The sequence below is a fragment of the Lepisosteus oculatus genome, chromosome 3 (assembly GCF_040954835.1).
Source record: "Lepisosteus oculatus isolate fLepOcu1 chromosome 3, fLepOcu1.hap2, whole genome shotgun sequence".
Taxonomy (NCBI): Eukaryota; Metazoa; Chordata; class Actinopteri; order Semionotiformes; family Lepisosteidae; genus Lepisosteus; species Lepisosteus oculatus.
Genome location: NC_090698.1, coordinates 54,134,178 through 54,206,266, shown reverse-complemented (window position 1 = coordinate 54,206,266; position 72,089 = coordinate 54,134,178). Strand labels below are relative to the sequence as shown.

At 39.0% G+C, this 72,089-nt stretch overlaps 3 protein-coding genes across 7 annotated transcripts; 1 reads left to right on the top strand and 2 right to left on the bottom strand.

Annotated features, from left to right (window-relative positions):
- Nucleotides 1-16,003: 16,003 nt before the first annotated feature.
- fem1c (fem-1 homolog c) lies at nt 16,004-28,274 on the bottom strand. Of its 2 annotated transcripts, XM_015368509.2 has the most exons (3): nt 27,904-28,274; nt 26,800-27,797; nt 16,004-18,745 (listed from the first exon to the last, which is right to left on the bottom strand). In XM_015368509.2, the coding sequence occupies exons 2-3, from the start codon at nt 27,341-27,343 to the stop codon at nt 17,436-17,438; spliced, it is 1,854 nt and encodes a 617-aa protein (XP_015223995.1). In that variant the 5' UTR covers nt 27,344-27,797; nt 27,904-28,274; the 3' UTR covers nt 16,004-17,435. The 2 variants fall into 2 exon arrangements, with proteins under 2 accessions (XP_015223995.1, XP_006626921.1); XM_006626858.3 differs by having other exon boundaries at nt 26,800-28,274.
- Nucleotides 28,275-40,470: 12,196 nt separating this feature from the next.
- Nucleotides 40,471-51,315, bottom strand: tmed7 (transmembrane p24 trafficking protein 7). 3 transcript variants are annotated; one of them, XM_015368435.2, is made up of 4 exons: nt 51,254-51,315; nt 50,743-50,960; nt 43,659-43,904; nt 40,471-42,719 (listed from the first exon to the last, which is right to left on the bottom strand). In XM_015368435.2, exons 2-4 carry the CDS (start codon nt 50,902-50,904, stop codon nt 42,483-42,485), a joined length of 645 nt encoding a protein of 214 aa, XP_015223921.1. In that variant the 5' UTR covers nt 50,905-50,960; nt 51,254-51,315; the 3' UTR covers nt 40,471-42,482. The 3 variants fall into 3 exon arrangements, with proteins under 3 accessions (XP_015223921.1, XP_006626920.1, XP_015223914.1); XM_006626857.3 differs by having other exon boundaries at nt 51,218-51,296; XM_015368428.2 differs by having other exon boundaries at nt 51,231-51,296.
- Nucleotides 51,316-51,379: 64 nt separating this feature from the next.
- On the top strand, nt 51,380-62,645 carry LOC107080027 (uncharacterized). 2 transcript variants are annotated; one of them, XM_069187251.1, is made up of 7 exons: nt 51,380-51,529; nt 52,657-52,813; nt 53,097-53,309; nt 54,195-54,334; nt 54,705-54,971; nt 56,405-56,514; nt 56,789-62,645. In XM_069187251.1, the coding sequence occupies exons 2-7, from the start codon at nt 52,811-52,813 to the stop codon at nt 57,142-57,144; spliced, it is 1,089 nt and encodes a 362-aa protein (XP_069043352.1). In that variant the 5' UTR covers nt 51,380-51,529; nt 52,657-52,810; the 3' UTR covers nt 57,145-62,645. The 2 variants fall into 2 exon arrangements, with proteins under 2 accessions (XP_069043352.1, XP_015223890.1); XM_015368404.2 differs by having other exon boundaries at nt 51,380-51,549.
- Nucleotides 62,646-72,089: the final 9,444 nt, after the last annotated feature.

The following is a 72,089-nucleotide window of genomic DNA, read 5'->3' as shown; positions in this document are numbered from 1 at the left end:
TTATCTTAAGAGAATGTAGAGTATTGTAATTTACTGCATTGTAAAGCATGCTGTTCCCATTTAAGCAATTAATCAATATCAGGTTTTCAAAAAATATAAAAAAACAAGGGATTTCAGAATTATAGCCTGTTAAGGGAATGTTTCTATATTAATAGAGAGATATAGAGGATAACATGGAAATATGAAGAAATAAAAAAGAGCGCACAGATTTTCCACAGCCAGAGAAAAACATTCACTATATTGTGTTCAGGCATTTTATAATTCTGTTCAATACTACATCTTCAAACTTGCTACAGGGCTTCACATACCTGAAAAGTATTGGACGATCTCTAGATTGTCCTTAGCATAGTACAGTCTTCGTCCATCCATCCATTTTTAGAAAGGCGCTTATTCCTGGTCCAGGCCACCTGGAGCCTGTCCTGGAAGCAGAGGGCACAGGAAGGATACAATTCACTGACATCAACTGACCTAGACGCCATGTCTTTGTAAGTTGGGAGGTGACCAGAGTAGTCTGGGAATACCTGGGTACCCAGGGAGCGTATGGAAACTCTACACAGGAACTGAATCCAGGACACAAGAGCTGTGATGCAACAGCGCTAACCACCACATTACTGTGATGTCACTGTCGAAGGACAGGAAAGCTTCACTGATATTCAGGGATTGTAAGCGTGAAGGCTCTAAATAACACAGTAAATGTCTTTTAGTTTTAGCTGTTGTCTTTAAATGCAGGGATTTTGCAATGCAATAGAATTTTAAGGACACTGTTACAATACTGGAAAGAAAATTCTCTAAAGCTGCTGATATTGACCTGCTGTAAGAGCTTACAGATCATTTAACACAATGACACCTAGGTTCTGAAATTATGAGGTTCATTATTTTAAGAAGATCTGCAATGGCTGACTGACTGAATTATCCTCCTTCTGGAAGAATGAGCAGGGCCTCAGATGACTGCTGCTCTCCAGTTTGCTCTATCTCACTGCCCTTTCACGGCCTAGCATTTACTGGACACCCTGATCTAAATGTCTCTTTATGTCTGTACTGTACATGGAGAATCATGCACTCTGCATAAAGACTGTCAGGAACCAAAGCAGTCCGTTGCTCTGAATCTGGTCCCTGTTTCAGTGGGCTGGACCCTGCAGTGTAGAGTTCAGGGGGGTCTGATCTAGACTACACAGACAATATTGCTTGGTAGGTGAGTTGTTTAAAGTACTGCTCCTTGAAAATCAGGTGAAACAAAGCTCTCCATAGAGAAGAGGGTTTCCCAAACTAGATTTATGTAATTCTGATTCAGTGACAAAACAATATTCTAGAAAACGGAATTAACACTACAGTACATTAACAGTACTTGTCTACATTTGAGAACAGTTTTTCAGAATACTACTAATAGTGTATATATTTGATTGAAAAGGAATTCAAAATGTATAAAACTTAGCTAACTATTTTCCAGGTGTTACAATCTCTTTTGATATTGTATTTTGTCATCCAACTGATATATGTCTTTAAAGTGTCTGGGTAATTATTATTTTCAGTATCATCAGAATGTATGCCTTGGAAAACTAAATTATAAGGCAACTGCATACTTCAGACCGTACACTGAATTAAATTGATGCCCATAGGTTGGCTCTACAGCATAAATAAATGCTGTAATGCTAAAGGCGTTAACAATAAGCAATAGTTACAAGCAATAGTATGGAGTAGTGTTTGACTCTGAAATGGAGAGTCGTGAGTTCAGATTCTACAGTCCGCTGTTTTACCCATGAGCTAGAATGAACACTTCATCCGCATTGTTCCAGCCAATGTCCGGCGCTATACATGGGCCTCCAGGTTATCATTGTCAATTGGCATATCAAGTGAAGTACAGAAATAAAAATGATCCAATTAAAAGAATTAAAAGAAGCTGGAATCAAACATTGGGTCTATGTGAATATACGAGAACCTCATAAATTGTCACGTATTAAATAAAGCCCTTACTTGAATACCGTACAGCAGATAGAACAAAAATAGCTGTCTCCTGGTTAAAGAATAAAAAAACTGAGCAGTCAATTAAACAGAATGTGAAGCTGGAGTATACAGGCATGTTTAAGGACAGTATTTTAAAGTGCCGAGTGATTTGTAAGATCTAACAAAGGCAGGGTGGTTCCCCAGCCTTGGAGCAACAGAACAGAAAGTGTAAACTGCTTAGATTTGGAGCTGCATTTTGTGTACCGACAGAAGATTAGAGTCCAAAGGGTGCAAATGTGAAGAAAAAAAACCCCATTAAAAACAGTCCATGCATGGTGAATATGAGTAGCTATTTCACACAATTTTGATCATTCTTGGTGCGGCAGAATTGATTCCTCTGCCCTGCGCTCTGCCGAGGTGGTTGTTATCACATGCCGCCAGCCTCAAGGGACCACCGAAGTATCTCGGTCAGCGATCACATTTCTTATCTCTAGGCTTGGTGGTTAATCAGCAGCTCTCTGCTCGTGCATAAGTCTTCTAACAGGCTCAGCATGGGAACACACACTGGGAATAGGCTTACATGACATTGTCCTTGGTATTCTTTGCAAGGAGGTAACAGTATTTAAGAAAACAGAAAAAAGCATAAAAGTGTATACCTCTACCTGTCCACCTAGAAGAATGCAAACTGCCCTAATCACAACAACTGTTGAGTTGAGAAAAAAACAGTAGGTGTGTGCTAAATGGGAATTTCACAGCTGAATGAAACTGTACCTAAAATCATACCCAAGGACTATATCTATCATATCTTCCAAGTTACTGAGTCACTAATCTGTGTATTTAGGATTGCCAACTCAGACTAAAAATACAAGATAGATATTTTAGGTATTCAAATTCTTCCTTGACCAAAGCCAATTGAATATTTTTATCAACATTGTAAAAAAAAAGTCTTAATTGCTGAAAGTTTTTGTGATTTTACAGCTTGAGCAAAATCTACACGCCCTTGAATTTCACTTCCATCTGTCAATTGGCAGTGCACCTCACAGCTCAGCTACTCGTTTTCATTAGGGAACGGTGTCTAATGTGCAATTAATAATACATTTCCATTTAAAGCAAATGAAGAGCCTTACATACGGAATACCAAAAAAAGCATATAAATAGCAATAAACATATTGTAATGCATACGGCCGACATTACAGGTTGTTCGAGCCAGATTACCAGCGCGGTGACGTCTCTGCCCTTCCCTGTGAATAGCAGGGACTGCAGCAGCTGGGCTGATGGGAGATTTCCTTTTAGCTCAACTGGCTAGGTCCCTGTTGAGTGACGCCGGAGGCCCGGGTTCGAGTCCCCAGCAGTGGGGGGCCGACATGAGGCGGCAACGGCTAGGGTGCATACCTATGTGAACCCGAGAGTGCTACAATATGAACATGAAGACATATTGCTTATTTTCTACACATAACAGTTTTCCATGTAAAATGTGCCAGAAAGCTAAAACAAAGTTCTCTTTGAACTCAACAATGAACAAAATTAATGTGCCTCAAAAAAAGCTTCCTATCCTTATTCTTCTTGTAACTGAATGTTGAACAAAGTCAACCATCCACATTGAGGATGCAGACCGATTGGGAAAATCAAGCTCCAAATTACTCTTCACTCTCAGATGTGCATTTGTAAAAATACACAATTTTACCATTTTTTAATAACGTAACAAAATGTGTCAAAAATACAGAGGCAAACAAGATTTGTCTATTAAATTTGTACAAAAATATTATAGTGTAAATATAACTGTTCCTTTTGTTCATTTTCTTCTCTTTCGTTACTGCCAGAGCCTTTTCAAATTTTGAATGAATACTTAATCCTGGATCTTCTTTCATCGCTTAGAATGCTCTCCATCTGTTGAGTGTAAAATTATTCTTTCTCTGCATGACGAGCACATCTTGTTTTTCCCTACACATTCTACTGAATTCATATGCCATATTCATATGTTCTGGGGAACAGGGAAGGAGATGGTTGCGTTTATCGATCCTTGATTCCAGCTTTATTTTTTTTTTGAGGTGGCATTGGTGCAATAGCTATGTTGAATCTTGGTCGTTGCTGAAATCTGATACAAGGGAAATCAGAATGAGAGTTCTTGTAGGTTGTGTTTTGGCCTTTACTGTCCACAATGATTTGCTCGGGGGCAGAAGACTATTAACATAGAGTTAGGTGAGAGCATCTCCAGTTCCATTTCTTTCCCTTTTCACAATATAAGTCTTACATCCTTATGTGTAAAAAAAACCTCTCTCTTGTCATAGCTTTTAGTTTCAATCAAACTAAAAGCTATGACAAGAGCTTAAAATCAATGGAAGAATCCTAGGCCTTCCATTGATATTCTGCCCTTTGACATGTTTTCCTTTGATGTACGGCACACACATGAAAAAATGTGATGGTACAATAATAGCCACATACAGTACGGTAGTTTTCAATTAATCACCTTTCACCTACCTTTCACGACTTCCAAAGAATTCCAAAACTGTGAGAGAGGAGCTTGGCATGTATCAGTTTGTGATAAGGACTCTGAAAGACACAGACAGAAATTATTCTCCCATCTTGATTTTTAAATTAGTCCAAGAAACGTAAAGTATTTTTTAATCTCAATTAAGAATCTGAATCTCTATTAAGTGTGTTACAGTAACACCCAGTGTAGCAGACACACTTTAAATCAAATAAAAAAAAATCAAGGCTCAAAAGGTTAAATCTGCAAAACAAAGTTAAAGAAAATTAGAGTTGTACTTACCTCATTGTAACCATTATACATAATTAGTGTTTACGTTAACTGCTCTGAATTACTCTGCGTATATTTTTGGGTTTATGCTGAAAGTTTTCTATTAGATTTAAACTTTCTACAGGCCATATTACGATGCTATATGAATTAAAGTACTTCTATTCTAGTATATGGTTTTCTTTAGCATCCTGGAAATCCAAAGCCCTAAATCCACTCTCATAAGAGGTTCCTAAAAACAAGAAATCAGAACAATGACCAAAGCATCTAAATCCTATCAGCGTACAGGCTGCTAAATAAACCCATCTCAGGTCCCAAAGTGAACTGTCTGGGGATTCTGCCAATTTGAATAGTGGCTATAAAAAAACTGTCTGGATTCAGCAATTCCAGAGGCATGAGTAGACAAAACAAAGCTAAAGACAAAATTCCTGCACTGCATCAAATGTCCTGAAAGTAGCCAATGGACATCGACTGAAATTCCATGTTACTAAAGTACAAAAGGAAAGGTATGCCTATGGGGTTTATATAATATAATTGAGCTATATCTTCATGTGTTATTCTTTATTACTGACTACTGGCTTGGGAATCTCATTATTAAGTACAGTAAATAGCTTTAGAATACAGCTATTTAATACAGAATACAACCAAAAAATGGGCAAATAAGAGTTTTGATTTTGTATTAAGACTGACATTGTAACTAAAAGTAAAATGACATATTTCAGTTAGACTATTCTGGTAGGTTAACAGGATCAAAAGAGTTTAAGATATTCAAATGTTCAGCAAATACTAAATATAGGAATTTTTAGTGTCTGCTCAAAGGATAAGAGCAATCCTCACAAACTGAAGTATTGAAGTCTCCGCGGTCCCTCTGAGATGTTCCAGAGTCCTTGAGAAAAGCCTGAAGCAGACAAATGAAGCATTCCACTGTAAAAATAAGTAAATTTAAGGTGTAAATTTGTAGTTTATCTTGAAATCAGCACGGACCATATCAGGATTTCTTTTACTTTAGATCCGATACAGCATAGATCTTCACACTCTATACAGAATATTTATATTGTATCTGTTTCACTGGTCTTTTATGCGTCTCTAAAAAAGAGGTGTAGGTGGCTGATAACGTCATTCCATTCAGCTCTACACCCCATCTCATTCACCTTGAAAATCTAGCATGATCCTTGACTCATCGGAGAACATTACATGGAGACACTGCCCTAGGGTCTTTTAGAGGCGTTTTGCAGCAGTTTTAAAATACTGTCTGGTGTCTGTCAGCCATGAATAGCACAGTGCATCTTTAGCAGATTTTCAGACATATAATTTGTTGACACTGGGCTTTTGGAGGTGCTGTTTGGGTCCTTAAAGCTGTCATGGCACTGCTCTGAAGAGTAGGAGTGTCCTGCTTAAATTTCTCTTTGAGGCATGAGAAATCTACAGTAGTCTCCCTGAAGTTGCCCCTTAATTCAATTGGTGAAACAACTTCTTACTTCTCCACAGGATCTGCAGTATAACAAGACTGCTGGTGAAAAATGACTGAAGTTTCCTCCTCTATATGCTTAAGGAACCTGTGCGAAAAATGAATGAAAATAGTCATTATGAAATAGGTCCAGTTTTTTGGGGGATGGGAAAGCAACTGGGAGACATTCAGCTGCTGTATATGGCTCTATATACTTAGGTCCTGCCAACGTAGAATATTCCTGCAACTATCAGCCTATTGTTTCTACGTCAAATGGTTGCTATAGCAAAACTGGCTTTAGTTTCTTACATTCCTCTGTCTCCTTTTAATCTTATCACCTCACAAAACGGTGAGGTGAAAATATAGCTGTGACACTGATTATGTCATGGAGACTGGACAATTTGTCACATGTCAGTTACAGTTAGGTGCCATTTTGATGTTCTTATTTTAAAATCAGGCTTCCCCAACGTTCTGTATTTTAATTGTTTCAAAAAGAAGACCGAGGTAAACGTGCCTCTGAATAAACTTGATACAGTACTTGTTGTGACTTTGTAAAACAGCTGAGATTAAAATATCCAGGAGAAGTTATTGTTTGTGTAATCCATTATGTATAAATGTAACATGTAACATCTTATGTACATATATAACATAGAGAGGCTATCAAAGTATTCACCCTCCTTAGACTTTTTAACATTATTGTGTTACACTATAAAATATATATTTAATTGGGAAAAAAAAATAAAAAAATGTTTTATAATTAAAGTTAGTTTAGCAGGGTCTGTAAAATTGTGTTATCACTTTGACATTATAATGTGTTTTGTGTCGATCAGTGGCAATAAATCCCAATTAAACACATTTTAAGATTCCAACACAATAAAATGTGAAAGAGTCTGTAGTGTGCTCTCACGAGGCACCAGTTCTGTAGGGTTTGGGCATTTACTGGGACAATTATTAATTGTAGCAGTAAATCACAAAATGATTATTTTAATGGTTTTAGAATTCAACCATGCAATATAACTCAAACAACGCACACAGGTACTAATACACGAGGATACATTTATTAATACATAGAATATGCATGTAAACCTAACAGATCTTATTGAGAGGGTTATCAGAATACAAAAGGTATATATTCATTCAGTGACGAAGAGTTACATATATCAAGAGGACATACGTTCAGTATATCATTCATTTAGACCGTTTCATAAAGTGAACTTGGTTACAACTTCTACATTAGATACTCAAAACAAGTACATAACTCTTAGGAATTAAATTGATATCAACTGGTTGGGATAACAATTGAATTCTCGAGCTGTAATGCAGTGAAGTTGAATACTCATCCAATCTCTCGGGATTCAGATCTCCTGCGGGCTCTCTGGCTCCGTGCCAGGCTGTGCTGTGCTGCTTGCGACGGTGCACTGCTGATGTTCACTGACCGGCTAGTTAGTGTTGGCTTTAACTAGCAAAGTTTGTGCACAGGAGAAAAGATGACTGTGGGTCACAGCAAGTCAGGAAGAGGACCGGTTCGTTCCTGATGAAGCGCTAGTTCTGAATAGTGATTTAGCTGTCCACAGTTCCGACCTGTTCATGAGGCTTGCTGCAGATGCTAACCTCGGGTGGATCCTCTGGTTAATGTCTGGCAACCTCCGCTCTAGACTCTTAGAACAAAGGAAAGTTCTGGCACTCGGACACACTGGCCGTTCCGTGGTTGTCCGGGCTGAGTCTCAGGATGGTCAGAAGGCGCGCTGCGAGAATGTCCTGCCCTTGGGAGCCTAATGCTCCTGGGCCGTCCTGCCCTGGAATTCTCCTTTGAATTCCCTTTAGAATTGTCCACAGAATTCTTTCAGGCCCTCTGTGTTGCCTGTTTTTACCTGGAGGAACTTCAGCTCGTTCATTGGCTGAAAGTTTCATGGGCATCAGAGTCCCACGTGGGTTACTCGGCCCTACCAGTCCCTGATTGGTTGATCAAGGTGAGATATGAGTCACTTACTCCTGACACTTAAGAATGCAGTCCAGATGTCCATCTGGCACTCCCTAGACAGATAGGTGCCAATGGATGACCATTGATCATGATAGCCAGGCTTAGCTAAGTGCATCCCCATTTGGGAGCTGTCCCTTATCAAAAGAAAACATCTTTAAATCAGCCTGCATTAATAGTTTCTCTGTGGCTGCACCACAGAGATGAACAGAGAGATGAGGCCTCATTTGGGAAAGCACAGCAACACTTAATTCTGTCTTATTAATAAGCCTCGCCGCTACATATCCCCCCTTTTTGAAGGTCACGAGGTCCTGAGGCGTTGTTGCCTTCAAAACGAAACGAGTTAAGTGATGTCCCTTGTCATTAGAACATTAACCTTAAATGTTCACATTACTCCTCGAGAATTCATACCGGAACCCGCATTGGATACAAACATTATGAACAACATCTGGAGTATGTATAAACAAGGTAAGAGACATGATCTCAGTCTAGGAATTACACATCAGGAAGTTCACTGTCAATATCTGATACCTCTGTAGTAGATATTTGGGGAGGAGTCACTTCCTTTCTTTTGACATGCTACCTTTGACTCATTCGTGCTACCCGGAGTACATCTTGATGTAAGAGTACAGCATTCAGAGTACACTGTCAGTCATGATCCAGCTACCCAGCAGCAGTGTTACAATAACACCGGTTCCTGTTCCCAGCCCCCCTGATAAACCACGACACCTGTGTTGGGTATCTGCTAGGGTTGTTTGGAGGTTTGTTCCATTAAAGCAAACTAACTACCTGTACCTCTTCAGGGCTTACTGTTTCTTGGATTTCTATCCAATTCAATAGTGTGGCACCTGAAGGCATCCATGACTTCAAGTTTGGTCTTATATTGTCTGGTTCCAGACCGTACAGTGTTAAGTCACCAAGCTGTACTATGGCCTCCTCGGGAACTTACAGGAAAACTATTTGGTTAGGTAGCTGCATTGTGGTAGATGTATCATGCCTGTCACAAGTCATGGTGACAGTTAAATGTGGTGTGCTGACCAGCCATTTACTTCCCACCTGCTCTTCATGGGGTTCATAAACCTCCCTCTGCTCGTTAGTAGCTTTACACCCTTCATTGGTGGATCATTTAGACACAGCCAATGGATAGCTTTGGTAGCCATACCCATCTCAAGATTTGGAATCAAATTAAATCTTGGATCGCCTTCTGGGTGAGCTATGACCGATGGGGTGGTTAATGTCACATACTCCTCTACTGAGAAGAGTGGAATCAAGTGGGTTGGGATTTGTGCCATGGCTAGACTGGTTACAGTGGCACTAAACTCCCTTAACAGGTCTTGTGTCAACATTCTGGTCTGTTGCACACAAGCATAAACCCACTGTATAACACCAACAATCATGCCCACTGGTTGGGGAATAAGGTATAACCCTGTTGCATAGAAAGTTGCCTGTAGGGTTTTCCCTAAGCTTTCCAACTTTTGCTGCTGTTGATACCGTCTGTCACTACCCTCTGGTATCTCTGACACCTGCCTTCTTGGGGCAGTCAGGGTGAGAGTGCCAGTAACAAACAAACCTACCAAAAAGAGCAAATGCACAACAGTGGTGGCAGCAATCAGTCCTCCCAAAAGTCTTTTAGGGTGGCTGATCCCAGTCATCTCCTTCTGAGTGACTGTCGCCTTTCTAAGCTGGCGCAGCGTGTACATGGTGTCTTTCTCAGTATGCCATGTGGCATCTTGGGTACCAACATCTTGGAAATCTGGGGAGATCTGACGCAGCTGCTGATGCTGCTCCTCCGTTTCCAGGGCATCTGCTTTTACGATTTGTTCATGCCTGTGCTCTAGGAACCCTGCAGGGGGCGGTGCATCGGTGGAGCATGCCTGACCCTTGGCTGAGTGGTCATCTGGAGCACCTGAGTGATCTGGGATTGTTACCCCATTCTCACTGTTCAGGTCCACCCTGCACACTTCCTGATTGAGGAATCCCTCTATCGGCATGTTTACAGTCGCTGGGGGTAGGTGTAGGATACCTGCTCACTCCCCCCTTCCCTCTCTAGGGGCTCAGGGAGCTGCCCCAGCATTGGGATAGCTAGTTCACTGTCTTTGAACTCACTATCACTCACCAGGCCCATGTCAGTGCAGGCAGGGATTCTGACATCCCTCTTTGCGATGCCCTGCACTGGCAGGCGGGTGGCCTGACCATCCAGCTCCAGTCTGGCTGAACCACTGTTGGTCAGACTCAGACTGACAGACTGAGCTGGTGGCTGTAAGAAAACCGGCTCGGCTTTCATTCCCTGTCCCTTCCTGGGGACTGGGTGTGTTGGAAACCCTGCTGTCGAGGCAGGAACAATCAGGTCAGTCTCACTCACTACCTGGTAGTTGTGAGAAATAATGTTACCTGACTGCAGGTTTCCTGGGTCACAGCAGAGGGAATCGGCATCTGGGATCAGGTGTGTCCACAGCGTGGTAGTCCCAGTGTCCAGCTGGGCTCTCTGTCTAACCTGTGAATGTTGCACCAGGGGCACCTGGCGGTGGCCCTGTGACAGCTGCTAAAGCAGATCCTCACTAATAGAGGACCTCTCAGGGCTAAGGGTGAGGGCTACATCACTAACCTGCTCTCCTGCCATCTGGATCCCTTCCACCACTGCAGGGTGGTGGTCCTGACCCCTCTTGGGTGCCAGGGTGCACAGGGAAAGCTCCTTTTCATCACCAGGTGGGGAGATCACCTCCTCTTTAGGGATGTAAAAGGGGTGTGCTTTACCTGGTCGATCAGGCGGCTGCTCCGAGCACTGCTCCTGTGGCAGGGAGGCTGTTGGGACCTCAGCAAGGACACAACTTCCCTGTATATCTGGGAAACAAGATAATATTTGTATTTCTTGTCCAGAGGGAACAGAAGGAATCTCCGCATGGGCTTCTGTGCTCGGTGGGCACTGTGTGAGCACAGTCTGCCTGCTGGCCCCCCTTTCCTTCTGTACAGAAGGCTTAGGAGCCTTGACCTGTTTCCACACTTTGCCTTTCTGGTGATCCACCAAAGGTTCCTCTCTGAGTCGCATGCCCTTTTCTTTTTCTACCCGTTTGAGCTTGCCGTGTGACATCAAACACCTTTCAACCTCAGTGTCAATCAATGTCTCACCGGGTAAGACATCTCCCATGGCAGCCTTGAGGTAAAAGCTTCTTGCTTTTCCTCTGTGTTTTACTGCCTGCTCTGTGACTTCTGGGGTGGAGTCAGCACTCGCTTGGGAGTGGCTGACCTCATCCAGGCAGGAACCCTTCCGCTCAATCAGATAGACTGAGGGAGGGAGAGGGGGCGGGTCTCCGCCTCCTCCAGTGGAGAGTATCAGCTCATTCACGCTTCCGGCAGCCTTGGGGAGTGGTTGTCCCTGTCCTAATAAAGCTTGTTTAAGCCTGGCCAGGCGGGCGGCTACTGAATCCTTTTGTTCAGCTTTATCTAGCCCTTTCCCTCCCCCGGTGTTCTCGTGGCACTTAGGACGCTGGATGCGGTCCTGTGTGCCTGCTTTGGAACGGGGCTTAGCCAGCTCAGTTGCCTGTGCTCCTTCGAGCAGGAGGGAGTTAACCCTGCTGGCTCTGGCGGCGAACACAGTCGCTTTAGCAGCTTTTTGCTCAGAGCGACTTTGGACATCATAGTCCCAGGCTTTCTGCACGAATCTCTTAATATCAGTTATTTTCATGGTCTGTGCATCTGTATGCATTAGGATCATCTTTCTGACTGACGGGTGGAGATTCTTGGGAGCTGTCCCTTATCAAAAGAAAACATCTTTAAATCAGCCTGCATGAATAGTTTCTCTGTGGCTGCACCACAGAAATGAACAGAGAGATGAGGCCTCATTTGGGAAAGCACAGCAACACTTAATTCTGTCTTATTAATAAGCCTTGCCGCTACATATCCAAAGGGGGTAAATACTTATGATAGTCATGTTTTGTAGTAAGCAACAATGTAGCTATATCCCTTCCTTTCATGAAAATAATTCTTATGATGAAACAAAAAATGAATAGCAGGATTCTTTTAAGATTAGTCTGAATTTCTTACAAAAAGACAGCAGTCAGCTTCTGCCATTGTGGGCAGGAACAGCATCGCCTTGCTACGAGTCGTGTTAAGAGCTGTTGCTGGGAGCACAGACAACAAAAAAACAGCTGCATCAAGAAAATAATGAGAGTTCTAGCCCTTCAGTGTCTTTGAGGAACATAACCAGACAATGGACACGTGACTATTACTTATTAAATGGTGCTGCTAAAGGGTAAGAAGGAATATCGGATTTAAATAATGGTTGACACAGCAAAAGTTTCAGAAGAATAGCAGCTCAAATCTACCATCTATGCATTCAATGCATTTAGCTCCAACACCCACGGGAGAAGGCAAATATATCAATTACCAGTCACAACGGAGAAAGGAAGAAACAACCTAACACATGGTACTTGTACTAGAAGCCCGGCAACAAAAAAAGAAGATCTAGATTTTACCAGCTTTCTCTTGCCAAAGAATACAGGATGCCAATGCCAGAAAGTAAAAAATGAAAAGGATGTTACAATAAACGTCATGAATTATTTGGCCCAACAGTGTTTAATAATGCTTATAGCACAATTTCATGTCAATTATATTTTTGCACCCCTGTGCATCTGCAATAATCAGCACCTGCCTGCGTTCCCCACTCCTAATTCACTTATAGACTGTGATCAGACAGCTTAGATACAACATTGCACAGTGCATAAAAGTACTACAGGTGTTCACATCACACCTCAACAGACAGGATGTGGGATTTGTTTTGAGGATGTTCAAATTAGCCATAATTTGCTTCCTCAAGCACCATTTCAGAGCTCAAAACTAGTCTGAACTACAACATTTCAAATATGAACATTACTCAGAGTACTGGAATGTAGGCTGACTTCTCCTGATACTGTTCTGACAAATTGGGAGCAAGGAATGTTCTAGACTAGTTCCCTGCATACTGACTGATGTAGGAATATTAGTAGCACAATTCAAAACCTTAACCTTGAATAACAATGGAAAAGAAACATCTGGCAATGTTTAGTACTGTTGCCCCCTTTATTTTAATTATTCTTACCATGGAGAAAATAAAAGTACCAGTAATAAAAAAAGTTGGCCTTGTTTTAAATCAGGCCTTAAGCTTTCAAGACACACAGGGTGTTAAGTTATTTTCTCCGGGCAGAAATCATGTAGAGGTTCTTTTTTAATGGAAAGCTGCTTGCAAGACCATCTTCGACACAATGTTCTATTGAGCTGTTTTTGGATATATTTTTTATAACTGTCTTATGATCAGTATTGAATGAAGTGAAGCTCGTTCTTGTATTAAGTTGGAGTGGGTTCTAAATTCCAAAAGAATCGGTAAAGGAGAGTAACCTACAAAGGTGTTATAAATGCTCTTCAGCTGTACCCACTACCAGGAAGAAAGGGAGCAGCATATAAGCTATGAAAAAAAAGCAAGAGATGATGAGAAAAACAGACAAAACACCCATCTCAAAAAAACACATAACCTGGGCTCTCAAAGATATTTTCATGACACTTGTTTACAAACACTGCATATCCTTAAAACGTCACACTCATCTTACTGTTCATCAATTTCATTTTCAAAGTTGATTCAACAGTCATGGCTACACTCAAAAATAAAAACGAAAAAGAAACATCTGGCAATGTTTAATAACGTTGTCCCCTTTATTTGAATTATTCTTACCCTGGAGAAAAAGCTACTGATAATAAAAGTTCTGAGAATTTAATAATGAAAGAGAACCAGCTCTGATAAATGGTGGACAATCCACTGTTTGTGGCAATTCTGTTTTGCACAACTCAAAACAGTAACTTATCTAAACTTAGTCTGTATCTTGTGGTCCAAGTATGAGGTGGACAAAAATAAAAGGGAAATAACACAACCAACGATATCAAATTACATGGTCAATTCTTTAAAGGAATTCACAGAACTTAAAGTGTGCACATTCTGCGTTGATGGTCACCTTATAGCAATGATACAGTCTAGAGCAGTAAGAGGACTACAATACTGCAGAGAAAAAGTCACCTTTATCACCAGGTTCTGAACAATGCACACTTTCCACTTCTTCTTCACGTTGGTGTTGTATCAGAGCTTCTCCTTACAGGGCAGATTAATTAGGGAGAGACCCCACTCCCACTGATAGAACAATTATTTGAACAGAGCTTGGAGAGACTTGATGAATCCAGACTAAATGGCAAGAACTCCAGCTTCTAAACTATCTTCTTCAACAACTAATACTTTTTGCTACTGCAATACAAAGAAGTTTCTGTGCTTGTAATACTATCTCCCTGGTTCTCCAAAGATTTAATTTGATGAAGCAATAACCAATTCCAGATTTCTTCTTTGAAATTATAGATATGAAGCTAGGAAATGTCAAATTAACTGACTTTGAGAATCAATATTTTTAACACTTACTGCGACAAATATGTAATAACCGCTTCAGCTCACAAATGCAATGGAACCAATGTATTTGTGTACCGAAAACGGAACCATTTCTATACATTGCACACCCTCTTGACAGGTCCAATAGATATTGGGCATTGTTCCACGTTATCTGAATCTTAGAAAACGTAAATACATGTCTGTACAATAAGTGTAAGAAAACAATTAAATAACCACCATGTGTGGGACTTTCCCAGTAGAGTATTTCAAAATGAGAATGAAATACATTACATTTTAAAAGTAGAAAAAGATTTTCTACATAGGCATTAAGTGACTAATGTGAAACAGGTACTGTTTAAAATATGAACTCAATCCAAAGGAGTCTGTGAAAGTGACAAACATGATGATGGCCAGAATAAAGAGAATAAAATTATATTTCCATTTTAATAAAATACTTTAATAAAATCTGTCAGAGGTCAAATGTTGGAGAAGAAAAAGAACAATCCCATCCTCACCCCAGAACAATAAGAAGTTCAGAGCTTAGCTAAAATTAGTACAGTGTTTTACCACCTGGGATTAATCTGGTTTTGTGCAGAGCGCCCTTGGAAAAATGTTAAACACTCAATTTTTAACAATAATTTGAAAAAAAAAAAGTTCTACCAGGTCCAATTTTATTAACAAAAAACTTCATAGAAGGAAAAAATACTGTATCTGGGTTGCACGAAGTTGAGTCAACTTGAAGCTGGAGAAATGTTTGCCCCCATGGATCCTTGTTCTTCCTTCATCGGGCTCAATTATCAACAGGTTCAGCAGCATCTCCTCTGTAGGAGGCTAAAGATTCTATTCTCAGCGCCTGTGGTGCATTACTCATTCCTCCATATACACCCACACTAATGGCTTCAAGGTTCTGGTGACAAAATTTGCAAATTATTTCATATTCACAGACTTTCAGGAATATTCTTGAAGAAAACAGAGCACAGACAAACTCCAAATATTCCTCTAATTGAACTGAACTTTTGTACACAGAATTTCAAATCTTAAGGAAAAATAACACTTAGACTTAACATCCCATGTGAAAGTAAAAGTAAAAGATGTAAAGCATGCACAATTAAGAAGTGTGTGAACTTGGAGGACGTGAAACTATTTGCAGCATAATCCTTTGTGAATGGACATTATTCTGTGGAACTGGACACACCCTAAACATGACACAGCAAAAGGCAAACAATGACTGGAACACTATAATACTGAGTCGGGGGCTGAGAGTCTCGAAAACATCATGTCATGCTCATATGATATTTAGCACGAGTTGTACTACATGTAATTTTTAAAGATAACATTGTTCCATTACAGAAACACAGCTAAACTAAGAAACAAAATGCGCAATACCCTTCTTACCTATGCAACTTTACATATGTGCCTATAACCTCAATTTTTCTATATATTGAGTGAAGAACCAGTTTTAAAATAGACAATAGTGCCCAGAAAGCAAGTGCAACACTGTTTTATTGTGAACATTTTGCCTGTTTAAGACATTAGCTGGGCTTGTATGCCATAAGAAATCTTACATGCCACCAAAATAAAGTGCAAAATTACAGTCATCACCTGATGTAACTAATTTTGTTTCTGAAGTGAAACTTGTTTCTAGAAATCTGAAAAGCCCTTTTTGCCACGAGAGTAAAGCCAATGAGCAAAAAATAAGGAAAAAAAAAGCCTGTAAAGAGTACAGGACAGCTTTGACATTCTTAAATCTGTACAGATGCATGTGAAAAAAACATAGGAAGAAATGAAAACATTTTGCCCAGCTTAAAAGATTTTACAGAAATAGGTTTTGTAAGGATAGCAAGGACTTTTTCTTTAAACAACAAAAAGTCAAATCTATCCTTAAGATGATGAATGGAAGTTTACAAGTTTCTTCTAATGCAAGAATACTGTAGTGTTTAATGTCTTTTTGAATACAATTTAAAATTGAGTTTCTGCTTCCAATTTCAGGCTTCACATCAGCACCAACAAGTCCACAGAAGATGAAAACGCAGTTGTGGATACAAACACTCAGGACACAACCTTGTTCTCTTAAACCGAATAAAAGCAATTATGCTGTCCGTCCTAAAAATGAACAGGCTCTCTTTTTAAGATCAAAATCAAATTCGGAGGAAATACCAACAAACGCAAAACCAGGTTGTTTTCGCACTGATCTACACTGTCCCGTTATGAAATGTCAAAGAACATATGGAAGGTTCTGGGCAAACATCCAATCCAAAGAAAACGGGGCATTAGAAGAAAAACTCTTGCTGCTGCATAGACAAGTGCAAACACAGAACAGTCACATATTGAAGCCAGTGCATAGGAAAGATAAAGCACTTATGGTATTTGCAAACATTAACTACTAAATAAAGCTCTGTGATCTGGAGGGAGGGGAAAAGTCCAGTTGATATAAACCATGAATCAGAATTAAAAATGCAACAAGAAAAATAACAGCACAAAGCTTAAAACAGATGCACATTTACAGAATATCCATACACAAGCAATATAATTAAAAAATAACCTACAGTCCCAAATATCCTACTATCTTTGCATAGAAACAGAGGAGCATAAAGCAGATGGGACTTTGGCAGATGTGTTCCGAGAACCGTCAGAAACCGCATGAATTAAGAAAGTATTTTCAGTTCAAGCAAAACAAACATTTTTGTACAAAATACTGTATGTCTAATCATTACACATCATCGTCATGCTTTCCGTATGCAATCTGCACGTTGGATGTGAGGAAACGTGGGGTCAGGAGCTTTTCAATTAAAGCACGTTGTCATTCAGAGTCTGTAAAATACAAATCGTAGAACTTTGAAAAGGGGGATAAAACCAGGGTCAGGACTCCTCACACCCCAATAATTATGGCAGCCGGATGAACCCTGGGTTTTCGTTATTATCTATGAAGCAGCACAAAGGCCTCCAGTTTCTGAGGGATGTTACCCCTGTACACAAGGCTGTGTTTAACTATAACACGCGCTGCCAGACACTGCAGTGTAGTGTGGTTAATGGGCTGGATCAGATTTTTCGCCATTTCTTTCTCATCCAGCAGGTCGCAAGCGGTCTGCTTGAAGGAGTTTGTACTGTCAAAGTGGGAGCCGCAGGCGATCAGCAAGTTCATGATGTCCGGGTTGTTGTTAAAGGCTGCCACGTGCAAAGGGCTGTTATTGTCCTCGTCCCTGCAGTTCACGTCCGCCCCACATTCCACAAGAATCGAGGCCACCTGGTAGGAGGGAAACTTGCAGACGGGGTAGCGCCCCACGCAGGTAGTGTTCCTGTCGACCGCCAGATGGAGCGGGGTGAAGCCGTTCTTCCCGCTCGGCCGCAGCTTGAGAAACCTGTAGATCGTCTCCTTCTTGAAGTGGTCTTGCTCCACACTGCACGGGACCTTCTCCAGCAGACAGATCAAGTGCAGAATGATGGAAAGAGCCTTGCTAAGCTGAGCAGGATCGGGCGGGGGCTGCGTCTGCTTGACGGCTCTCTCAATCTCCAGCACGCTTTTGCTGAGGATACCCATGAGGTCATCAAAGGACACGGACGTGCCCAGCAATCCCTTGGCCCGGTCCTGCAACATGAAGGAGAAGAGCTCAGCAAAGGAGAGCAGGCTGCTGGCTGTCATGGGGCTCAGGGGATCCAGGTTGCTCTGTTGCATGTCTAGGGCATACTTCCAAAGGTTAATACACCTCTCAAAGTTGCCAGAGTCTGCATAGACTGCACCCCTGTAGCGGATGTAATAAGAAGTATCGGGGTGCGAAGGGCCCAGAATCCTCTCTCTGATAAGCAGGGCCTGCATTCTCATCTCATCAGGGTCAGCAATCAGGTTATCGAGCTCATCGGCACAGTTTACTTCCTTGGCATAATCGTAAGCCATAATCAAGTGTTTCGGCTCGGCCTTGTACAGAATATTGCCGCTTTCGCTATATCGCATGTCCATAGCCTTCTTCCAGTATTTCAGCGCGCCCAGGAGGTCCCTCTTTTTGTCCACAAAGGTTGCGCCCAGCAGCTCCAGGGCATTGATCCTCTCCATTTTGCTTGTCTGCTGGTGCTGAGTTAGAAAGTCGACAATGTTCGTGTGCCCTGTCACGCTGGCTGACAGCAAGGGTGTCATTCCATAGCCATCCTTCTCCATTTTAGCGCCATACTTCAGCAGCATTTTCATGATTTCCAGGCTGCCCGATTCAGCGCAGTCATGCAGAGCAGTGTTACCTGGAGGGGATATAAGATCGCATGTTAAGAGAGCTGTGTCTTCAAGGAAAGACTATCACATCCCCACACCAACACCTAAACCTTAGCCATAGAAACCACGAAGCCTGCAATCGGCAACACTGCAAGAGCTGGGAGACTCAGTATTCTAAAAAAACATGAAAGTTCAAGCACATAAAAATAATGTTCTATAAAATTAAAAAAACTGTATTAAATCATGTTGATAAAATCAGATTGTGGGAGTATGGAACAAGGTTCTCTCGGATTGAAATCTTCAAATTAATTAGCTGCTCACAGTTAAGGAGGCTAGACTGGCCAAATATCCTCATCCCATCTTATAACCTCTCTATGTTCTGATATTTAGAAAAATAAATCACTAATTCTGGTTCAGCAAGTTTAACAGAGAGTTGATAAAATTTTCAGCTAATGAAAATTTTAGTCGATGCAAAGGTCTTCTAAACTGTACTTGTGTAAATCATCTTACTGCAAAGAAAGTAAAAAAATATTGCTAAAGCCAGAAATAAGATAAGGCATCAAAATATACACTCTGTGGAAACAATTCATGAAGTACATGGCTATAATTAGTAACCACAATTTTATGAATTAGCTAAGTGCAAAATATCACTAATATCCCTGACATTTTTACAAATTATTTTTGCACCAATTCATTGGAAGTAAGAAATGAAAGCTCTTTTATTAAGCCTTACAAAAGGTTTTGCGATATTTCTTCCAGAAAACACGAACATTACCAATGTTAAACATTAACAAGGCAACCTTTTCGCATGGTAGTATTTTGACGTACAAAACAAAAGGTACAGTTCATTCCTTGCTGAAAAGTGAAATTTTGCCTGTGGAGTGGAAATGTGTATTTCCTTTGTTTTCACTTTCTGCATAGAATTCATCTCCATATGTTCACCGTTGCCTGCGCACCAAGCCTGCTCCTTGCTAACAAGCATGCATGGGTTTCACAGAATGACTAGCGTAGAAAACCTTTAATTAGTTTCTTACTAAATGAGGTTTACGCAAAAGTAGTTTGTTTAAGCGATAAAAAGATGCATGTTAAAAGAACTAATGTAGTATTTAATATGCAAGTGTAGCATTACAGAAGGATACATAAGATGCCTCATTATAAATCTTCAAAACATGTTGTATTTATGAGGAAAGTAAAAATTACAAAATGTCAAATATTTATCTGCGGATGAATATAATTCATAACTGTCTAAACAAAAGGTATGCTTGAGAAGACGATTATTCCTACAGCTCATTTAGCCTGCATTGTAACTGCCATACCCTCCTCTGTTCTAAAGAGCAATAAATGTCAATCAAAACTGTTGGGTGAACAAAAATCCTTCAACTAAAATGAGGGGTTGGAGGAGCCTAATGGATGCATCTGCTTTCAAAGTTACAGTGGAATTACTACTTGATTAATAGAGGCCTTTACAACACCGTGCTCTAGGTAATGTCTATATATGAAAGCACAGTTATAAATATCCTGAAAAAAAGCGGCTTAAAGGCCAACTTTGTGGACATTTTTACAAACTGAAGTTGCCATTTCTAAAATTAAAACACAACTAACTTTGCTGTCATGTAAACGTGTGGCAAGGGAACGTCTTCGGAAGCATAAGAATTAGAGAATTGATGTGGGGGGGGGGGGGGGGGGGAGAAATTTGAAGATAAACCACAACACTAATGCATTTTTGCTCTCTCACCATATACTTCCCTCAAACAGGGAAATAAGTGAATGCAGCAAATATTGATACAGGAGGAAAGCCTACCTACCACAGCCTCTCTGTTACTATGGCAACGCGGAACTGAATGGCAAGGCGCAGGCAGCTTCTAGTACTGTGAGGGCTGCCGCAGAGCCCACTGAACACTGGGTGTGAGGGAGTGGGTGGGTGTTTGGGAGAAAAAAAAGGTGGAAAGCAGTAAAATTAACTCTGTGCAGCCCGGATGTCAGGAGCCTGAGCCGTCTCACTAGCTGAGCGTGAAAAAGACTCCAGGCCAAGCTACGCACAACTGGCCCGAGCGCTAACAAAGTGGGTTTGAGCTTGGGTGCGTGGGGTCGGCCTTGTGGCTAGCTGCCAAAGGGAGGTTGTGTTGCGATACACCGGGTCCCAGCGGGCTTGTGATGAGCCCATCTTAAGAAATGCTGCTCTTCCAGGCGGTGTCAGCTCCCCTGTTGAGCACTGTGGAGCATGCAGGGCGTCAACCGCAAAACGCCCCCTGCAGGTGCGCGCATCAGGGAAGCAGAATTTTACTGTCACCTGCTGCTGGTCAAGCCATTACTAGGGGTCTTTAACTAACTGCCAATTCCAAAGCAGGCGTGTGGATAATTCAGAAACAAAAACTCCAGCTTTAAATATTGTAACTTTAAGCCTAACAAATGGTCTTCTGGTAAATTCTAAAAAAAAAGTGGTACAACTGCAGTACTATTGGTAAAATATATGGCCTGGTAAAAGGGAAAGAACACTAACATTGTGCGGTCAGAAAACAGTAGACAGTTTACGAAAGTAATAAACTAGTTGGGAAATGTTAGGAATTTTTAGAAGTATCAGTTTAACCTTTAAAAATGGGCTCGGTAATTTAGGTAATTTAGGTTTGATCATGTCCCCTCCCTTGTCCTGTGTACATCTCCTGAGATCTGAGAATGGATTGTTTTTAATGTATAAACCAAGAAAACATTAATATTTTTAATCAGCAATACTTCTGCAACGTGAATGGGCTGTGAAACCAGTGAAGAGTCTCCTCTAATAAATATTTTTTTAAAAAGCCCGTTTTCACTAGAAGAAATAAAGATCAATACAGCAGAACAGCCTTTAAAGGTCTTCCAGGAAAAAAAAAATTGTGATATCTGTAGTGAAAAATTAAGTTAAAAAAGCCAATTCATTCTAAGTAAGATGGTTATCATGTCCTGAATAATGAGTGCTTCATGAGTCAATTAAAAAAAAAACAGCGTAGAATTCTGAATACAGCAGATACGGATTCAATCAAAATAAGAAAAACACTGAAAATGTAGGATAAGAAATAGTCAAACATCCTGTGCTCCTTAACAGAATTCCCACTTCACACTAGCAAAATTAGCAAAGTTTCAATTGTGCATGAGACGTAAAATCTTAATATTTTAAAGTTCGAAGAAATTTAAATGAAGTATATAAAAGACTGCTTTTACACAGCTAAAGGAGAACTGTCAAATCTATATATAGCCCAATTTAAAATTGCTTTAAGCTAAAATAAATATCCCATGTTAACGGTTCTTCTTCACAGAAGAAATGTCTATACATGAAAGAACTTGCAAGCCCGATTGTTACCGTGAGAAAGCAAGACGGACTCAATTATCTGGTGGAAAAATACTCAACTGCATAACCAGGCCTACCAGCGTTAATCCTCTTCTGCTGCAGACCAGCAACCCCTCATCTTGTTCAATTTCTCTTGGTTGACAAACCTCTTACCTCTTATTTTCGCCTCACTTAAACCTAAAGGTCGATGCAACCCAACCTAATTTCTTACAGGTCTTACATCATAAATGACAGTGGAAATGAAAGAAAAAGTAATGGTAGTTTTAAGTTAACTCACAGAGACATTTATTTTAACACTGGATATTCTGGATAACATTGGTGTTCCCAGTATTTTTTTAACAATTATTTTACACTTAACTGCAGCAACTTGGAGGGGAAAGAGAAACTTACAAGGTTTAGTTATATGAACTTAAAATGCACAGTGGCTTTAAAAGGTAATCACTCACCCCCCAGTCACATTTTATGGTGTTGCAGAAGAATATGGAATATGTTTTTTTTCCCCCACTGACAACACACTAAAAGGTCAAATTTATTTATTTTTTTAAAAACCCATCAAATGTCAACTAAAGTATGTCAGAAGGCATGTAGGAGATAATGAGACAATCTGTAAGAAGATGCTATGGTCTAATGAGATCAGAATTTCAAAAAATTGACCTGAACTGGCCTCAAAGTTAAGCACTAAATTTGGCGCAAGTCTTCTGTCGATTAGTGGGAAAAATATTCAATCTGAATACATTATAATTCCATACTGTAGGAAATTGTGAAAAAAGAAAAACACTTCATTTTTTCTTCACCTGACATGGAATACATCAGTGACAAGTCCTTGCAAAGAAATACATTCAAATGAAGTGACATCTGATATTCTATCAAACAAGCAGACTGTCATGAAACATACTTAAGTTAGGGAACAAGTAATTGGTTTATTCCATGTTGAAAGGAGAAGAAAGAAAACTGGGGAGCCCTAAGTTGTGATGACATAAAACATCACTGGGAATCTCTTAATTCAAGAGAAAAGTCAAACAAATGGGAAACCACATTTATGTCCTTACAGTACTCTCCTGTTGTGTGACATTTTAACATGTAACACTTAATTCACTAATTAAATGGGGCAAACAGACTTAATATGGATAACATACTACACTAATAAACTGCCCTCTAAATGTAATTACCTGCTTTAACATAAATCTATTTCCTAGCGCAGGTTTATTAAGCCATGAGCAAAGGATTGTAGCACTTCCTCTCAAATGCAAGTTCTGGAACAAAAGGACTTCCTCAATATGCTATTGTAAGTGATGCAGAATGTGTTCCAAAACATCATTTTTTGCTGTAAAAAGCTGAAGTTGCATTCTGAACAGAGTCTAGAGGATACATGCCACTTTTCTGGTGCATATGCTACCTAACACCTGGTATTGGAATATTTCCAGCAGTCACTATGCAATCAGATGTCATTTCAGCACTGAAGGAACAAGTTGTAACTTGGGCTCTTATATTTTATACATATTTTAGTTGTGAAAGAAGCACACAATCACATAACCAATACTTATCCTAAACTCAAACACCACCAGGATTTCCTGTAACTATTCTTTACAAAGGTATTTACTATTCTTTATAAAGGTGAACGTTTTAAAACATTCAAACCAATTCAAATAAGCTACTTAAAATCATCAGGATTCAGTATTTAAATGTATACAGTGAACCTCATAATACAATACAGAATTATAATACTGTACTGATGTCTTTTAGAGTAGACTGCACTGACAATATCTGATAATTTTAAAATTCCTTTCAATGGCAAAAACAATCCTCTTAAGAGAACTTAAGTGACTGCATTTGCTATTGGTAATTATGTATATTTTGCTTAAGAGAACTTTTTTCTAGTTTCCATATTTTAAAGTGCCACAGATTATAGAACTGTTATTATACAATACTGATTATAGTGTTGTTTTGGAACAGTTCCCATTTTCAAATGTGTTAGTACCCTCAAACTAGATGACAATTTAGTCCCAGAAATTTCTCTTGATCACCAAAAATAGGTTTACTACAGGTTATATTGACCTTCTCCACAAGTAACATTTTATGGTATGTAATGGACTGATAATGTAACTGATGATAAATTACACTCCAGAACCCTTCAACTAGCAACCACTCCATATTTAAAACTTTAAAAGGAAATCCCTTTTTACACTTTCAAAAGGAGATCAATGCTGTACACAAAGCAGACCGCTCAAACATACTTCATTCTCGGAGATACAAGTCCCTGCCTTCGATAGCATTTTAGAACGCAGCAGGGAGAACTCTTGATCATAGTGTAAATGTGCACTCTGTTCCAGCTGGTCCTAAACTAGCTAAGTGATTTTCAGTACCTAGAGAAAGGAATTAATATACTTAAAAGAACAAAGTCCTTTAGCAACATGGCTGGGAAAAGCCTGGGTTAACTAGCTGGTCCATAGCATTGATTCCACCATACTCTGTACATCCATTTCAGACATGGATTGCCAGGTGAGAAAATGGGACATTTCCCAAAATGTGTCGATTCCGGTTTTAATGACAGCAAATCAACTGTTTCATGAGTGAGCAGTAAAGAATTTAACGTTTAAGTGGAGGAGAAACCAACCCTATCTAAATTTGTTTCTAGGATACAAAAGTATACGTTTCACATGTGTGCAGAAGTGTCTAAATGGACTCGGATAATACAGAAAAGAATTATATTTCTCAAAGCGAAGAATGCTTCCCAAAATGTCCTTTCATTAAAACATTAAACAGTCCATGGATGATCCAGTGATGACTGACAACTGTCAAATGTCCTCCATACCACAAGTAGTGTTCGGTCAGGCAAGAAGAGACCTGAACATTATGACAGAAAATCCAGCAAATTAAAAAAAACTTATTCTGCACATCACCTCAACACTACCTTATTTAAATCACTGTAACCAACAAACAGGAAACTGAAACCAGGGCAATTCACCAGATTTTGCCAGAAATGTTAGTCCTACTTAATGGCTAAAAGAAACACTGTGTAGCATCCAGTTTGTTACCCATGACAACAAAAAAGTTAAACACGGGCATAAGAAAACAAAAAAGTCTAGAATTCAATAAACTCTGATTTTTACAGTGGTAACTAACTAGGACGAATTGATCTAGACGAAATCTATACACGCCAAAGCCATACTTGTTCCAAAGACAATAGCAAAACCAGAGAGAGATGAATGCTTCTGCAAATTGGCACTGCACAGCCTTGTAAAACAGTTCATTGAAGCAGTACAGGATTTCAGTTGTTACAGGGTTTGTATTTCATTGTTTAAGCCTGCGAAATCCCAAAAAGCACTGTTGTACCGAACAGGTGCATAGCAGAATTTGCATTAAAAAGTGCCATAAAGTTCTCAGAATGTACTTTGGTACAAAGCCCTGTTAGTGAATTATTCTGCACGAACTTCTAAAGGCTTTAAGCTAGGATCAGTGAACCACCTTTGTGATGAATACAATGAAACTTAACTGAGTAAAAGCTCTGTTAAATATTGTATATTTCTGTTCATCTCATAGGTCTACCCAAAGAGGCTCATATAGCATTTATTATACACTAAATTCTTAAAGTAATTAAATCTAAAACTTGTTCTAGAAATGATGTATTGATGGTGATAAGGATTGAATTAACAATTAACTGTCCACAGTAACAGCAGGAATCTTCCCACAACAAACTAATATAGAAACAGTTTACTTTCTCTCAAATGTGATTCAAGCTCTGCATGCATCGCGATCATTTTATTTTGGAATGTCAGTAGCAAACCAAAACACTGCTAATCTGCAGTTTAAGTAAATTATTTTATTTGCCCCCATCTGATTTTGCTTTGAACATAGTAGTAGAATAAAATAAACACTTTAGGACCTTAACAATATAATCAAAAGAGGAATCTTGATACCAGTAAGATCTTTCATTGTAGATAAGGACTGTGTACAAAAAAACAGCATGCATTAAATAAAATAAACAATAATTCGACACATGAAGCTTCCTACAGTTTGGACCCAAAGCACAATAATTCACGAACACTGTATTAACTAGACCTATTTGTAATTTGGGGGCTCTAACACAGCTATTAAAATTTTTAAAAGCACCTGCAATTTTGGTTTACATGGCCTTAAAGCTTTACTTAAAATGATATGGTCAAACAGTTTAATTAATGAATTAGCCTGTCCTTTTACAAACCCTTTTAGTTATCGTTCCATCACGGTTTTATGCTTAATACGATTGACAGTACACTAAAATCTAGCTTCAAATGATGGTTGTAAAAGTAAAAGTCCACAATGAGACAACTTTAAACTGAAATCACACACCAATACTGAAACGCTATGCAGAATGTTTACGGTGAGTAATCTGCCCGATGCACATTTCATTGAAACAGACAGGATGAAGCCACATAGCAGGGCTCTTTGCGGTTCTGCCGGCCACGGATCTCCAAGGTAAACATGCAAATTTAGGTCGCTGATGTCAACTGTGGTGTTGGGGGTGGTTTTAAAAATGCACCTGCAAATCTTTTTTGGGATTTAAATTAACGGGTTAAACCGTAAACCTACTTGTTTGCGACTGTTACACCGCTACGAAACAGTGCGAGAGGATACAATTAATGAGTCACGGAACGGACTGCTCAGGATACAGCAAGTCAAAGAAGTTGTTCCTCCCCCCCTTCTTCGCTCTAGTTGTTAAGGGCTTCTCATTCAGCCCCTGGGCAAACTGGCAGCCCGTGTGCAGTTCGACTCTTCACCTACCTTTCACGCTTTTCCTGTTGACATCAGCACCTTTCTCCAAGAGGTACTGAGCGATTTCCTTGTGCCCCTTGTAACAGGAAATCATGAGGCAGGTGTGCCCGTGGCGATTGGCCACTTCGAGATCGGCCTTGTGCTCCACCAGGTACTTCACAATGTCGAGGTGCCCGTCGAAGCAGGCGGCCCTCAGGGGGGTCGAGTTGGTCAGCGTCGTGTTGTTGACGGAGGCTCCGTGGCCCAGCAGGGACTGCACCACCTTCAGGTGCCCGGCCGCAGAGGCTGCCCACAACGGGGGGGCCCCCTCGATGGTTTCGCCGTCAAAGTTTACAGATCCCCCGACTTCGACTGGGGCCAAGCAACACTCCAGGAGATACTCCACCAAATCCAGGTGCCCGTAGCGCGCTGCCATCAGCAGCGGTGTCGCGCCGTTGGTCTTTTCCGCCATCAACTTGGAAACTTCATCCCCAGCTTTGTTCTCCAACAGCTTCTGGAGCAGCCGGAGCTTTCCGTCCCGGGCTGCGTTAAACACCGCCGTCTTCAGATCCATTTCATTCCGCAGAGGTAGAACAAATATAGAAACGCGTGATACCGACAAATCAATGCACAGCACCTAGTTTGTTCAGATGGAAACTGGAAAAAAAAAAGTCCCGTTGTTTCGTAACCTGTCTACTTTGCGTTCGAGAGCCACGTAATCAGTTTAAGGTAAACCCACACCGTTTCTCATTAAAATCTTGCTTTGTTAACTCCATGACCGCAGCTCCAAACCTTAAAAATTCAAAATCAGGGCTCATTGGGGGGGTTTTGAGGATACCGCTGCGGCGTTCCCGAGCTCTTCGGAGGTGAAGTTGTCGCCCTTTCCTTTGTGTGTGTCTAGGGCTCGGCTGCGGGTCACTCCGGCAGCTCTCCGGCGTCGACTTTCCCTCCGGCAACACTCAGCTCCGCTTCACTGGGCTCGGGATCTGCACCCCACATCTTCCCGCAGTGCCATCGGCGATCATTCCCTTCTCACGGAGAAGTTCGTGTCAGAAGAAAATAAAACCAATGAGGACATGTCTTCCCCCTTTTTTCCCCCCACTCGGATGCAGCGTGGGCCAGACGGGAACTCACAGGGTAGCTGCAACCGCCTCCGCCTGGGTTTCCTGTGTGTTTCCAGCGAGACAAATGACGTCTGAATGAATGGCTTCTCTCTCTCTCTCTCCTGTTCCGCAAACCCTTCCTTTCCGTTTTGCTGCCCGGCCGCGTCCTTCCTCCCCGCGAGTGCCCGCAATCCCCGTCTTCCCAAGGCTAAGACGGCACAACAAAACACTGGCGAGTGTTATCTTTTTACATTTGTAACACGGAAGGTGTTTCAGCCAACACGCCCCACCTCCCGGCAGCAGCACCCCGTATGACGACTGAGCACACAAGCCGCGGAGTGCAGTTAAATAGGAAGCGCAGCAGCTCTCGGCCCCCTCCCAACAGGGGGCCCTACTGGCAGCGAGAGGAGCCAATCAGAGGTTGCCGTGGTTTGCACGATTCGTCAGCTACATAACAGTAGGGTGTGAAATCACTGCGTTTGTGAAAAGACTTAGGGAATTACTTTTTAATGTTGAGTAAACTGAACACTTTTCATGTGGTTTGTTTTGCTATCCCCGGTACAGGGAGGATAACTTTTTTTTTTCTAGCTAGGTAACCGCATTATGGCAATTATGTTTCTTGGATGTAATTACATATTACACATGAATTTACAAGGCGATTGTTTTTGTATATCAACACGGTCTTTACCTGATGTATTTTAAAAAGCCTTCTATTAAAACTGTTTTGTTTTGTCATAAAAGTATTATTTAAAAAATAAATAAAAGAGGCATTGTGCCGTACCTCGTGGTATTTAAAGTACTGTACATGGTTCCTATAATTTAATTTTTGATGCACTGTTCAGATTATCATACATTTGACCCAAAATGACATTTAAAACCGAAGGTATTTGAAGGGGCTACTGCAAATATATTGCAACATATAGTGTACATCGTGCGTGTATTGTTCCATTCTGCTCTTGAACTCTGAGGGGATTTTGCAGATTATTGTAGCTCGGATAAATTCTTCTCGTTTTTCAAAGCCGTTTGCAGCTACTGTAGCAACCCACGCTTTCTTTTGAGAGCACGACTCAATTATTATATAGGCAATTCCACCTGAGTAAGATATAAAAATGTGCCTGTGTCGTGAGCTGCTGGCACAAGAGAAATAATGATTATGTTGCTTAGTCACTCCTAAATACAAATGAACTGTTTCTAGTTTTCCTTAGAATCGCAGATCTGTAAAACTGCCATCCTGTGTCCAGGCACTTACCCTAAACAAAAATAGCACGCAAGAAATGAGATGAGGAATAAAAACATAACAGGATAGTTTTAACTATGGGTTAAAGATAAAGGAAAATGGGACTGCGGAGCTACGTAATATTCACTTGGACAGTTCCAACTCACATGAGTTTCCTTTGAAGAAATGTTTTTCGCACTTGGCAACTTCGAAAAGGATTTTCCGCTCTCCGACTGAAAAACCTTGAGGTCTGTTTCTATCTGCACATAGCTTGATAAATTATTGTTCTGTAAAAGCTCAGATATAACCCTTTCAGAAATATAAATATGTTTTTTGTCCACACAATGACCTAGCTTAATGGGGGGGAGTCACCCAGCCCTGCTAAACGTCATAGGTGAACCGGACCAGTCTCATTCGTTAGCTGGCGATCGGGATGGGGACGTGGCTTTCGAGCGTCTTCCTTCAAAAGCTGAGCCTAGAATGGTGGGAGAGTCTGGGTTTTAAAGGAAAGCCTGGTTCATTATCAGTGCAAATCAATACAAACAAGAAAGGGCTGGAGCGCCCTTAAGAGGAGGGGCATACGATCGTGACAGTAATTTTATACTCAACTCTTTACTTATTTTTTTCTTCTTTTACTCTGTTTTGGGACGATATAATGTAATCATTGTAAGAAAACGTTCTGCTTTGGATTTTATAGAAATACGCACAGTTTACTGGATATGTTGTAAAATGTCGTTCTCTAGTTAAGGTGATCTTTACAACTCATTCAGCAAATGGACAGTACCCTTAACATTTTAAAGACAATATCCATAAACATATTAGCCTCCTTAGATGTGAATAAAACTTAAGACATGATGCATGCCAACAAGTTAACTATCTGTGACATAACTGTGGTTGAAATGTATGTAAAATCATCGTGATCTCTGTTTTCCTTTCCTTTCCCTACATATGGGATATACATCGCGGCAGTGACTATCAGGACTGGCGCCTTGCTTCTATGGCACCCTGGCCCCGCTGTCGCGACAAAGGTGTCATATCATGACATGAAATACCCAGATAGGATATATGGACTTTGTGTCGCGACGGGGACGGGGCATCTTGTTGGGGTATGTCATGTCGCGATATATGACCTTCATGTCGCGACATGGGGCGGGGCATCTTGTCGGGGTATGTCATGTCGCGATATATGGACGTCATGTCGCGACAGTGGCGCGCCAGTCACGATAGGTATTGTGAAAGTAACACGGCGGGTATCGCGATGTGATCTTGATGCGAGCACCCCTATCGTGAAAAGCTGAGTTGTGAACGCTGTGTGGATGCCATGACATTCTTTGTCTGCTATTCAATCTTGAGCTCAGTGCGACTTCGCTTAGATTGATCAGTTATTGGAAACCAATCGATGTGTTACTGTATATCAAACGTGCTCATACAGCAAACATACACACAAGCAATACATTTTCGAGAATATTGTTAAAAACTAAAAGAGAAAACACCCAATGAACTAACATAGTAACTCCTCCCTAAATGTAAGACGGTTTATTGGTGTAAAGGTTGCAAAGGCTGGGGTCAACTGATCAAAAGATCACAATTGAAAGATCTGGTGGTCGTGACCTTGCTGTTTTTGTACAGTATGTCACAGAGTGACATCACAGCCTGAAAAAGAAGGCGCTATGTTGAAATATATTGAAACATCCACCCCACCCGACCAGACTGTAGGAGGGCCAACTTCACGGAGGTATATTAATGAACTCTGATGAGATTCAGGATTGACTGCATGAAAAAAAACTGTTCCCATGGTAACTGATTCCTGACAAAAATGTGTTTGACACTTAAAAAAAAAGATAAGTACGACTCCTGACCTGTCGCTTTTAAAGGTCAGGAGTTGTAAATATACAACATGTTTACAACATGGTGGTTTCATGTGATGAATTTTTACAAATATAATATCTTTGCATTCATTGAAATTTGTCTGAGATAAACTTGATTATATTTTTAAACTTAGTCAATTACAGCTATCTGACAAAATGTATAATTATCTTCTCTATCCTTACATTTCCTCATAATTATGTCTCCATATAAACACTGTTGTGAAACATTTCAGTTGTCAAAAAATGTTTACTTTTTGTGTAGTAACAGTAAGCAATAGTTTGTGGTCATGTTTACAAGTAAAAATGACACTTCTTCAGAAAATGTAATATAGTAATTCTCTGAGGTTAATTATACAGTAAATTAAATATGGTAAGTATAAGAAGTAAATTATGGTCATTTTGGGGAATTTTGTGTTTCATTTTGTGACACAAAACTGTAACTGTATAACACAGACGGTTATACCATTTCCTAAAGTGGTACACCAGAATTCAGAAGTACAATATCACATAAAATGAACACGATTAACAACAGAACTAAAACCTTAACTAATGTAAAAAAACAAACTTGACCTACAGTATCTTCCACTTGCAAATTACAAGTCTGGTACTTTAGGTGAGACTTCTTCTTTGCAAGATGTTTTTTTGTTCAAACATTGTGATTTGTGAGTGGTAAATAGAAGTTCTAATTAAATTTAAGGCTAGGTTTTAGACAGAAAAAATATATATTTACAATAAGCAGCAACGACAGTGAAACAATGGGTGGAGCTGAAACTATTGGTAGATTCTTATCAAGACACACCTTCTTTTTCAACTAAACCTACAAGCCTATTGTCACATTCCAAATCTGTGGTGCTGACAATGACTAAATGTATAAATGCATTTTAATGTAACACATGACCTGGCTGCAAAAAAAATCTGAATATGTGCTCAGACATTTTTTATTTTCATGCAGTACATAAGCATATATTTTTATCTTTATGCAATAAGTATTGTATATACATACTGTATCGCACACCAGTAGAGTTAGCTCTACTTAGAATGGAACCTTAATGCCAGTCCTTTAGACTGAAGATCATCCCGTTACAAAAATCAAGAATAATCCTTTAGTTCATTTATCAGATTATGAAGGGTTTTGGCAAGAACTTAATGTTTCTAATGGTGCAGCTGTAGCAGCCAGTGCTGTATCTTAAAAAAATATGTCGAAGTCACAGCTAAGATGTCATTAAAGCATGATCAGATCATAGCATGGCGAGCTGGCATAGCCAACAGCTTGATGACAGGTTGGACACAGTGTTAGATTCCTTAGTTGTAAGGTCAATGTGTGCTTAGGGTGCTAAGAGGGAAACCAGCTTTGAGGCCAGGTTTCATTCTGAAAAGAAAAAATAATATTCTTAGCAGATTGAGCATGGCTATGAAAGGGAGACAAATGCACTAAAACATTTGCTGCTTATGTTTTTTTTTCTAACTTGATTTTTGCATGCCAGAAATAATTTGTTTCTGGGAAAGTATTATTTAAATAGGTTATATCCTATCTTTTAATTGGAGTTTTTAAATTTCTGGAATGGTTACTCACACAAAGCCAGAGAGATAAATTGTAAATTGAAACAATTTATATTTTTGATAGACTTTATTGAGAAATGTAGTCTTTGGTCTGCAACCCACAGATGGATCTGCAGTTCAAAGCCCCAGCTGTAATAATTATGGAAAATTGTATTTCTTGTGATGAGTCATCCTTAAATGCCTTTTCAATTCAGTAAAAACTGTCAATTACAATCTGATCCAGTGTTGACAAAAAAAATCCAAAATAATTTTGGTAACTTCTGGTGCTTTTTGATTAACAGGGTAGGATTATTCAACTGCAAGCACAAATACATTTTTTAACATGTTACTGTATGATAATACTTGATAATCTTTTATTATGGAGTACTCTGAAATTATATTTTTATGCCTGAAATTTCAACAATGCAGACTGTTCCAGTGGCCCATGTTTTTAGGTGGCAAACACAGACACACACTCACACCAGGGCCAATTTACCCAGAAGTCAGCTAACCACCAGTATGTCTTTGGATTGTGGGAAGAAACTGGAGCAAAAAATATGATTGCTTATAAATCTATTGTAAGCATTTTGTTGATATGCCCCCTGTGCAATTATCTCTCCAGATCCATCTCCAGGTTTGTGTTCAAAGTATCCATGTGACCTTTCTACCTCCCAGTATTACAAATGTGTTTGCAAATAATATTGTCACAGCCACATCATTTACAAATAATAAGTATACATACAAACACAGGAGATGTAGATATATTCTATCTGTAGTAATGCAATAACAATACACATAGTTAACATATTGTGGTGGGTTTGTAGTTAAGACGAGGTGATGCAGAGACGTAGGCTAGTCAGAATGTTAAATTGGACTACATGGGGGAGAACTGAGGTCAGAGAAGATTTCAAAATAAGTGCCTTCACCTTTATGAAGAAACATAGAGCAAGCAGAAACTGAGGTAAACAAGCAATGTATATAAACATCAGAACACTTGGATTCTATTCCTATTGTGCTAAAGTAGCTCCAAATAGGTTTGGAGGCAGTTTGCCGAGTCTTAGTCACTCCACGTGAAACTTAGGGGCATGGGTGGGGTTAAAAACCAGTTCAGCAGCTTCTACAACATCTGCAGTAAATACAGGTTTAGGGTTTTCCATATTCCATTGTCCTGAGAGTTATTTTTACCACAATAATATTGGACAAACCTCATGAGCATATACAGATAGATTCCAGTAGGTGCAATAAATTTATTCATTAATTCATGCGCCGAACAGGCGTATTCATCTAGTTAATTTTCCAGTTTTTATCTAAAATATATATTTTGAATTTTATAGCAGCACACTGCCATAGAGGGTAAAAATCAACATAAAACTGCACAATTAAAAGAGTGATATTTGGACCTTTGGTATATGCTTTGTGGCACGGAAAAGAATGTTTTTATAGTTTTAAAACCATGGGAACTGTCCATCTTAGTGCAGTGATACAGACAGTTTTGAACAGGAAAGTGTGTCAGATCTAACAGGGCCTGTGCCATTTCTAATGGTTCTCTTGTCAAATGCCTCTCAAAATGATATATTCGGTGTGTTTCCCTAACCAAGTAGTGTGCATCAGCTTTTGGTAATTTAAATATGTAGGCAGCAGTGTGGAGTAGTGGTTAGGACTGCAGAGTCATCACTGGAAGGTTGAGGTTTAAATACTGGGTCAAACATTGCTGTGTTATTGAGCAAGGCACATCACTCCAATTGCTTCTGTGAATTGCCTCGCAAATGGATAAAAGTATCTGCCAAACTAAGTCATAAACGTAGAATAAGGAAAATTCTTCCTATATACTGTGTAAGTCTTGTGTCATGTGGCATTGGTCCTATGGAGTACTATAGAATCCTGAAATTTCTTAAATAATTCATTACTATTAATGGATAAGTGAGTAAAATATCTGCCCATCTATGTGAAACATCCTGGTTCAAATGCATGCAGTATTTAATACCTCCTTAGTACCAAAGTGATGAGAGGGGTCGCATTAATAATAAGGTCTTAACCAGTTTGTCTTTCAGGATGAGTCATTATGTCACATGGCATATACAGTGCCTTGCGAAAGTATTCGGCCCCCTTGAACTTTTCAACCTTTTGCCACATTTCAGGCTTCAAACATAAAGATATAAATTTTTTATTTTATGTGAAGAATCACCAACAAGTGGGACACAATTGTGAAGTGGAACGAAATCTATTGGATTTTTGAAACTTTTTTAACTAATAAAAAAATGAAAAGTGGGGCGTGCAAAATTATTCGGCCCCTTTACTTTCAGTGCAGCAAACTCACTCCAGAAGTTCAGCGAGGATCTCTGAATGATCCAATGTTGTCCTAAATGACTGATGGTGATAAATAGAATCCACCTGTGTGTAATCAAGTCTCTGTATAAATGCACCTGCTCTGTGATAGTCTCAAGGTTCTGTTGAAAGCGCAGAGAGCATCATGAAGACCAAGGAACACACCAGGCAGGTCCGTAATACTGTTGTGGAGAAGTTTAAAGCTGGATTTGGATACAAAAAGATTTCCCAAGCTTCAAACATCCCAAGGAGCACTGTGCAAGCGATCATCTTGAAATGGAAGGAGTATCAGACCACTGCAAATCTACCAAGACCTGGCCGTCCCTCTAAACTTTCAGCTCAGACAAGGAGAAGACTGATCAGAGATGCAGCCAAGAGGCCCATGATCACTCTGGATGAACTGCAGAGAACTACAGCTGAGGTGGGAGAGTCTGTCCATAGGACAACAATCAGTCTTACACTGCACAAATCTGTCCTTTATGGAAGAGTGGCAAGAAGAAAGCCATTTCTCAAAGATATCCATAAAAAGTCTCGTTCCACTTGTTCCACTGTACAAGCCACCTGGGAGACACCCCAAACATGTGGAAGAAGGTGCTCTGGTCAGATGAAACCAAAATCGAACTTTTTGGCCACAATGCAAAACGATATGTTTGGCGTAAAAGCAACACAACTCATCACCCTCAACACACCATCCCCACTGTCAAACATGGTGGTGGCAGCATCATGGTTTGGGCCTGCTTTTCTTCAGCAGGGACAGGGAAGATGGTTAAAATTGAGGGGAAGATGGATGCAGCCAAATACAGGACCATTCTGGATGAAAACCTGTTGGAGTCTGCAAAAGACCTGAAACTGGGACGGAGATTTATCTTCCAACAAGACAATGATCCCAAACATACAGCAAAATCTACAAAGGAATGGTTCACAAATAAACGTATCCAGGTGTTTGAATGGCCAAGTCAAAGTCCAGACCTGAATCCAATCGAGAATCTGTGGAAAGAGCTGAAAACTGCTGTTCACAAACGCTCTCCATCCAACCTCACTGAGCTCGAGCTGTTTTGCAAGGAAGAATGGGCAAGAATTTCAGTCTCTCGATGTGCAAAACTGATAGAGACATACCCCAAGCGACTTGCAGCTGTAATCGCAGCAAAAGGTGGCTCTACAAAGTATTAACGCAAGGGGGCCGAATAATTTTGCACGCCCCACTTTTCATTTTTTTATTAGTTAAAAAAGTTTCAAAAATCCAATAGATTTCGTTCCACTTCACAATTGTGTCCCACTTGTTGGTGATTCTTCACATAAAATAAAAAATTTATATCTTTATGTTTGAAGCCTGAAATGTGGCAAAAGGTTGAAAAGTTCAAGGGGGCCGAATACTTTCGCAAGGCACTGTATGAGGTTTAAGGATCAAGAAAAAAAGGATATTTTCACAGGTCTGGTAAGTTTTGTTTGGAGGAAACCTATAAAATTATTAAATTCAAAATGTAACAAAAAGCCAGTATATTACACTATACATCATCGAAGATAAACTTAATAATCATAATAAACTTTATTTTATATAGTGCCTTTAAAGGTGGCTTCTCAAAGCGCTTTACAGGATGACAATAACAATAAATAAGAAGACTACTACAATAAATAAGAAGATTTCACAAGATAGGACACAATTATAATTACAACAATAAAACAATAACGATAGAGGAGACCGTGGAAGTTGGTATTAAGAAGAGCAGAGGGGTGAAGAATGGAACCAGTTAAGTAAAGGCTTTTCTGAAGAAGAAGGTTTTGAGTCTGGATTTGAAGGAGTTTAGAGAAGGTGACTCTCTAATATCCTTGGGCAAAGAGTTCCAGAGCTTGGGGGCATAGCAGGAGAAGGCCCTGTCGCCCATACAATGTAGACGGGCTTGGGGGACAGTAAGGAGGGCAGAATTTGAAGAGCGGAGGTTGCGAGGTGGGGAGTAGTGCGATAAAAGTTCAGACAGGTATTGAGGTGCCAAGCCATGGAAAGCCTTGTACGTGAGCATGAGGATTTTAAAGTCTACGCGGAATTTGACCGGAAGCCAGTGCAAGGACTCCAGGATAGGAGTAATGTGAACACTTGCACTAGACCTGGTCAGGATTCTGGCTGCTGAATTTTGGACATACTGCAGCTTGTTCAGAGTAGATTTAGATACCCCAGGGAGTAGAGCATTGCAGTAGTCAATTCGAGAGAATATAAATATGTTGATCAGCTTTCCAGCCACAGTTAATGATAGCATAGGGCGTAGTCTTGCGATATTTCTAAGGTGAAAAAAAGATGTTTTGACAGTATGCTGTACATGTGGGTCGAATGTTAAGCCAGAATCTAATATAACCCCAAGGTTTTTCAATTTTGATTGAAGCTCAAGTACAGAGCCATCTACAGACAGGGTTACAGGACTGGCTTTACAAAGTTGATGGGGGGTACCAATAAGCCTTCAGTCTTGTCACAGTTAAGATGAAAGAAGTTTTGAGTCATCCAAATTTTTATGTCAGAGATGCAATTAGATAGAATAGAGACAGCCACATCAGTGTCGGGTTTGGTATGGATGTATATTTGAGTATCGCCAGCGTAAAAATGAAAGCTGAGCCCATGTGATCTTAAAAGCTGACCAAGTGGAAACATGTAAATGCTGAAGAGCAAGGGGCCCAGTATTGAGCCCTGGGGGACACCAGACTTGACAAGACCAATTTCAGACCTGTACCCATTGAAAGAGACAACGTGACAGCGATCAGTGAGGTAAGACTTAAACCATTTGAGGGCAGTGTCAGAGACTCCAAACACAGTCTCGAGACAAGAAAGTAAGATGTTATGGTCAACAGTGTCAAAGGCAGCACTGAGATCAAGAAGGATGAGTATGGAAAGAGAACCAGAATCAGAAACTATTAGGAGATCGTTGGTGATTTTGACTAGGGCGGTTTCTGTGCTGTGAAGTTGACGGAAGCCAGATTGGAGGGGTTCGAAAAGGTTGTTTGTCATGAGGTGGTTATGTAACTGAAGTGTGACAGCACGTTCTAGAATTTTAGAGAGAAAGGGTAAGTTGGAGATGGAGCGAAAGTTGTTAAGATGGTTGAGAGCCATGTTAGGCTTCTTTGGCACTGGGGTAATAGCAGCAGTTTTGAGGACCGTTGGTACAATGCCGGTGCTCAAGGATTCATGTATTATATTGAGGACAATAGGACAGAGAGAAGAGAAACAGGACTGGAATAAAGTGGTGGGAATGGGATCTAAAATAGATGTGGTGGGTTTCATGCTCGTAACTAGTTTGTTTAGGGATGCTGAGTCAAGAAGAGAGAAGCTGGAGAGACGGGAACCAGAGAAGTTGGATGAAGAGGGAGGAGGTATGGAAATTATATCCGTAGTGGAGAGAACGTGATGCCGGATGTTGTCAATCTTAGAACTAAAGAAATCTAAGAATGTGTTGCAAAGTTGTGATGAGGCAGGTAATGTTGTAGGGCAGTTTGGCTTGAGCAGTCTGTTGATGGTGGAGAAAAGATGTATGGGGTTGTTTTGGTGATTTTCAATGATGTGAGAGAAGTAGGTGGATCTGCAGACTCTATAGTAACCTTATAATCAGATAAGTAATCTCTCCAGGCCTGATAATGTATCTGTTTAATATCTGTTTTCCTATCACTTTTAAGTTGTCAGTTTTTCTTACATGTACTATTCATGCATTCAATGGCTCAGGCTGTTAAGGATTTTTGAAGAATGTATGTCGATAATGCTAAACAGTGAATGAATGGTGTGTAATGTTTAAATGAATTTCTTAAATGTTTCTTAAAAGTTTAGCCACGGTTCCTGGCTAGGATTGCAGCTAACTGCAGTCTATCCCAGAAACTTAAACGACAAAGCAGGACTAGGAGCAAAGACTACCCTCACCCCAAACATGAGGTCAGATAAAATAAGATCAATTTATTGGCCAAATTCAATTTCTTGTATTAAGGATTTGTCTTTTCTCATACCCCAACTTCCTCTCCATGAGACACACAGACAGGGAGAGAAGCGTGGGGTCAGAGCGCAGGGTCAGCCATTTATACAGCACCCCTGGAGCAGCTGGGGTTAAGTGGGCCCAATGGAGTAGGACTCCTCTACCAGCCACGGGATACGAACCGGCAACCTTCCAGCCACAGGCACAGAGCCTTAGCCACAGAGCCAGATCAGTCCATTGCAAGGCCACACAGAAAAGGACAATTTTAAACCGACCACGAAAACTAGCCAGCATGTCTTTGGGTGGTGGAAATAAATGTGAGAATGTGGGAAGAACCCGCAGAGTCCTCACAAAATGAGCCAAAGTCAGGCATTGAACCCAAAGGCTGACAGGCACAGAGCTACCAACCAACACTTAACATTAAAGAAATTCATTGAAATAAAACATTTGATAAGAAACAGCACCACCTTGTGTTAAAAGCTAATTCATCTTGCAGCAATAGTAAAAGAAACCAATTTAACCTAACCTTCCAGAGGTCATGACACAGGCTGGTTTAAGACTCTAAACTCTTGGTTTGACCTCTTCACAACGCCAACAGTCATCCCTATTCAACACAAGGAGCAATAAAATTAGAATATAATCACACACAGGTACTCCTGTACTTCCTGTATATTTTGCACATTAAGTTCCCAAGAAAATAATCATAAGTTTACCTTTGTTAAACTTTAGGTATGATGACGTTAGGATTTGCATTTTTAGGAGTATATGATACCATACAAAATATGGTGGTTTGCCTACAATATTTTGCCTTAGTCCGTCTGTCCTGTAAAAAAAACTTCAACTGTTTTTATTGTGTAGCCTGACAAGGACAATGATAGGTCTTTCCCTAGTGTGGTGGTGGTGTACATCTATTATGGTTATTATGGGGTAAAAGCATTCTAATCCTGCCTTCTCCACGGATGTATAATATTTATTCAACTGTTTTTTTGGGTACCAGAAATTACAGGCCCTGATAAACACCTACATAAAAATTATGAAATGAGAATGTACTCTAAGAAGGGAGAGAGGGAATTCCAGACTATACTGCAGTAATAGCACACTGATAAAGCACCAGCAAAAGGCCTCGAATTTCAGTTTGTTTTCTTATTCCTCAAATCATTATCGCAGTAAACTGTACTCTTAGTTTCTTTTAAAGCGAGTCAGTGAATCATTCCTCGCTGCCTACACCTAGGCTTTGCTCTTTTTGAAAATCTAGGAGTAATTTGCATCACAAAGGCTATAACACAAGAGGAAACTATGCAGATCCATTCCTTAGGAAATGTGCACCACTGGATAATACAAATAAAACATAATCAAAGCAGCATAAGATAAGGGAGAGGGCCTACATATACCTGGTCTGAATGAAAATGACAAAGAGGATATTAATAGACAAAACATACAAAAAGTTAAAATCAGAAGAGACCATTCAACCCATCTAGCTTGTATTGTTGATGGCTAAATGATCCGAGGTCTTGATCCTACCATATATCTTGAAAGATTATAGTATTAGTTATCAACAACAGCCATATAAGAAATGTGGAGGAAAAATGACAATTTCAAAAATTTTAGGAGTGCCTTTTTAAAAAAAATACTTTTGTATACAGTATATTCAGATTTGAGCATAGCAGGATTTTTGCTTAAAACGGCAAAAATAAAACACCCAAAACGACTACTTTAGTAATGTTTATTCACAGGGTTTGCACTCTCTTTTACGCAAACATTTTTACAACACTCTGAAAAAAGTTCATATTTAAGAGCTTAACTGTTAAGTACAGTAGAGGGCACATGTACAAACCATGTTCCATATAAAGTGTTTGCAGTCCTGTACATGGGGGTTCTGTATAATACGCAAGCCCTGGGCAACACTTAGAAGAGAAGGCTTAGGCATTCAAATTAAATTTTAGTTAAAAGTGACACAATATTAAGGTTTAAAATGACCCTTGTTCACAGAGTTTTCAAATTTATGAAAATATGAACCCACATCCAAAACTGGAGAAGTAAAAGCTCAGTTTCTTGTATTCAAAACAGTTCATTAGATTCATGCACACTACATCTGATTTTGAAAATCAACATTGCTTTCACTAGAGGGTGAAAATGCAACATTATAGAAAAACTCCAGTTATCTTAATCTTGTCTGTATCCAACACCATTAATCAAATAATTTCAACTGCACTTAGGATTAAAAAAATACACTAAGTGCACCTTATGTATAATGTTATGGTTTACAAAAAATAAAACAAATTAAATGAGTTAAAAATGACAGGCAGTACAGCTCCCGAATTACTATGCTTTAACAGCAGAGCAACAAACCAAAATTAGTCAGTAAGCCAACTGACTAATTTTGATATAACAAATTACCACAGTCATAAGGTTAAGGTTTTACAATTAACCCAGAACAGCTGTTAGATTTCTTACAGAACTGCTAAATCGAGTTGTTTAAACGGCTGATGAATAAAGCAGAGTGGTCAATCACAGGTTCCTCACAGATTTTATTGAATATCCTACTTTGGTCTCCGTTTCAATACAAGTGCATCTTTAGCTGTCACACCAATTAAAAAAAAAGTCATATTGTTTTTTTGTATCTTCCTACTAAACACTTCAGCGTATCGGGAAGTATGCAAACGTTCAAAATTTAACAAAGACACAAAAAATGCAATTTTCTAATCAGTGCTGAGGGGAATAAGGTGTATTCAAATACCTTATCTGGTACCTACTGGAGGACTGGAACATGTTCACAGCACAGGTTCCTCTGATTCACAACAAAAACCCATACACAAAAAAATGCTAATGACAAAAACTGATACCAGAAAGTAAAAGAAAACCAGACCATTTCAAAGTTCTTCAGACATTTAAAAGGGGATTACCTACCATGCTTTTGTTGATTAAATAGTTAGAATGAAACTTAAATAGATAACAGAATCTGCTGATAAGTTTAACACACTGTGGATCCCAAACAAATTATACATTTCATGCAAATAATGATGTAAAGTAGAAAACAATGCTTGGAGCAACTTCTAAAAAAGGCTATGCACAACTTTGCCTTGTCTATACGTTTCCATATAAAGACCTGTTTTTGTACGCAAGTTACAAAGATCCCATTTAACTAAGAATATGTCTTTAATGGAGACAAAACTGAAACAATAGGTATGGCTAATGATGCCTGAACTGCTTCTTTCATATGCTGTTGTCCAAGCAATCATTACAAAGGGATCTGATCAAAATGCAGTTAAAAACCAAGCCACATTCCGTTACCAGTTTTGAAAAACAAGAGAGGCTTGATAAAAAGTGTGCCTCCAACAACATTATACAACCAAATTTTACACAGGGTCAAATAAGAATTTAATATCAGGGATTCAATAGAAAATATATGGTATTCATACATTCAGGTAAGCAATGGTGAAAATAAACTAAAATATATACAGACAATAAATTAAGGTGTTTTCTTTCCAATTAACATAAAAAGGTTGTTTCTTTTATTCAGAACCTTGACGACAATACATAGGGTCTTAAAAAAAGCAATTATATAATGTGCACATCTTTATTTTCTATATATTCTGTGAATCAAAATCCATAGCAATGTGACAATCCTTTGATGGTCTGACACCAGTTTCTTTTTTTCGTTGAGAGTCCCCCAGTATGTGGTCTGTGAACAGTATCAGGTGTAACTATGTGATGTGCTTTGTTATGATCCAACACGGGTTGTGGTGGTTTTCTTGTCAGAGAAAAAGCTCCTGAGGAGAACTACCTGGCCAATGCTCACAACCAGCAAGATAACAGCTTCTCCAACAGACCAGAAAGCAACTCTGGTGTTCAGGTCCTCTGCACGGCTGCGTCCTTGTGCCTCCCTAAGGCGGAAGTGTGTCTGGTAGTCGATAACAGACTTAAGGGCTTCATGTATCGAAACGCATGCAGACTCCATCTGGAAAAGATCAAATGTTATAGCAAATCTGGCAAAAACTGTTATACTACTTGTTTGGGTACAGCATGCACCATTAATCTACTGTTCTAGCTATGGGTTCAAAAATGAAGCATGTAATTGGAAAACACTTATTAAACACCAAAACTTAAATACAACTAAAAATGGCTGATCATATTTCCCTGTGAAAATTCTATTTCATAAGCAAGTTTGAGTACTCAGAGAAGCCCACAATATTTTATATGTCTGATTTATGAGGTCCTATTCCAATCATGAGGAAAGTAGGTGAGTTTAAAGGGAAAGTTTTAACAGCACATCTTTGGATGGATCTTTCTCAAGAGCAATGGGTATGTGTAACTGCAAAAACCTGAAACCATAGATTTAACGAAATCCCTATTTAATTAAATCAATACTTGTGCATTTTCTGAAGCTCCTAGTTTCATGTAATAGCTGATCTGCTACAGTAAGAACAATTAAGCAAGAAGCAAATTAGAACTCAAACATGAAATGGGTACAGATCTGTTTTAAAATAACTTTAAAAGGTAAATGTCATATTTTTGTTATATTTCTTGCTCTCTGTGTGGCATCCAAAATAATATTTAAAAGTATAAAACTCAGGCAAATGTCAGAATTACAATGGCTTTAGAGCTCTACTTGGCTCCTCAGAGACTGTGCATTTGTCTGCAGTAAGGTCTGACTAGGTTTCTCATTCAGCAGGTCACACTGTGAGCACTAGAAGTCCTATTATACTGGACATATCAGTACAACTTAACAATAATTGTAAACAATTTGCTTGTGTACATCCAGAATAAAGCAGGGACTTTGCGCAACCTACGAAATTGCTTATTTTGCATTCCTTAGACAAAAGTGGACAATGTGAAAAAAGCTGTTGTTTTGCAATGGATATCTGCAAAATTCTGACTCCTGCAATCAGCTGCATACCTGGGTCAGTGCCGTAACTCTGTTCTCATTGGGGAAAAGTGGTGGGTCTTCTCCAACTTGAAAGTCAAAGTAGACAGTTTTGTGCGTGAAGGTGGAGAACTCATTGCTGAAACAGAACTTGTAGGTCCCATTCTTTGCTGCTGTGAAAGTAAAACTGTCATACTGCTTTTTCATCTCCTTGTAAAGAACTGTTCCATCTGGGTCTTCAAGACGACAATCCACATCATAATGGCCTCCTGTTACAACCTAAAAGAAATAAAGAAACTGTGAAGCATGAATCTGCACTCCACCAGATGTCAGCCTCACTTATCACAAGGACGCGTTTCAGAGAAAGGAATGCCATGGGATTCAGGGCTAACATACAGGTAGTCCTCAAAATAAAGGAAATACTTGAGTGAATGAGGGAAACAAAGTGCACTGAAAGCAGGTGCTTCCGGACAGGCGTGGTTCCTGAGTTAATTAAGCAATTTACATCCCCATCATGCTTAGTGTCATGTATTAAAATGCAAGACAGACACAGCTGCCTATTATTTTGGCTACTATGGCTAAATGAAAGGCATCTCCATGACTTTGAGAGAGGGGTGATTGTTGAGGCACATTTGACAGGAGCATCAGTGGCAAAGACTGCTCAACTTGCTGATGTTTCATCTGGAACAGTGGCTAAGGTGATGTTGACGTGAAAATCCGAAAGATATCATCAACTAAGGGCAACCACAGACAAACAGTGCACGTTCCTCGAACATGAAGTCCAAACGAGATTCAAGGCCAAAAAGACAAGCAACTCTGAATCAGTGGACTGCAAATGTGAATCTAACGCATGACATTTGCAGTCCTTTTCATCAAGGGCCATCAAGAACTTCACAGATGGTGTGGAGAGCATTTTCCTGGCATATGTGGTAGGTCCACACAACCCCTTAAGAGGGCAGTAAGTCCAAAGCCATTCTGATTGATCGTGCTCATCCTATGGTGAAGCATTTCCATCCTGAGAGAAGTGGAATCTGCCCGGATGAGAACGCCCCCTTCCACAGGGCACGTGTGTCACTGAATGGCCCGATGAGCATGAAAATGATGTAAGCCATATGCTATGGCCATCCCAGTTACCAGATCTCAACCTAATCGAACCCTTATAGGAGAGTCTGGAGCAGTTCCTAAGACAGCATTTTCCACCCCACCATAACATAACTACAAATTATGGAATTTCTCTGGAAATAATGGTGTTGCATCCCTCCAGCAGACACTTGTAGAATCTATGCAAAGATACAGAGAAGCTGTCACGGGAGCTCATGAGAGCCCAGCGTTCTATTAAGACATTTTATGTTGCGGTTTTCATTATTTTGGCAGTCACCTGTAGAGTGGTTTCATTTGGGATGCCTTCCCAACCGCTGTTTCCTATACATGACTGATGCATGAGGGTTTCATTGGGTCACCACAGTAGTGGCATTACTAATATTTCTACCATAGAATTATAATTAAAAACACATTTAATACAAATTGGAGTGAAGAAATACATTACATTTAGCTATACACCACTAGCCATCCAAGACAGGAACAGCATCCAGGGACTAGAGAATTTATAATAAAACATCCACAAGAAGAGAGAGAAAACTGAGCCAAGTAATTACTGACCACTGGGTTTGACTTATGGAAGCAATTAGAACTAAACTAGAGGATCACCTATATGGAAAACAGACGATAAAGATACATTTTAAAAAGTACGCTTTTTGAACAAGAGACAATATAAATTGATGGACACAGAGCACGCGGTATGGTACAGTACATTTTTATCTTTCTGAAATAATTTGATAAAGTCTTCTGAAACCCCAGGACTACCGGAACCCAAAGAATCTGTATTTTTTAATTTACATCAATGTTGTAGTATAGTTAGTAAATTAGTCAAATTGTCAGATAATACCAAATTACAAGCATTACCAAACAGTAGAAGCAGCAAATTAAATTTAAAAAATGAGACTGTGAAAACACATGGAAGATTATGTTTAATGTAGACAAATGCAGGCATTTGCATGCAGGTAGCATGTATTTCGAAGGAAGACTGGAAGACACTTGGGGGTCTAGAATAAGCAACCCAGAAATGTTGTTGAAATTTCAGGAATTAGACAGTATGGGCCAGGGATCATTTAGATCCTAGCAAACAAATGAGATACATGGGCAGTATGGTCCCATCTCATTTACAATTTAAGATCAGATAAGGCAACAAACGGATAAACTAATTTCAATCTATAAAAATATGAATATAATAAAAATATTTATTCTGTCTACATTATACACGACACCTTCAACATTTAAGTGAAAAAATTAAACGTTGAAATGGAAGAAGATGCATGTGAGAGCTTTAAGAATAAAACATCCTTATACGTTGAGCCAGGTTCACATTTTGGCAGAGCTGCAGGAACCTCTCTTTAAATGTGTTCATGTTACAGGAGGCTTGAGAACACCTTTCCATTTTGGTATCATTACCCCATGTGGGATTTCTGGGCTCAGGATACTGAGAATTCAAGTAGGATCAAAGCACTATACATAAGGCATTATTACACATCATTTTTTAAGTCCCTATTTTAAATTATATCAATCCATTACATGCAAATGAGATTCTTCAGATTCTAAATTTTCATTCCCAATCATTCTAATGGAAGTTATTTTAAGGATTCAATCAAGGATAAAAGCTGCATTAACCATTATTAAAACGCGAAGTCGGTAGACTGGAGCAGCTGATGCTTAGATCCCCTAATAATTTTCTACAGATTTACAGCACTTAAATAAAGGTACTAATATTTTTTATTGTAATATGAAGACACCTTAATTACAATTGTCTGGATGCATTAAAAGTAAAGAAAGCAGAAAGACAAACTATTTTAGTAAAACCAGGCTTTATCTTCTGCTGTCCATATAAATGTTTAAAATCTGGCCTATTAAATCATAATCATATGAAATCATATTTGTACAGACCCTTATTGTAATCCTCACGGTGTAATATATACATCAATTAAGCCTCAGTGGAGATGTACTTGCTTCTAAATGCCTTTCATGTAGAGGTATGTAAAATAAACAATAAATGCAGAACACTACCAACAATTTAAGAGACTATACGATGCACACCGTACTTCAATAATAATATTGAAAGGTGCCCTATATAAAATGGAAAACAAGAAACCCCAAAACAACAAAACTACAATGTATTTAATCCAAAAGCAATTGCAGGCCATCTCAAGCGGAGTGACCGACTCTGATTATCTGAAGAATTAAGTTTGCATTGGGGGACTGTTAAGGTCAAAACCATCTGTCATTTTTATTCTGAAAAAAAAATTATCTTAATTCCCTTAGGCTATTACCTACCAGACAAATTTCCCTTGACTGAGCCATAATAAGGCGCAGCAACTGGTTTGACTTGAAATGAATAGGAAATACAAAAGAGTGGCTAAATCACTTTTGGGACATTGCCAAACAAGGGGGTTGGGGGATTTTGTATTTCAAAAAAACGGCTCCAACACTATGGCAGATACAGGTAACAAAATGTCTGCATCTACCAGTATGCTGGTAATGCTGTAAAATGCAATAAAACTACTTGTATATATATATTAAAATTTGTGTGCTTAAACTACTGGAGAGCAATGCAAAATAAACTTTTACAACCCTGTTTAGGTTTTTTAGCTCACCTCTTTGTTTTGGTCCCCCATATTAATGGACCACATCGGTAAAGTAATAAAAACATTGCAATTTACTAGAGCAGTTTACTACAACTAGGAAATAATAGAAAATGGTAACTGAATAGAAGAAAAACTTTAATTATATTAGGTGTGAAATTAGCCACTTCAATCACAGGATTCAGTTAGTTCACTGGCTATGATATCAAAAACTAAAAATCCAAAGTCAGACCCAGACCACTCTTCATGGAATTGCACTACAGCTCCATTCGACAGGTTTATACAAGCCCAAGTCCCCTTATTTGTATCCCCCCTTCATAGGACTTTAAAGTTAGGTGGTGCCAGGAATGTGTCAAATGTGTCAATGAATAAGATGTCACTCGCATCTAATAATCACAGTTATAATTTCTGCAAATGTTAAACATATTTGTGAAATTGAATGCAAATCAACAAATGCATGGTGAGAATTTTGGTGACTGATTTCATATGGACTAGTTTCTACAGTGGCTATCAAAAGTATTCACTCCCATTGGACTTTTTTTTTACACTTTGTGTCACAACATGGAATCATAATTTATTTCATCAGGATTTGTGCCACTGATCAACACAAAAAAAGATTAAAACGACAACAAAATTCTACTGATGCTAATAAATTACAGAGATAAAACAGAAAAATAACTGAGTGCATAAGTATTAACGTTTGGTAGAAGCACCTTTGGCAGAAAGTATAGCCATGTGTCTTCTTGGATAAGTCTCTATTAGCTTTGCACATCTGGACACTGCAATGTTTGCCCATTCTTCTTTGTAAAATTTCACATGCTCTCTCGAGTTCGATAGGGACCATTGGCGAACTACGATTTTCAACTCCTACTACAGATTCTCAATTGGATTGAGGTCCAAGTTTAGACTGGGCCACTCCACAACATTGACTTTTTTGGGGGGGTTTTCAGTCACTCCAGCTTGGCTTTGGCCACTGTCCCACCGGTAAATGAATATTCTCCCACGTCCCAGGTCTCTTGCAGACTGCGGCAGGCTCTGGGACTTCTCTCTATATTTCTCTATATTTTGCTTCATCTATTTGCCCATTATCTTCACAAGATCTCCAGGCCCCGACAAGTGAAGCATCCCCATAGTATAATACAGCTATTACCATGCTTACCTTGCTCGCCTATAAGGCTTTACATGGCTTGGCACCTCAATACCTGTCTGAACTTTTATAGCCCTACTCCCCACCTCGCAACCTCCGCTCTTCAAATTCTGCCCCCCAAGCCCGTCTACATTGTATGGGCGACAGGGCCTTCTCCTGCTATGCCCCCAGGCTCTGGAACTCAAGGATATCAGAGAGTCACCTTCTCTAAACTCCTTCAAATCCAGACTCAAAACCCTCTTCTTCAGAAAAGCCTTTACTTAACTGGTTCCATTCTTCACCCCTCTGCTCTTCTTAGTACCACCTTCCACGGTCTCCTCTATTGTTATTGTTGTATTGTTGTAATTGTAACTGTGTCTTATCTTGTGAAATCTTCTTATTTATTGTTGTAGTCTTCTTATTTATTGTTATTGTCATCCTGTAAAGCGCTTTGAGAAGCCACCTTTAAAGGCGCTATATAAAATAAAGTTTATTATTATTATTAACAGTACGGATGGTGTTCTCAGGATGACGTACAGTGTTATGGCTGAGCCAAACATAGTGCTTTGCATTGAGGCCAAAAGGTCGGACTACAGAATCTTCCAATTGGTCTCAGAGTCTCCCACACGCCTTCTGGCAAACTAGTGGAGATTCTATGCTGTTTTCAACAATGGCTTTCCTTTTGCCCAATCTCCCATGAAGTCCAGATTTCTGAAGCACCCAGGCAATTGTTGTCCTATGCGCAGTTTCTCCCACCACAACCATGGAAAAACTCGAATCCCTTCACTAGTGCCCTTTTCACCCAAATACTCACTTTTTGATACCCTGTTTTGCACAGATTCACAGTTATGCCATGTTTTTGCCATTTCTTTAAAAAGGATTTTTCTGTGCTTTGGGGGTTATTCAATGCCTTGTAAATTCTTATACCCTTCCCATGATTAGTGCTTTTCACCATGATCCAGCTGCTATTCTGGATTTGCTTAGAATGTTCCTTAATGAAAGATGAGCTCTTTGAATGATGTAATTTTTGTTGGCTTTAAAAATTTTCTCATGGCCTTCCCCTAACAGGGCTATTGAAAATCAATCCTACATTTGCTGTGAATCTTCCTTTGCCTTCACAATGTACTTTTTCTGTCGCAACAAATGCTATTGGTTTCAATACTCAGATTACTTTTTGAATGCCTGTTGGTATTTTTGAACATACAGGTAATTTAGGCTCAGTGGATACCTGAGCCACATCCCCTCATCAGACTACAGTTTCCAAGGTGTTATGCAAAAAAAGAAGGCATGAGCCTCTGCCACAGGAGTAGCCCTGGGCTATACACTCCTGAACAGACCTCTGTCCTCCCCATCACTTCTGGCAAGATATCATGACTCATGGTCTCCTAGATCATGGCCTGTCAGGGACGTAGTTATAGGCTTAACATCTTGCTAGGTTAGAAGACTGGCTGTAAAAACCCCTGGTGTGAGTAACTTCAGTCTACAACATACCAACGGCACTATTGTCCCGATTAGTTGGGCAAAGCGGTTCCTTTCTCTTTCTTTCTTGATTTTCAACAAGCCTAACATGCAAAAGATTAAATTTCTCCATCGCCTGTTCCCAGTCAGCTCTTACCAATGGGGTAAATAAGTGCTTATGCAGTCTTTCTAGTCAAATGCAAAATCCACATACTTTATCTAAAAACATAATGTAGTAATTGCTATCTTTACAAACACAATATATAAATGGACTAATATCCTTTTAATGATCAGTATATACTGCTAAGTCACATTTAACACTACTGATCAGCTCTTTGTTTTCAGATTTTTTTTTACTGAATTTGAATGGAAAGAGTGTTCAGACGAGGGATGTATATACTTTTACATAAGAAAATGTAAAAAGTGTAAAATACATTTTAGTTAGCAGGGAGTTTAGAAATGTCTTCCCTAACGATTAGATAGTAGCACATTCAAGTTTTATTTCGCCACCTTTTATTATGGATGCTCTAATTCTATACTTAACACCGGTACTTAATGCCTTTCCATTTAAGACCAACTTTAAAACCTGACCTGTTTCAACGCGTCCTGGAATTATGGAGAGAAGTAGCAGCTCCATATTCAAGGTCTCCTACCACTAAGACTCCCGTTCACAAAACTTTGTCTCCCACCTCAGGATAAGGGTTTAAAACGTGCAATACGCTAAGACTGTCAAGGTGGGTGCGTACTGGTAACACTCCTCTCAGTCTAAAAGAAGGTCGCGTCCATCTTGCAGTGAATTTATTTGCAGGAGGCGCACTTTAATACATAAAAACAGTCTTACCTGAAACTCCAGGGTGCACTTCGTGCCGATCGTGATGTCCTCGTAGAAACACTGCTTAGCATTGTCTGGGAGCTCGAAGGTGAGCTCTGAGCCGCATACCCATCCCAACAGCAACTGGGCCCACAGCACCTGCACCAGCACTCCGACATTACCACTGTACATCTTCACAGCAGGGGCAGCAGAGCGATTCAGACGCCTTCTAGTTGGTATTCGTAAACCTGCACATTAATATTGGACAAATACCGTGTAAAACAGCGTTCGTCAGCTATACACTTGTTAAACGTAACACAAATTCAAATAATGAATGCACAATGTAGAATCCGAACCCGGATATCAATGGGTTTGCAAAATAACACAGAGGGACAAACACCGGCTTAAAAGGGGGAGATTTCGATGCTTCGAGAATATCGGTTGTAAATACCGCTTTTAAGAAAATCTAACATCACAGATATTAAATAAAATCCCGGATCCTTACAGTTACAACTCACTGCTTAACACGAATCCCCCTCACCCGGATGTAAGCAAATCGGCACCTCCTGCGTGGCAAAACGAGTAGCGGAAGTGACCTCCAACCCCGGAAACGCTTCTAAATCAGTGGGTGGAGACTGAAGGGTCTGCTGTCGTCATTATTCATCGACTGTTGTGGGCTTGGTGTGGTTTCGGCTGTGGGTCTGTCTGTAGCCAGATAGAGCGCCGGCTGCGAGTCAGAAGGTGTCAGTGTTTTCAGTTATTGGAGATGATGCTACTGTTTGCAGTAAGAGTTTGAATTATGGAAGAAGCAAGCGAGGCAAGCCACACAGAGAGACTGTAATTATGCCTCATGCAAATAATTGTGTTTTTGTTAGCAGGCTAACTTGTGTAATTTAGAATTGAAATGTACTGGTTGACATGGGTTGACTGACAGTGACAGTCGGTAGCGGTCCAGTTCAATTGCTGATTAAGTTCTAGGCCCTGTCACACTTGGTACTGACTAAACTTTATGCAGCATATCGATAAGGGTGAAAACATTATTCCAGTTACGTACTATTCTGAAAAAATCTTTAAAGAAAATAAGATTATTACTATTAACAAAGCATATCCTATGATTTGTTCCTCTGCAGAAATCTCTTTTTAAGTATTTCGAAGCCCCGCCCTGAACTCCTTAATGGGCGCACAAGCGAAGACAAGATAATTGCACCCATGTTGAAGACGTTAAGCGAGCGATTAATTTACCCAATTACTTGGGTAAATTACGTACTCAATCGTTAAAAATATGGAATTTAGAATAATACATAAACCAATTAATTGCATGTACAGTATTAGTGTCACACGTGTGGTTCGGTCACTGTGGGGGCTAGAAATAGGTTTCTTAAATGTATAGGTTTCCTGAAACAAAGTATATTCAACCTTTCAAGCTCCAAAGAGTTTTGTTACTGTAACAGGGCCACACTGAAAGAGCACTGTCACGTCAAAATAGTTTTTGGTATATAAATCTGAAGCATGTGGAAGTCAGTTTTAACTCTGACCCCCCAAACCATCCATTCTTGAAACAATGCAGCGAATTAAAGTTGTTACTCATGATATAATGTATGTTAAATCGTTAAATCAAAAATGCAAAATACTTAATTTATTTTTCCCCTCTCGAGATCTTCTTGTTGGTTTAATATTTGATGTTTGTGTTGCTTCTGAATAATTCTTGCGTCCAGATTTCCCTGCCGGATTTAGTTAGAGACATTTCTCTTGGAGCATAAAGACGTTTTCCTTTCAAGATATGTATTATATATTATTTAGAGCGTCAAAAACCTGCCTTGCCCTATATGTTGTTGACCAGATATATTTATAAAAAGATATATAATCCAATGTTTTTTTTAATGCAATTGTTCTCAATGTTCATAAAGATTTACTTTCCAAATGAATTATTTATGTCATTGCTAGAGATGAACAGACATGTAATGCCAACCCAGATGACTCTGACCAGCACGTCAGGCTGCATAAGAATCAGGATAACCTGAAAAGACGTGTGAAGAACAGTATTAAGTTTAAGGACTGCAGTAACCCTTGTCCTAATATCACTCAGTTCCCAGACCTCATGGTTTGTATTCTTCAAGAATTTTAATATTTCTAAAATTTTTAACATTCACTGACACAAATATTAAGTGGTAGAACTTTTAAACATATATAAATACACATTAGAAAAGTCCAAAATAATATATCTGAAATTGTGCATAGTAAGTACAATCTTTTTAGATTTATACGGCATCCAAAACATAATATACATGTGAAAATGTGTACGTGAAAGGTAAAATGGATCTTAACCATTCCATGTATTGAAATATAGGTTAGTCAGTTCTTATCTAACTTTTCTTTTTGTATAGGAATACCTTCCGAAGGGCTATAATTATCACGTGTGTTCGTACACAGTTAATAAAAAGCACGAGGATCACTTGGATTTTGAAGCCATGATTCGTGTACAAACGAAAACGGAGGAAGAAGTGCAACAGTGGCTCCGTGTTTTGAGAGAAACTACAAATGTGACATGGAGGATTGACAAAAGTAGACCACGCAAAAAACAGCGCGTTCTCTTTAAAGTAAGTTTAATTTATATGTATGGCCAAAGCGAGATGATATTTAAAACAATTACTCTTGTCTTTCATATGGCTATAGACTCCAGTTCTGTTGCTAAACCAGGGGACATACACAGGTTTTACCAGGAAGTACTGGTATTCTGAAATAACGTTGTCACACCCAGGCTGGGAGCAGCTTGCTGCCTGAGTTACCACAGGTAGCTGCGAACGTGAGTGCTTGCATTCCACCCCAGCCTCATCAACTCAATTGTCCAGTTGTCCCTCCAGTCACTGCCTTTAAGCTCTAAACACTAATTCGGTGCTCTGACATTGAGATACCAGGAGTAGTGCAGGTCCTAGTTGGTAAGACTCCAGATTCTCCAGGTTGCTGCTTTTCGGCTTCCAGATACTCCTGGCTGTCAGCACTGAAATTAGCGGCGTCCCTGTCCTGTCAGCACCTCCACAGCAGGCTCTCCTGTCCTCCTTTAGTCTCCAGGTTCCCAGTCGGCCTCACTGCGCCTGGCTTCCCAGTCCAGTCGGCCTTTTTTCCGGGCTTCTTTGTCAACCTCCGCCTGCCAGCCGTCTCTCCTGCTTGTGCGCCGTCTCCTGCTGGCTTCGTTCTTCTCATCCTCATCGTCTTCTGAAGTCTCACGGAGGAACACGAGTCCCTCATGTAGATCTCAGCTTGTTAATCTGACCGCGGCACAAGTTGCATGTGCAGCCTTTTTTATGGCCTAGGAACATAATTTGTTTACAGCTGTATGCTTATTCTAACAAAGCCATCATCATGCCATGTCGTAATGTTTCCAAACTGCAGCTCGGTACAGCTTTTACCGAGAATGCATTTTGACAGAGCTATCTCACCTGATGGATGGTTACTTTTTAAATCACTGTTTAATTTTTGTGCAGGCCGATTATAGGTGCCACCACAATACTAAGCCACGGTCTTCAAATGCAAATAATAAGAGAAGGTCAAAAAACACTAACTGTCCTGCAAAACTGTACATAACAGTGGTTCGCACTGCCATCAGCCAGGGAAGACAGAGTGGGTGAGTAGGCTAATAATACATCATTTTAAATAGACATTTGTGGTTTTAGCTTGCTTTTCAAACCAAGAACAGGAGGCACTTCTGTATGTCGAGTGTTGCTGGAGAATGGAACAGTCTGCCCGGCTGTGTTGTTGAAGCCAATACTCTGGCTTCTTTCAAGAAACATTGGATGAGTTCCTTGGATCATCTTAGATACCTGTTATCATACAGGGTAGATATTGTCCAATTAATTTATTCCACTCATTCCTATGTTTTTAGATTTTTACTCTAATATAATGTTTGTATAATGATGAACTTCAGTCAAAAAGACTGAGAAAATGCAGTGCAGCTTCACTCAGTTTTTTTCTGTCTCTCCCTTCATTATTTGCAGGAGTACAGATCCTCATGTTCCTCTTTATCCAACACTTATTCGCCTGGCTAATTTACACAACCATGTCGTATGTGCCAGTGATGCTCCACGACATCGGGATTTTGGTGAAGATGCCATGAGACACTTAAGTCAGCTCTGTGAGACTGGTCACTTGACGTCTTCAGCTCCCGATGTGCTGAAATATGACCTGCAAATAGAGACCTCTGAAAACTGTATTTACATTTCTTCTGATGGAGACATCTGCCCTGAACTCCAGTACTGTGATAGGTAAGTGAACTATGATTTATTAGATGTAATTACCAAATGGTAAAATGTTTTTGTATGGGTTGAGAAATAATGAATAGGCATTAATTAGAACAAACTGAAAACCTTCGGCTAACATGAAATGAAAGTGAAAAGTTAAAGTTAAGAATGAAAAATTCAGGCCATTGGAAATTAAAAACAAATGGCTTTAATAGAAGAACATAAATTACAAACAAGAGGAGGCCATATTTGGTAGTTAGTAGGTACTCGATTAGAGGATCTCATCCAAATTATTCTTAAAATAGTCACCAGGGTATTGGTTTCAACAAGATGGCTGGATATCTTGTTCTATACTTTCAAGTAAAGACATGTCTTCTTCATATAGTTTACACTTGTGTCCCACTTGTGAATAGTATGATCAGGTCTGCTCATAGTCGTCTTGCCTAAGACTAAAAGGGTTCAATTATTTTATCCTGTCAGTTTAAGGACATTCCTTTGAATCCAGGAATGTATATGGTTAGAAAGTGAAAACAAAATATTATTATAAACCCCTAAGTCTCATAAGTCACCTCTTTGACCTCTTGACAACCTGTTCAAGTGACCTCTTGAAGATCAGCATTTCCAAAATAGACAAATCATGAATTTTATTTAAATCTTTCTGTATTTCATTGCTGTTTATATAGTGTTTCCTAATCCTGTTTTGGTATAAACTGTAAACATGAGTAGTTTACTAATTATCCCAAAATCTTGATGTATTAACATAAATAAGGAAGAGTAGTGGTCCTAGCATAGATCCCTGTAGTACTCCCAAAATTTTATCACCTCAATTTGAACATTCACCCATTCTGTGGTATTTTCTATTTACTAACCAATACAATTTTCTTAAAAGGTAGTTAAACAAGACATACCTTTTCTAAATGCGTGTTGAGTATTCTCTACTCAACTTCTTTATCTCTGCCCAATTGATTTCAGTTTTTCATTTGTAAATTTGTTCTAAGCTTTTAAATTCTAAATGAGATTTGTAAACCTAGAGTCTCAATTCCTGGATTTCTGAACTGCCCTGTCTTGAGCAGCTTTTGAAAAAGTTCCTTTAATGGCTTCGTAATAACATCTCTTGTGATTGGTAGGATACAGTTGAGTCATTGAGATTTATTTCTTGAGTGCTTCTAGTACTCTAAACATTTCTGTCTTTTCTATACCAGTGCTCTTTAATAAAGACCTTTGTGCTTCTACTGTATGAGTTATTTTGTTGGCTTATTCCTTAATAAGAAGCCTTTTTTCCTTCTCTGTTTCTAGTTGATCTGCTCTCTCTTATTTTAGATATTTACACTGTTTTATAGTTCTTAAAAACATTGTGTTTATGATCTTACCAGAAATAAGAGTAAACTGTATTTTGAGTAAATAGCACATTAATTTCTACGTCTATACATAATATTTTGTGTTTATTTTAAATTCAGTCAACTTGGATTTTCAGAAGGGACCAAAGTTTGTAACTCTGAGGCACTGAAGACATCCAGTAATTTACCAAATGTGTCTGATGACCATTCCACACTCCAGTTTGACAAGAGTATGTCTGCAAAGAGTCATTAATAAATGTTAATAAATGTTGTTAATAAATGTTCCAGTTCTACTTGTGTGCCTGAAAAATGTTAAAAATACAAAATAGAAAAATAGAAATTAGCTACGTTAATAATATTATATATATTGTTCCATAAAGAACATTAAATTTATTGTATAACTTTTAGAAGAAAAATGTTACATTTGTAATATGCATATATATTTTTCTTAGTTTTATAATTTCTAAAACATTAAAATTTTTAACTTTTGTCTTTACTACACAGATGAGTTCTCTACAATTAAACAGAAATTCCAAGACATGTGTGATGAACTTATGGCAGTGATTAATGATTCGCCAGAAAGTTTTGCAGAACCCGCACAAGCAATGGTGACGAACTTTGACAGAATTAGAAACGATAGACTGAAGGTTCTGTCAGCCATGCGCATGTTTGGTCGATACACCAGCATCAGTTCGGCTGCGCGAAGAGCTTCCGGAAATCAGCGCACAGCTAAGCACAGGGGCTGTACGGGAGCTGCTCAGCAGGCTCATAGGAAGAACAAACTTGGAAGCAGAAGACATCGTCATGCTGGAAGCCCTACAAAATTTCCCACAGATCATATCTATTATTTGCAGCAGTGAAAGCAGAAAACAGTGGAAACTGTGTTTAGTATGCGTTCACTAAACGCATAGAAAACACACCTGCTCCTGGTCCACAGAGACTTTCTGACTCTGCTTCAGGGGAAATAATCAGATTTTTTTAATAAGGGTTATTCTGACTAGAAACGTCTGTAGGAGGTTGCCTACAGTGTCACATGTAATACACATGCTGAGCAGAAATACATTGATTCTTTTTGAAATCCTTAAAAATAGAATTTACTCATAATATATTCATATTGAGAATGACGCTCACTCTGATTACAGCACAATTACTGCTGTACAGCTTATTATTCCTTGCACATTGCACATTTATTTTAATTTCATATAGTAGTGGCTCACGGGAATCAGCCTACCTAGTGCACCATCATACAAAAGCGTCCCCAGGGTCTCTCCACAGATTCCTGCCTTAATCTGTGTGCATCAGTGTTACTCCTGTGAACCTTTCCATCCTCTGTGACCCCCTGTTGTTGATCTTCTCTCTTTTCTTGGAACGCATTACAGTCATGTTTTTTTAATGCCTTTCTTTTGAGTCCCATCACATGCCATGCAAGCACAACAATGACTTTTTACCGTACAAGATGTCATTTATATTATTGCCTGTAAAAAGGTTTAATGTTATGTTATTGTTATTACAAATGCCTTCTGATGCTCTATTGATTAATTACCTTTTTGTTTTTTTTCATTTGCCAGTCATCTGAACTTGAATTGTTCCGTCTCTTGATTTTATTGCTTCAACAGATTACACAGTATTTTTAGAATCTAATTGCAGAGTTGTTTCTTCTCTAGATTAGTTTTCCTCTAGTTCTCCTTCCCTTGCACCTCTGTACTGGGACAGTGTCCCTACTGCACTGTGCTCCTGAAGGCCACTTGTTTGTTCTGCTCCTTTAGTCCTTTAACTCATCCCTATATTGCTTCAGTGTCCTATCTTACGTTTTAGGGCTTTTGTTTTGCATTACTCTGCTTTTAAGACTTGTGGTTCCTTTCAGCATCTTAATTTCTGTACGTAATCTTGTTTTAACTAACTTGAATTAAGGTGAGTTATTGTCTTTCCAAATTTAATCTAGTTTGTACTTGTTGGCATTATTTTGGCATTTAATTTTTCACATTTCAATTATTGTGAATGTAAATGAGTCATAAGATGACAAAATTATATCCACTCCACTTGGGCATAGAATAGTATTTTAGCAAGATTGGAAACTCACCTAATTTGGTGATAATGTGGAAAAAGCTTGACGTGAGGAATTGGTCGTCCCAATGAACAAACATCAGTCTAATTAAAACGTTATTTTCTTAAATCAAAAACAGACAAAAATATAGACACAGGACAGAAACTGCAGAACACATTTACATGCTGTAATTGAAGCTAAATTTGGAAACGAGGCATACAAATATTTTTCACCTCAATAACGCTTCTTATTACATTTTAACAAGCTATGCAGGAAGATTCATCCTCTTGCTGGTGGATGTATAAACAAACAAAAATAAAAACACTACAGTAAGTTTTTTGGCAGCAAAATGTTGGCAATCAGGTTATTTTAGTAAGCATGAAATTAAAAATGAGAAGGTATTTATATAAATGAGATTTAGGCAGTCTGTTTCATTTATGCAAAATATGTACTTCTGTCCGAATTAAATTCTTATTTTAGACACATTTAAAATACCATATTTCACTGGTTTCTCTTACTACAGAATAAATTCTTCAATCCTTGCTTCAATTTTATGTAATGTATGAGAATGTCAACTAGATGTTAAGGTAAACATCTCAAATTCAAATGGGTTTGCCACTCATACACACTTTATCCACTTCCGTGAAGACTAGATGTAATAATTGTGTGTGAAAAGGCTAATCTCTATTCTGGGTAGATTAAGATTGATCGGGACTTTGTTCCCCCATATTGTTCCTCAATTTTATATTTTTACACATTTTTTCAATAATGCTATTACACTAACTAAGCATATAAACTCAAGGTAATCTGAGAACATATATATATATAGTGCTTTTTAGACAAGACATTTCTTTGAAGGTTTTGAGGGAGGAGAGCTCACATCGTGTATAATGATGTTAAATCTGTAACATTAGTTTTATCTCCTTGAGATTGAACAGTATGAATTAATCAGAGAAGTTGTTGTAGGTACTGCAGCACATTAATTGGCAGGTATGCTAATATCAGCAATATCCAAGTTGTTTTCAAATACTACTGCAATGTGATCGTTCAATAACTGATAAGCATCCAGCTGACTACCTTTCTTTGAAGCACTGATTCATTATTGATGGATTTTGTCTTCTCTAACCACTTTTGCTTGCTTCAGCTTTCTCTTACTACTGCTTAAGTTACACAAATCAATAATGTGTGTTTTGTAAGCAAATTCCATTAGATGTCTGATGTTTTGCTCTCTGTGAATTCTGAAACAACCAACCAATCACACAAAGTTAATTTTACTTTCCAGTGAGTTTCTCATAGATTGCAGTAAAGGGTTTTAGGCTATCCACAAGCACTGGCAATAACTTTACTAACTTAGAGCTTCCTTGAATTATTGTAAATACTGAAAAACAGATAAAACAGCATATGTATGGCATAGATAATGATGCCTCAGGTGTAATAGATTACTGGTTTAAATTAACTGAGTTTAGATATTCTTAATTTCTGTTTACTGTAACATTTGCCCCTGCACAGTAGGTCAGTGGCAGTTCAGGTTTATTTCTTAAATGTATTACTACTGTCCCCACAAGGTGGTGCTCAGATATATTCAGTTTACTGTAGAAAGCGACTCTGGGCTGTGCACTCAAACAAAAAAAAACTTTTTTACAGCTTTTAGTATTTTTTTGCTAGTAACACAAAGGCTGAAACCTTTATACCTCAATTTCAGTTTTCATTTTTTTAGCGCAACAACCAATTATATGTGAAAAACATTCTCAGACACTGAAATTAGGAGAGGCTGCCCCTTTAAAGGCTTGAGAAGCAGATAAAATATAATACCAGTTTATTAAGTATAATGTACTATGCTCTCTTTCTCAAGGGCTTAGCAGTTATCTCAGATCCTGTATGAATTTATAGCACCATATCGTGGCAGGAGTTGGAATTAGCGATGAACTGGAGTAGTGATATAAAGATTGAGATGTAAGGAGTTAAGGAGGGGAAGAAGAATATTCTGGATTTATATAGAACTGTTCAAGAGATATGCTCGTGATGCTGTTAAAAACAGGTGTAGTTTGCATCTATAGTTATATAAAATATAAACAGCAATATTCAAAGATTTGCTTCTGCTGTTATTTACTGTATTATAGCACTATATATAAAACAATTTCCTTTGAATTGATCAGAACATAACTCTATGAAGGCTATTTTCCTTTATTGCCTTATATATGATCTTCTTAGCAGTAAACAATATCAAATCAATATGGATTTGCTTTATATTTGTGATGAGTCTTGTGTTCTGTGTTTCTTTATGTACTTTACAAAAAAATAATTGGAATAGATTGTGTTAAGGATTTTAAAACACATTTTCTTTATTTTTTTTATTTTTGGAAAGGTTAATGCTTGAGAGAAGCATTGATTAATTAAATAATCCCTAGAAAAATATCTTCTTGTCAGTTAAATTATGTTGAATTTTGTGAATATTAATCAGTTCTTCTTGGTGGTTTACCTGAATAGTAATCGAGAGTATAAATTTTAAAACTTATTATCTGAATGAAACTGGGTGGTAATTATTACGATGATGACACGAAAAGGTTCTATAAGCATCGTTATGTGGAAATATTTATACATAAACTATGAATTTGTTCCTGAAACCAGTTTTTATTTGGGGAAAAAAAGATAATCTCTAATAGGAACTGGTTACATACACTGAAAATTTGAAGGATGTTGGCACAGATTTTGTTTAACATTGGATAAAATACCAACTAGTTACTGTAGCTGCATTTTACCCTTTAGCCTTTACCCTTTAGCCTGTTGTACGTATTTGATTAGGTGTTTTATTTCTGATTCTTCTTATATCTTTGGATAAACTGTTGACTCAGTCTTTATTTTTATTTTTCAGCAGGGAAAGCTATACTCTTATGTATAGATTTAATGGCTTTTAAAATAAATGTTAATGATAACCTAAAATTCTGTAAAGACAAAGGCTATACAAAACTGTTATAGATGAAATCATTGACCTATTAGATACAGTTCTGATTTCAATGTTGCACACAAAAACTGGAATTTGGAAAAACGTTAAAGCCACCGATATGAATGTGATTTTACAAAAGGCAAATTGGTGCAAACCCATAAGCTAAATTCTAACTACATAAGAACATACAGTTTGTAAATGAGTGGAGACCATCTAGATTCAATTACAGTAGCTCAGTGAATGGAGGGCCCTAGCAGCAAAGAGATGACGGTAGAGGCTGTGGAAATGTGGCTGGGTAGCTCATTCCAGACTCTCACAACACTCCTCCTCTTCTCAGTTGTACAAGACCTTCTAGTTTCCATCTGTGTCCCCTTGCTTGATGTTGAAGAAAATCAGTTAAGTTATCTTTGTTGATGGTGTGGAGGAATTTGAGTAATTGAATTGTGTCTCTTTATAGTGTTTTCTACTTAAAGAGACAAAAAATATGTTGTTCTTCTAGCTTGTCAGAGTAGGGCATTCTTTTGAGGGGTTAATTTTGTTGCTTTTTCCTGTACTTCAGAGCAGCATCTTATTTTTATTGCAGTCACTAAAATTATACAAATTTCATAAACAAAGGCTCATAAACAATATGTTTGAATGGCGATATATATATTTTTCTGAGTGATGCTTAAGCATTGCAGTGTAAGTGGAACAATTACACTATTGAACTCTGTCAGTCATTTACATTTAAAGTGTGTTTCACAAAAAAGTAGTTTGCATGCATTTTGTTTCATTGTGTGGGGTTGAGAATTTTATGTTAATAATATGAGTGAACCTCAGCCTTTACATTTGATAACAAAGCTTTCTGATGTTGTCGTTTTCACAAAATTAGAGCTAAGAGGCTATACATCAACCAATATATGCTGTAATTCATTAACATACTGTATCATGCAAGCAATTTCTGTCACCCACGCCTTGTGTTTACCACAGCCGAACACTTTATTGAAGTGTTTAATGAAACTGGTACATTTCATTTGCACTTATAAAAAGCAGAATCGTGTTGTAGATTTGTTTTTTTTCGATTTTGTTACAGTCTCCATGTGATGTTCTAGGGACCAGGACATAGGAATATTCAATTAACATATTCAGCGTCTTCAGTTACTTCACAGTATTCACTAAGTTGTGGTAATTAAGGATGAGTAACTATTTCAATATATGATGAAACTGTGCATGATATTTCAGTTTCTTTTTAAAGCAGTCAATTTAGAAACCTCTTCAACCAGTAAAGAAAATGTTTTATGTACTAAAGTTACAAATATGCTGTTCTGTGAGCTACTACTTGTATTTTTCCAAGATTGGACATTTGAAAAAAATAAAGACTAAATGATTTGCAATACTGTTTGAATGTGTGAATGAAAGACTACCAGAACAGGATAAAATATTTTCGTAATTGAATTTAAACAAAATTCCTTGCCTTCAACTCAATTGAAGCTCATTGTTGGCAGATCTGCACAGGAATCTCATAGAACAGAGGTTTACTGCGGGATATACAGGACACTGGAGTTATGCAACATTAATTTTCTTTAGATCATACTACCAGATTTTCAATGAAGAATCTCTCACCCAATTCAACTTCTTCATTGGAAACAACAAGTTAATATTAATGCCAACAGATTAATATTCAGTATTTATCAACGTCTGAATAATGCCCATTACCTTTGCCTACACAGACTCCCATCCAGCCTGTTCAAATGCTTAATTGTGCTTTCTTTCCTTACCTTGAGTGCGTAACACTGGGCCTCCCAGTATGTGCCTTCTTAATACCTCACAGTGTACATTCACATGCTGAAAAAAGACCCAGCTGCACCTGTTGTCACAAACTCTGTGACAAGTCTCCGTAGTGCTTGTACAATAGTATCTCAGTGAACTTTAGTTACAAATACACTATATAGTGTTGTAATGAAGATCAAGAGGTGGCACAGTGGTGCAAAGGTTAGCATTGTTGTCTCGCAGTGCTTGGACCTTGCGTTCAATCTTTTGGGTGCCCTCTGCATGGAGTCTGTATGTTCTCCCCGTGTTTGTGTAGGTTTCCAGTTGGTGCTCCAGTCTCCTCCCACTGTCCAACGACATTCTGGTAAGTTAATTGGCTTCTGTAAAAATAAAATGGCTATGTTTGAGTGTGTGCGTGTTTATGTCTGTGTGTGGTTTAGAAAATGGATAGATGAATATATTTCAGTACAACATAAATATTTACTTTCATTGTGAGACAATCTTCTGCTTTAGTTATTTCTGTGTTGGTATGGATTAAACGTCCTAGCCGTGTTGTTGAAGCCAGTGCCCTGACATCTTTGAAGAATGTCTGGATGAGATCCCTGGATCAATTGGCTACTTGCAGTCAAAAATGCTATCATTTGTTAACTTATGCTCTAATGACATCTTTCTCATCCACATTTTATATTCCTTTGAGGATCTATTCTTAATCCTATTTTAAAAACATAAACCTCCGAATTCCCCACTGAGTCTGTGCATAGCAAAATAAAGTTGCTGATCCCAGATGTAAACAAATTGAGTGGTGCTTTTAACCTGCAGAGTTAATGATAGGTGTGTCTATCAACTTCTGACTGCAAGTCAATGTAAGTTCAAATGTGATAAGCAGGTAAGTTTCACCTCAGTCTGGTTTCACACAAAGATTTAACAACCTGCCAATCACATAGGTCAACAATAGCAATCAATTGGAAGTAGGGGGAGCTCTTGGCTAATAATTCATTTGTGTAATAACAGTATCAGAATATATAAATATTCAATTAAGAGAATTTATATGTTAGAATCCTTTTGAGTCTTCTTTTTTCTATATCATATGTCACTGACAGGTTGGTGGTGATTTTAGTAATGCAGTTTGTCATGAGGAAATATGAGATGTTCATAGTTGAAGATAACACAATATACAGTAGTATAATCAATATCTTTATGTACTAAAAGCACATATCTATTGTATGGAGGTAATTCATCCAGAATATGTAGAATCTGCTTTCTTGTGACTCCTGCTTATATCATACTTTAGTTGGAATGGAGATGGTTCCCAGGCACGTCTTATTAATGACTGCAAGATGTTATCTTTAGTATATTGTATGTGTCAGCATAGGCAGGTGATATAGAGAATGAATGTTATGGAAGGTGATATAGAGAATGAATATTATAAAACAAGTCATCACATTGATAGAACATGTTCCACATGATAAGAGACCTAATGAATTTAGTGAAGGAGTTGTTTGCTCCGATTTAAGTAAACAAAATAACAGTGATTTGCAGGACATAAAACACTCACATCTCAGTGAGTGCTTAGTTAAAATACTCTTTTAAAACCTACAAAAAAGGCAATTAAAACACATAACTAAAAAGTTTGTTTTAAATTGAATTTGGCAATGAAATTGATTCTAATTGTACATGGTTACACAAGAAAGAAATTCCAAAGACCATAAAAAGGAAACCTTGCAAGAACAAAAGCAAAGGAAATACAATATTTAGCATGCATTTCCTAGCACATCCTATGAAGTTTATTGTTTAAGCAAAGAGTTCAGCTAAAGTCAAATACCTTATAGTTTAAAGCATACGCCTTCCTGCTGTTTTGCACAAACTGACCTAAACTTCCCTTTTAATTTTATTTGTGATGCATGAACTGTCACAGAGTGAATCAATTTGAAAAACATTGACATTTTGAAAATAAGTTGTGCAAATACGTTCACCCATCCATTTTCTAACTGCTTCATCCAAGCAACAGGGATATACCCTGGACTGCAGCTCATCACAGTGCACACACAGACAAACACACGCACCAGGGGACTGGGGGAGGAAACCGGAGCACCTGGCGAAAGACCCACGTGAACATGTGCAGATCATACAGTACAGATAGCACCATGGCCCCAGTGCTGCAAGGCAGCAATGCTAATCTCTGTGCCACAGTGCCAGCCTCCGTACAAATACAGTATGTTGCAAAAAAAGCAAGTATATGACTTTCTATGTGCTGAACATACAGTAAAATATTACTGTTGTGACATAATAGTATACTATACATCATAATATTGAATAATAAAATAAATAAAACTGTACTGTATAACGGGAACAATCTCATTTTAATTGAGTGAATTGATAAGTACGCTGGTAAGCAGTTACCAGAAAAGTCCAGTTCTCTGAATTTTTTGCTGAAAAATCAGTTTTATATAATAATTTGATAACACAATATATAACAGTGTATTCAATATTTGTATCTAGTATATTCAATGTGTATATCTGGTTTATATCTAGCACATATTGATACAATTAATACAGGATATGTGCAATGGATAATAGATACTGTGGGCTTAGCTTTTAGGTTTCAAAATATTTTGTATTTAATTATTTCAAAGATTTATACCACAAAGCCATCAAATTCACAATCCAAGTTTTTCAGTTGACAAAAATTGAGGAGCCAGTCACACATTCCACTGAATAAATACATCATGTGAGAAAGACGTATCCATGCAAATAAGCAGGACAGATGTTTGAACACTGTGTTCCAGTAAGTTTGTAGTGTTCAAAAGAAGGATGGATGCAAGCCAGTGTTGCATAACCCTGTTTATCTAGAAAGTGTGACGCTGGCCCTGTGTAAAGCTGCTATTTGTTGGACAAGGGCAAAATTAACACTGTGCCGCCCAATAAAATAATTGTTCAAGGGTCTTCGAGGATGTTCTATCAAAATAAGTTGTTATTCACTTCAATCTCTTTAAATGTATTCAGAAAAAAATTGCATTTATCATGGGAAGTGCACAGTGATACCAGCCTTCCAGCTTCTGTCTGCATTGAGCTGCACAGCACACAGGCAACGTTAAAGATAAACTGGATGAGTCCATTTCCTAAGACAATGTTTGCTTTGCAAATAAAACTGGCTGAGCCAGCTAATTGTACTACTTACACATATTGCATAAGCACATATATTTACCTGTATGAACTGCAGGCAACGATTTTCCCAGGTTAATAATTTTCTAAACAAAAATGAAAAAGTCATATTATTTTTATGTTGTCAATTATATGCTGTAGCTCTTTTTCATAATGGCTGTGTGCTTGCAAGGACTATGACATATGTTTCTGCAATTTGACATCTGTAGAGGATAGATTCCCAGTCCCAGTCTCAGAGACAATGGGTCTCATAACCCAGCCCACCTGGGCTCAAGATGACTTGAATCAGCATGTTGTCAGTTTAATCGGACCAGTTTAAGAGCTTCGCCCGAAACTTCAAGTGCTAGAGAGTTGAAAACCATCTCCCCAGGAACAGAATTGTGGATCCCCAGAGCAGAGTGTTAATTACGTCACATTATGTTTGATTGAAAAGAATTTAATGTACACGATCTAAGACTAATTCATTTTATTGAAATCTTGTTTCCATTTTTAGTTCAGTGATTTCTTTGACAGCATTCACTTACATTTTTTTACTGATTGATTGTAATCTGTGACATAATTTTATTTTTCTCAATCGTTGCTGCTTTCAACAGCCAGCATGGAGTGTAAACTGTGTTTGGAGCTGTAACAAATATACTACACAAATGAATAGGTGGTGTCTGCTCAAAATAAGACTCATTAAGTTGCACTATAACCTAAAATAACCTCAGCTTTTCTTTCTGCCAACATGAAGCTTGTACTGATAAAGTTACAATCCTGCAGATAAGATTAGACAGCTTTGCTACTTATGATTGAAGTGAAATCAAATCACTCCTAAAGCATGTGGAACACTGACCCCTATAACGACAGACATGTTTTGCAGTATCCTGTACCAATAGACTGGCATTCATAAGAGTAACAAAATATAATTATGGTTTCTATTATTGTTGTCTTACTCACAAACAGTATTACTAGTGGATATTTATTTTGGCATTGTTCATAATGGAAAATAACCATTATCAGTCAACTATATTGTGGGGTGGTTAACAGTAACACTGTTATGTACACATGCCTGGTCACATTTATATTTAAGCCTAACTTGATCCTAACCTTAAGCTCAGACCCAATATTAGGACAAACCATAACTATATACTTGTATAATATACTGTAGTTGTTCCTAAGTAACTGTGAGCCAAACTAAGCAAATATTAAACTGGCATTCTTGATCAAGCACTCTTTCCTTTAGGTTATGTAAGGTAAACGGAAGTAAAGGCGATGCTGACCTTAAATCCCATAACAGCTTTTCTGAAAAAGGGGTGTTATACAATTGTTGTATGCCATTACACATTTTTTTTTTATTTGACAGGAACTTTATTCCACTGTCCCTTCAGAAAATAATTCAAAAGAGTACAGGTTAGACAAGTACTAAAAAAAGTACAACATTTAGCATTAGTTCATTAAAAGTGAACTCAGAAGATGAGAACTTCATAGAGGTATGTAGTGAGAAAGCAGGAGGGGCAAAGGAATATATCTTTGAGGGGTACCTCCAGAATGAGCTGATAGGCAACAGCAGTAGTTCTCAAACTTTTTGGACCAAGTACCACCCCGGATCAAACCAAAGCATCCAAGTACCACCTACAAGTCATCTTCTCATACGAACCCCAGAAAATCTCGATGACCAATATGAGTGCGCGTGCACGCACACACTCACATACACATATAATAAATATTATTATAAACTTTATGTGATATAGCACCTTTAAAGGTGGCTTCTCAAGGTAAAGCTTCTCACTTTACAGAATGACAAAAGGAACAACAACAATTAAAAGTAAACAATAAAAAAGCACCATTGCAGTGAGAGGGGTGAGCCTGTTCAGTCGAGCAAAGCAGATCTGAATTCATTGGTCGAGCCTTGATACAATTCACAACAGAGTCTAACAGATTTTAAATCGTCAGGCATTTTCTTGACGGCCAAGGCCTCGCGGTGGATGCTGCAGTTCATATCTGGAGAAACCTCTCTAATTAGTGCAACTACACCGCTGTTTCGGCTTGTCATCGCTCTAGCACTGTCTGTACATACTCTGACGCATTTTATCCAGTCGATGCCATTCTCTTCGATAAATTCATTCAGAAGCTGAAATATGTGCTCTCCTGTAGTTCCTGTTGGTAGCGGCTTACAGAACAGAAAGTTCTCATGAGACATGCCCTCAAACTTGTATAGAATGTAAACGTGCAAATTGGCCAAATCAACTACATTTATAGACTCATCTAATTGCAGTGAAAAGCGTCTGCTCATCTTAACGCATTCTATCAGCGTACTTTTGACATCATCTGCCATATCAATAATTCTAGGAGTGACTGTGTCTTTCGGATGGGGCAGCAGGTCGAGCAGCAGGATGGGACAGCAGGGGCAGCAGCTGTTCAGCAGCTTTTTCTCCACACATAATACATGTCAGCTCTTTTGCCAGCGGTAAACAAAGTTCTCACAAACAGTGTGGGGCTTACCTGCTTTAGTAATCATGAAGCTTGTATTTTTCTCCGTTTCCATTTCAGGAGTCTGTCTCAGAAGTTAACAGAAGTTTTTATTTCATGCGCATGGGAGCGAAACACAGAGACGCTCTGTGTATTTTTCTCAAATTAACCTAGAACAGTTCTTAAATATTTTTCTGTTATCTATCACGCTTTCCTGTGTTCACAAGATTGCCAGCGTTCATAGTATAGATCTCTATTCTTTCCTGTGCTTACAACATTGGCATTGTTCCAAAATGCACATTCTCCTACCTCCCTTTTTGCTGGTGCTAACTTTTTTTTAAATACAATTGGTCACTTGCATTCATAGCATGCATTCCTATAGAATGGTATAGAATTACATTGTAGCTCTTGTGTTCACTCAAGTATTAGTGCGCGCTGTATCGTAGTACGTAGGCTGCGTATTCGACACACACTAATTTTATTAAAATAGAAAATATGAAAACCCATCCTAATGTTTCAGTGCACACAACAAAGTTCCGGGGTCATATGGCGTACCGCCTTCCAGGGCTCTGCGTACCCCAACTGGTAGGCGTACCACAGTTTGAGAACGACTGGGCAACAGGATAAAAATGTATCCTGGGATGAAGAGGATAATGAAGGAAGAGATCAGGATCATTTAATATGTCCAAAGCAGAGATGTGAGGTAAAGGAGGCATATATTTAAAACTGTGTCTGGTGTGGTGTCTCCGGGGGAAAGTTTATGTAAATGAAAGTAGTACTCACACCACACTTTTCTTCCCTGAGTTTTGTGGCGTTTCTTCCTCCAACCGTCTTCCAAATATAGTCCGTAATCCGTTCCCTTAATCCTGATCCGATCCGAGTTCCAAAAGTCCGTAATCAAGCCAATCCGCGATGTATCCTTATCCAGTGTCCATAATCCAAAAACCATAAACCTTTTCTCCTTTCAGTAGTCCGTTATTCTTTAGCCCAATCTTTAACATGCACCTCTTTCCTCTCTTTTCCTCCAAACCGCATTCACCTTATCAGCTTCCACCCTGTTCACTGCCTCTGGGGCACTTATATTTCGGTTCCTGATGCGGCTCATTGTTTCTCAGGGTAGACCCTTTCCATTTACCTGTCAGCTGATTCTTTTTGGCCGCCATTTTGCTAAGGTCCATATCTAGTATTTTCAGTGTTTCGTTCCGGAAATACCGGTTATGGATGACCCTTCCCCGGGTCCTCTTACATTCCCTCCCCCTGAGATCAGCCCCGACCTCGGGCGATCAAGTAAATAAACAGTGCATTCGGGAGAGGGCATCTACATTTCCTTGTTTCCTTCCTGGTCTATATACCGTTTGAATTGAAATCTTTGCAGACTAAGACCCCATCGTGTAATTCTATCATTTTTAGCCATATTTTGTAACATCCATGTTAATGGCGCATGATCTGTGTATAATATAAATCGTCTTCCCAATAAATAATACTTCAAATAGTCTAGGGCCCATTTGATTGCTAGACATTCTTTCTCTATCGTAGAATAGTTCTTTTCGGCCGGATTCAATTTACGGCTGATATACAGAATAGGATGCTCCAGTCCTTCTATTTCTTGCGACAGTATTCGGTCCATCAATCTTTGAAATGTTGCGGGGGCGCCATGCAGACCGAAGTCTAGTTCTACTAGACCATCGGTTTGAGGGTGATAAACTGAGGTTCGGATCTGCTGTATACCCAGTAGCTTACATAAGTTTTGCATGACTTTAGACATAAAAGGTGTTCCTTGATCAGTTAGGATCTCTTTAGGAATTCCGACTCGAGCGAACAGTTGTACTAGCTCCCTAGCTATGTTTTTGGCGGTGGCAGCTCTCAACGGAATGGCTTCGGGGTACCTGGTAGCATAGTCCACTATTACTAAAATATATTGGTGACCTTTGGATGTTCTGATCAGGGTCTTCTTTACCCCCAGGTGTCCTCCCAGGAGGTGGCTATGGGCCAAGTTGAGGAGCTTCATCTGGTAGGCCCGGGGAACAAGGAGTTGTTCCACTTCTTCCTGTCCCTTCTGCTGCACCTGATATAGGAGATTATTCATTGTCATAAAATATGGGTAACTCACTGTATTAGGATCAGTACACCACTTCCCATCAATTTTCCTGACATGCCCCGACGCATGTCTCAAGTTCCCATCTTCTAGTTGGGCCGACCCAAACTTACCACGACTTTCTGGGGGTTCCCAGTTCGGTAGATCCATATTTTCAAACTCAACTCCAAGTTCAGCCCCGCCTTCTTGTGGGTCCGTCTCATCAGGGTCGTCGGTAGGGACATCACCACGGTCTTCCGGGCAGGGGATTGGTCTTAGCCTAGCTGTTTGGACCGTGTTCCAAATCTGGAGGAAATGGGGACAGTCTCGTCCCAGTACGACAGGGTATGGCAACTGCTCAACTACTCCTACTGTTGAACGGTAGGTCCCCTGTTCTGTAGAGATGCTCAATTCGACCGTCGGATAGACCTTGGTGTCCCCGTGAATGCAAGTAATAGGTGTTCCCTCTGTTCTCAGAATCTCTAGTTCTCCCGGAGTATTGTAGGGGTTACCAGGGTCACAGTACTGCCAGAGTCCAACAAGGCCTCGATGGGTTCTCCCCCTATCTCAACTTTCGTAAGATGGGGATCCTCGCAGGTCGGGACCCGTGCTGTAAGGTAGTAACATTTGGCTTCACCTCTGGGGTCTACCTGCATGGGTTCGGACAGGCCGGGGCAATAGCTGGCTAAATGCCCTTCTTCTTGGCAATTAAAACATTGCCAGGTTTCTTTCCATGGCTGGGGCTTTGAGTCAGACCTCCCCCGAAGGGGTTTTTTAAATTGTATAGGTTCCTGATAATCACTATACTTTATTGGCCGATACTTTATTTAGGTTTCCAGACTCTTGGAGCTTCGTCTCTCCTCCTTCCGAAAGTCCCCCTTTTCCTCCCTAATCAGGGCCCCTGTGGCATGGTGTCTGTCCACCAAGTCCACGGCCTGATCTAGTGTCTGGGGATCCCCTTCACTTACTTTCCTTTTCAGGTGAACAGGCAGACTCCTCACAAAGTGATCCAACACCACCCTTTCTACCACCTGTCCTGGGTTTAATTCTTCTGGCTGGAGCCATTTCTTTGCCAGATGTACCAGGTCAAACATCTGAGACCTCGTAGGCTTGTTCATCTGGTATCTCCAATTGTGAAACCGGACTGCTCGTATCGCCATGGTTACCCCTAGTCTTGCCAATATCTCCTTTTCAGAGTCTCATAATTCTCTGCATCTTCCTCTTTTAAATCATAATATGCTTTTTGGGCTTCTCCAATTAAATAAGGGGCTACTCTCCCAGCCCATTGCTCTTTGGGCCATGCATTTCGAGATGCAGTTCTTTCAAAGGTGGTTAAATACGCTTCCACATCATCAAGCTCAGTCATCTTTTGTAGCGTAAT

What these genes read in the sequence shown, in the direction of transcription:
- fem1c (XM_006626858.3), bottom strand. Translation starts at nt 27,343, where the DNA reads ATGGATCTGAAGACGGCGGTGTTTAACGCAGCCCGGGACGGAAAGCTC. An exon ending in CAACAGGAAAAGCGTGAAAG is followed by an intron (nt 18,746 to 26,799) that starts GTAGGTGAAGAG and finishes TATCCCCTCCAG; the next exon opens with GTAACACTGCTCTGCATGAC.
- LOC107080027 (XM_015368404.2), top strand. Translation starts at nt 51,512, where the DNA reads ATGGAAGAAGCAAGCGAGGCAAGCCACACAGAGAGACT. An exon ending in CTCAGTTCCCAGACCTCATG is followed by an intron (nt 52,814 to 53,096) that starts GTTTGTATTCTT and finishes CTTTTTGTATAG; the next exon opens with GAATACCTTCCGAAGGGCTA. An exon ending in CACACTCCAGTTTGACAAGA is followed by an intron (nt 56,515 to 56,788) that starts GTATGTCTGCAA and finishes TTTACTACACAG; the next exon opens with ATGAGTTCTCTACAATTAAA.
- tmed7 (XM_015368435.2), bottom strand. Translation starts at nt 50,904, where the DNA reads ATGTACAGTGGTAATGTCGGAGTGCTGGTGCAGGTGCTGTGGGCCCAG. An exon ending in AGTGCACCCTGGAGTTTCAG is followed by an intron (nt 43,905 to 50,742) that starts GTAAGACTGTTT and finishes TATTTCTTTTAG; the next exon opens with GTTGTAACAGGAGGCCATTA. An exon ending in GAGTTACGGCACTGACCCAG is followed by an intron (nt 42,720 to 43,658) that starts GTATGCAGCTGA and finishes GATCTTTTCCAG; the next exon opens with ATGGAGTCTGCATGCGTTTC.